This window comes from Cyprinus carpio, chromosome B17, assembly GCF_018340385.1.
Source record: "Cyprinus carpio isolate SPL01 chromosome B17, ASM1834038v1, whole genome shotgun sequence".
NCBI classification, from domain to species: domain Eukaryota; kingdom Metazoa; phylum Chordata; class Actinopteri; order Cypriniformes; family Cyprinidae; genus Cyprinus; species Cyprinus carpio.
The window spans coordinates 14,816,725-14,883,714 of NC_056613.1; the positions used below are offsets into that span (position 1 = coordinate 14,816,725).

General features: G+C 37.0%; 3 protein-coding genes and 1 long non-coding RNA gene across 4 annotated transcripts; 1 reads left to right on the plus strand and 3 right to left on the minus strand.

Annotated features, from left to right (window-relative positions):
• Positions 1 to 331: 331 nt before the first annotated feature.
• opn6b (opsin 6, group member b) lies at positions 332 to 4,164 on the minus strand. The gene is made up of 6 exons (XM_019117512.2): positions 3,865 to 4,164; positions 3,531 to 3,736; positions 2,824 to 2,923; positions 1,654 to 1,758; positions 1,385 to 1,575; positions 332 to 999 (listed from the first exon to the last, which is right to left on the minus strand). Exons 1-6 carry the CDS (start codon positions 3,956 to 3,958, stop codon positions 547 to 549), a joined length of 1,149 nt encoding a protein of 382 aa, XP_018973057.2. The 5' UTR covers positions 3,959 to 4,164; the 3' UTR covers positions 332 to 546.
• Positions 4,165 to 4,303: 139 nt separating this feature from the next.
• scfd1 (sec1 family domain containing 1) lies at positions 4,304 to 19,667 on the minus strand. Its single transcript, XM_019117510.2, has 25 exons — positions 19,529 to 19,667; positions 18,696 to 18,763; positions 18,493 to 18,581; positions 18,309 to 18,399; positions 18,077 to 18,199; positions 17,800 to 17,887; positions 17,628 to 17,717; positions 16,270 to 16,325; positions 15,708 to 15,793; positions 14,701 to 14,800; positions 14,143 to 14,282; positions 13,387 to 13,477; positions 13,228 to 13,301; positions 12,895 to 12,976; positions 12,678 to 12,774; positions 11,240 to 11,310; positions 9,703 to 9,782; positions 9,519 to 9,581; positions 9,352 to 9,427; positions 7,822 to 7,875; positions 5,892 to 5,944; positions 5,525 to 5,558; positions 5,167 to 5,232; positions 5,015 to 5,083; positions 4,304 to 4,512 (listed from the first exon to the last, which is right to left on the minus strand). The coding sequence occupies exons 1-25, from the start codon at positions 19,557 to 19,559 to the stop codon at positions 4,489 to 4,491; spliced, it is 1,896 nt and encodes a 631-aa protein (XP_018973055.1). The 5' UTR covers positions 19,560 to 19,667; the 3' UTR covers positions 4,304 to 4,488.
• Positions 19,668 to 20,839: 1,172 nt separating this feature from the next.
• On the minus strand, positions 20,840 to 27,490 carry g2e3 (G2/M-phase specific E3 ubiquitin protein ligase). The gene is made up of 14 exons (XM_019117509.2): positions 27,113 to 27,490; positions 26,903 to 27,000; positions 26,300 to 26,401; positions 26,092 to 26,216; positions 25,610 to 25,772; positions 25,404 to 25,510; positions 24,866 to 24,982; positions 24,643 to 24,767; positions 24,456 to 24,564; positions 23,169 to 23,470; positions 22,851 to 23,032; positions 22,562 to 22,734; positions 21,666 to 21,877; positions 20,840 to 21,520 (listed from the first exon to the last, which is right to left on the minus strand). Exons 1-14 carry the CDS (start codon positions 27,171 to 27,173, stop codon positions 21,273 to 21,275), a joined length of 2,124 nt encoding a protein of 707 aa, XP_018973054.2. The 5' UTR covers positions 27,174 to 27,490; the 3' UTR covers positions 20,840 to 21,272.
• A 4,642-nt stretch (positions 27,491 to 32,132) lies between these two features.
• LOC122140168 lies at positions 32,133 to 38,903 on the plus strand. Its single transcript, XR_006156861.1, has 3 exons — positions 32,133 to 32,259; positions 34,483 to 34,638; positions 37,995 to 38,903. It is a non-coding gene; the product is annotated as an uncharacterized LOC122140168 (long non-coding RNA).
• The last annotated feature ends 28,087 nt before the right edge of the window (positions 38,904 to 66,990 follow it).

Genomic DNA, 66,990 nt, shown 5'->3' on the forward strand with positions numbered 1-66,990 from the left:
GGATTTTGTTATGTAATTCTGAAGGAAGGCTGTAGGGAGGGTCAGTGCCATTGTTTTTGCAGACTGCCTTTATTTTATGTTCTCCTGTTTTTGTTTAGCAAGATAGTTATTTTCTTATTCTTCAAAAGTGAATTTTTTTTTAGTGCATCAATTTATTTTGGCATTTTCTTATACAGACATATTTGTTTCCTTCCCTAATGCTACTATTATTATTATTAAATTGGAGATTGTATTTGATGTACTGGGATGGGAGAAGAATCTCCAACAACCAATAATAATGTAATACAGACATACCATTAAATGTGTCAACAGTTTACAAGCCTCACAGAAAGAGATGAAGCGACATAAAACCTTTAACCTCGACTTTATTGGATTCACACAATGACCTCATGTTCAACATGAAGCATCTGTAGATGACGTGACTCACTAGTAGCCTGGAGTGTCGAAATTAAAATAATAGAGACAGTGAATGTACTGTATTATTCTAATATTATTCTCATCATCTTATATAAACATTCAGAGGACATAAACAAACATAAAAGACAGCTAAAGTCTTCCAGAGTCGCTGGGTTTCCTCATTAATCCATGAGGACTGACACACTTGCCTGACTCTGGTAAGGGCCTGTCCTGGCGCTCTGATTCAGTAGGGCTCTCTGCCTTTCCCTCCTGTATGTTTTCGCTTGCATTAGGGTCCACCGGTTCATCCTCAAAGCCATCGACGTCGAGCTGCACATCACCAGGCCGGGCCAATGGCACAGGAGGGGTGTGCCTGTGCGCTGATGTGGGTCTGAGGCAGTAGAACAGAGCCTGCAGGTCCTTTCGGAACTTAGAGCTCATGCCAATGTAGATAAACGGATTGTAGAAACTCGCTGACTTGGCAAAGAGGCTGGCCAGGATGCTGTTGAGTTGGGGTATTTGGTAACCCCAGGCGGACCACATGGAAATGACTGCATACGGGGACCAGGCCAACAGGAAGGCTGCACACAGAATGAGGGAGACCTGGAGAGAGAAACACAGTATGACACATACATAAATATGTACATTTCTGCATTACCTGGAACAGTTATTGTCATTAGTTTTGTTTTCTTTGCACAAAACAATATTCTCGTAGCTTCATAAAATTACGGTTAAACCACTGATGTCACATGGACTATTTTAATGATGTCCTTGCTACCTTTCTATGCCTTGAACGTGGTAGTTCCCTTGCTGTCTATGGAGGGTCAGAAAGCTCTCGGATTTCATCAAAAATATATGTTCCAAAGATCATTGAAGGTCTTATGGGTTTGGAATGACATGAGGGTGAGTATCTAAAGACAGAATTTTCATTTTTGGATGAACTATCCCCTCAAGAGGCTAATGGTAATTTATGGGGCGACGGATTTACCCGTGTGATGCTGCGTTCAATCTTTCTCTGCCTCGCAGAGTTGACAGTTCGGATGATGGACACATATGTAAAAACTATAACAAATAGCGGCACAAAGAAGTTAAAGAAGAAAATGCTCATGACGTAGAGCTTGACCGGAACAGAGTACAGCGCTTGCTTCCAGTCGATTTCACACGTCCCATACCCACGAGCTGCAGAGGAAATGAAATTCAGTGATCTCTAATTCAACTCAATTTTTAAAGATGGTGGATGTCTTGCTTCAGTCCTACCTCTGTAACTGCCCCAGCCCAGCAGCGGAGCTCCAGCCCAGAACAGAGAGCACAGCCAGACTGCAGTAATGACCAAGCAGATATTACGCTTGTTGACGTGATGAGCTGAAGGACATGGCAGAAACACTCGCATCAGCACAGTCCTCATAGTGTAATCATGCCAATTTATCTAGTATTTGTGCAGCCAAGGGTAAAGAACTTCTAAGAAAAGCAAAAATAACATGGTTCAAGATTTATCAAAGACTCAACTTTAGAGGATTTCAGGTCTTGGAAGAACCTGGTTCAACCATTTATTGTTCAATGAAAGACAAAACGAACAGGATTTCCTGGTTTCCTAATATGGTTTCCAGATCACCATGTCCTACTGTAAATCATACTGTCTTTCAAAATGTTTAATGTCAAGGACCCCAAAACAGCCTTGTCAGGGACCCCTTTTCTAAAATATAAAAATAAAAAAAAAAAATATCAACCTAAAATAAACACAGGAGAAAAAAACAATTCTCACATATAACATATATGTGACCCTGGACCACAAAACCAGTCATAAGGGTCAATTTTTTAAATTGAGATTTATACTTCATCTGAAAGCTGAATAAATAAGCTTTCCATTGATTTGTTTCCATTGGCTTGTTAGGATATGACAATATTTGACTATTTGAAAATCTGGAACCTGAGGGTGCAAAAACAGTAAACAATCAAATAATAAATTAATTAGAAATCAAAATTAAACTAATAATATAAAATTTGCCTAACATTGTTATTCATAAATGTCTTATATATAAATGGTATTTTAAAAATAAATAGTCAAATAATTTGTTAATATATCACAATACATGTTAAACAGTTGTTTTGTAAAATTACAATCTACTTTTTTCCAAATCAGTTTCTCTGAAAAACCTGCAGCACCCCTGTCCTAAAAATTGGTAATTATATGGCACCCTTTCCAAAAAACTCTTTAAAAGTAATGTATGCCGCTAATTTGCACTCCAATAGTCTGTTGGAAACCAAGCAAAACTTTGAAAAATGCTGGGGGGAATTGATTTTGCATAGACTTTGTAATGTAATTACAGAGCAGCTATCAATGCATGAGCACCTGCTCTAAATACTGGGTACCAGTTATACAAAGGTTATGTATAATAACTCTGTAGGTTTGGCCAGGATAGAGCATACCATGCTGAGGCTGGCAACCTTTGATGTAGCGGATGACACTGATGGCTGTCAGTGTGTTGATGCTGATGAGTCCGAAGAGAAGGATTAGGAATCCATCCACCTGGCCAAGACACAACATCTTATACATTGCAAGCAGGTCTGGCATTCACTGCAAACCTGAAGCAGTAATTGCTCTGGTTATCCACTCATCACCCACTAACCAGGCCCTGGGGAACAAGCCAGCAAGATTAGGGGATAAAAGGACACATGCCCATGTACTTGGAACGACTACAAATAAATCGTCTCTTCAGCCCCTCCTGCCTCATATCACCACCTGGCAGACTGCAAAGAGAACACAGTGATGGACCTCTCACACCAGATACTGTGCAATGTTATCTAAGAAATTCAGTGAACTAATAGGAATCATGCTTAAAGGCACTTGATCATTTGAACTTTGTAACTGAATTATTAATATTTTTTTTTTATCACTTACTCCCCCTCATGTGGTTCTAAACCTGTAAGACTTTCCTCAGTGGAGCATAAAAGTCTATATTTCATCCATACAAAGTTTTTGTCCATACATTGATACCTAATGGGGTTCAAAACAAATCTAACCCATTTAATTTCCATTGTACATACAAAAAACCTGAAATATTTTTTCAGAATATCTTCTGTGTTTCACAATAGAAAGAAAGTCATGCAAGTTATGTGGCATATTATCACCGTACCTTGCAAGTCCAAAATGTCTTTATAAGATAGCTTTGATCCCTGAGAACATCAAAAACTTCAAGGATTCCTCGAGAATACCCAAAAATAGCAATGCTGGCGTCAGAAACGGCAAGGTTGAGAGTCAAGAAATCCTGTGGTTCCAGAGACTTTCTTTGCTTGGTTAAAAGTAGTATTACAACCCCATTTCCAATCCAAGAAAGCCATCCTATCAAAAAAATTAATCAAATTCACTGATTCTTTCCCACATGACATCTTTCAATGTAGCGAAGCTCAAGAAGAAACAAATCACAGTAACGTATGGAGAATTCAGTGCAACTACACCAGACTAATTACCTAGTATCACCAAATAGACACCAATAGCTGTTTCTCCTCCATTTGACACTCGGTAGACTGTGACATTTGAGGGAAGAACATTGTAGATGTCCATCTTCAATGAAAATCTTTAGGTTGGACTCATCTCAGGATGACGTTTGCTATGGTTCACAGTCTTGCTCTCTTCATTGGTGGAAGCTCTAGCAGACTAGACCGAATACAATAGTTCTACACTTGAGCAAACATCTGAACTGTAACGGAGTACCAGTGTTGATCGAGACTAGGTGTAATCTCCTTATCTTATTAAGAGTTTTGGGACAGTTCTCGTCAGTCAGCAAACCACTTAAGGCATTTATCTCTGCTGTTGAACTCACCCGACGTCAGTAAGCCCATAAAGAGGCATACAATGTCAAAATCTATGCTGATGACCCACTTAAAGTAGACTCAAAAAAAGAAAAAGTGCAACTGGTACGTAAGACTTTATTTTCGGGAACCTTTAGTATTGAATTAAATATTATAGGAAAACAGTATAAAGTACATGGAATATGAGTGATTCTGAAGTTAGAGGGGTTTTAATGGAGTACAACTGAAGAGATCTTGATTCCAGTTTTGAGAAGGGTGGATAACTGGACTTCAACGCTCCTCCTATTTCTGACCAAGCTGGGAGAGCTGTGGAGAAATTAATGGGTTTAGTGTTAACCACTCCATAATCACATCAACATTTAAACAAAAGTAGGATTACTACTGAATAATTGTTCAGCAAACAGTGAGTGTAATATAAGTTCATGACCACAGTAAGACACACTTGCCTCTTTTCACTCAGAGCAAAGGGGTAAAAGTATATTAACAAAAAATTAATGTGGAAAAAAAACTAGGCAAATAAAAAAAAAATAAAAAAAATATTTACAGAGGGAAAGGCACGTTATGACTTGGTGTCTACTTTGTTGAGACAAAGTACAACATAGATTTGCTTCAAGCAGCAAAAAGCATTCCAAGACACTCAAAGCAGTGTTGTTCCCTTCAACTCAATGATAATCAGTTGGGTTTTAGAGCAATGGATTGTGAAGCATCTGATTTTTCACTAAATTCTGTCATTGTATATGAAAACCCGTAAATGAATTTGTATTTTTATCAGGTAACTGACATTTTAAACGTTGGGAAGCGATCATACCTGTTTCATGAACTGGGCTGCATTGAAAAGCTCACTACAGCCATAAAGAACCCGCTTCCCTTGTCTGGCCTGTAGAGAAGGAAATCATTAAACTCACAAGCAAACCAAGTTCTTGTAGCATATTTTACATGTCAAAATGTGTGCAACCATACCTTTGTGTAGTCAACAAGATTTTGATACTCTATGTAATTGCCCCCACCAACGACAAAGACGATGGCCTGTGAAATGATAATCTTTCATCAGCTGTACAAACACTCTGTATTAAATAAAACCCTGTAATATTTCACAGGTGGACTCAAATGGCCGTCCTACAGACATGAGCTCAGACACTCTGGGCTTCCAGCTCACTTTGTCAGCAGCAAGGCCTAATCTCCACTAGCAACAGAAGGCTATCTGTGCCATAGATTAACCCTGCCAGGTTACAATGCATGGGCGCCAAAGCGTGAAGATAACGTATCAACATCCATACGGTACAAAATCACAACCATCAGATATCCTTTTTATTCTCACCTCTTGAAAGGGGTTCTTGTTCCTTGGAATGGAGCTGAGGGAGTCAAACAGTTAGGATTAATTCATCATCACCGGCAGAGAGCAAAAATAGCCAATAGTTGTAGAAAGAAAAAAAAAAACGACAGATCTTCTTATATTCTAAATATTTTCAGTGGAAAGTTACAGCTTTGGCAAGGATGTGCAGATCCGTTATTTACCCAACTTCAATACTGCCTTATGTGTGTGTAATAAAGTCACAAGTGATTTTGAATTCCTCCATGGATCAAATGCCTTTAACATAATATTTGAATACAGTGGGACCAAGTCAAACACTGAGATGTATCATTTGAAAATATAAGGAGCCTAGTCTTCGTCTTCGGTGTCCTACCTCTCGCTTCCGCGAAGCATCTTGGGATCAAAGTATCTGTAGTCATCCGTCTCCTACAAAAATCACAACACATAACGTTAGGGATTATAGAGCACGTAAGTAAATTAAGGATGAAATAACACTCAGTGCACCCTCCCCACATCACCATCTCCTAAAAAACCACCTCATCTATCTACATTAAACACTTATCAAGATCGAATGCTTCCCAGCAACCATTCGTCTGAGAAGGTACACAAAGCCTCAAACAGTAAAATGTCCTCCAGTTTGACTCAAAAAACCAAGACTATCATCACTCTGCTTTAAAGAGTCTCGACACAAATTGAGGAGAGCTGTCTCCGAGGCAGAGGCCAATGGCCTCCTACTTCCTCATCCTCCATTTCGGGTGGGCCAAGCCTGTCTCTTCCCCCACAGGACCTCAGTCAGCCCAGCCTGGCAGGCCTGGCGCACTGGTGCATACTTCATTCTGGGAAGTAATACTTTGCCGTCAACTCACAGAAAGAAGAGCCTCGCTGCACTTCCAAATGGTGAAATGCTCCAGATTTTTCTGCTATCGGTTTACCCTTGTCGAGTAGTGAAGCTCAGTATTAATAGAGAGTGCCGAACACACTACTGCAACCCTGTTGCACAGGCCTATCTGCGAGGACTGTGTGACGAGTTGCGGAGGCAGGAGATTCTGTAGTGCTCAGCCACCCAGCTTCCCCAACAAGAGCTGTATTGTGCAGAGCACTGAAATTCCAGTAGCTGAGAAAATGATAATACGGTTATGTTCAATTTTCATACAAGTTTATGGGCAACGAAGGGGAGGCATTTCCAGTCGGTAACGGGATACGGCAATCTGTCCACCCCAGGTTTTGAGAGTGAGAAGATCAGAGGGACCCTGAGGGTGTTTCAGAAGGAAATAAGGTCTTTATGTCAAGGAACGAGAAGGGGAAGCTTAGAGGCTGCTGTTACACAAACGAATGATTGCAAGAGCTAATATGTCAGCTAGCTGTCTCCATTACAGCGCTTTATATTTAAAACACATTGGGACAATTGGAAGTCTGCTTAGGGAGAATTCAAGACATCTAAATAGAAAGGAGCCCTAGAAGGCATATTACGAGGGTGCCATCAAAGATTTGCCACATCATCTCTTCTGTGGTAATTCCACATTTATAAAACATCAGCATCAATCATTCCCCATGCACCGTCCTGGCAGTTAGCTGATTTCAAAGCATCAGGAGAAATTTTCAAAGCAGATTTTTCCTTCAAGGCTATCCAATGATGACTCTAAATCAGCCAGTGTGTTCAAATACCTGATGCTTCATATACAGACGTTTTGGAGACAATGAGATCCTCGAGTGTAGCAGAACACAATCCTATTTTCGATGAAATAGCTTCGGCTGCTGTAAAGACGCCTCCTTGTGCTGCTCACATGAGGGGTTTGCACCTTTGTTCCGCCTCACAAAAGTGAAAAGCCCAAATGGACTGCTTCCAAATCCCTCAGCCCTAGAAACTTAATACATTGTGCTTTGGGTTCACTCACTAGAAACCCTCTCCCTCTCTCTCCACAGGTGTTCCCCTGGCTGAGACAGTAGCATTAACCGTGCAGCTCAGATTGCCAGGATTGAGGTCTTGGCACACTCAAAGTGCTTCTTCAGTGCCTCATTCAGGGTGAATTCAGTGTCCCATAGCGCTGCAGTGTCATACACATTAATCCGCAGTGGGAGGTAAAGCAGTCAGCCTTAGCAATACAGAATCTTGTGTGCACACTGGACACAATTACACAAAAGATCTTTTTAGATTTAGACTTTAAGCTAACAATCAAAATTCTTTATTACTGAAAGAGTTTCATACTAATATATCAGCCATACAAAACATGTTTAATATTTGTGCTTATGAGAGAGAAGATGAAAGGACGTAAGGAAAGGGAGAAACAGACAAGGACGCTCACCGGGTTTGACTTCATTTCCATCAAGTTGTCCAAGATGCGAGTAACTGGCAAGTTCTATAAAAAAATAATTGAGAATCATAATAAATATTTATACAGAAAAAACAATTGAAAAGCCGCGAAATCTAATAAAAAACCTGTAAAGAACTACGGTATGTCTGATATTTCATGTTTGCATCAGGGTGACAGGCTGAAAGCTGCTACATTTATAGTTAATAATAGTCTACTGTTGTAATACCTTCAGTCATTCTGAATTTTAATTACCTTGACTTTTTAGATTTTTTTTGGAAGTATTTTCCTTGTATTATTTCAGAACATATAATATAAGTTTGTACAAGATGTAATTGTAGTTTATGCATAGATTTTCTGCAAAGACATTTAACAAGTGATTTACATAATGTTGACAAACTTCATTTGTGGTGCACTTGGAACAGAAAAAGTTACTTGAATTATGTTGTAGTTACAGTTACATTTTCAAGTTGACTAGTTAAAAAGGGTAAAAATCGTAAATCGGTCAAACATTCTGAGAAAATCGAGATTTCAATTTTTTGCCATATTGTCCAGCCCTAAAAGAACCAGATGCTTTTGATCTAAAGAAACTTAGAAATAAGGAATATCACAATCAATTTATCAAACAAAAGCCAAAACATGACTAGTAGAGAAGTTGAAGCAGAAGTAAAAAAAAAAAAGAAAAGAGTTCGTGAAGGTTTTGGAAAATGCTGCTTGCTCACTGACCATTAATACATCACCTTTATTTCCCCAAAATGAATTTTTTATTTGTTATGGAACTTTTTTACCCAATTTTACATTTCAAAAGTTGCTGCTACGATGCCTGAGTGCACATCATTTAGCTGTTTCTTAGGTATTCATTGTGTTTTTATAGTGCTGTCTTGGTTTTTAAGCCGAAAGTATATGTCGTTTTTTTAAGCATACGTTGCTAGGGTATGTGGAACAACAGCAACGAACTACTTGAGACTGCAACAACAACAGACACCCATGTTGATAAATGCTGGTGTGAGGGGATAAGAGATACCTGCAACTCCAGTTTAAAGTACAAAGACATTTCAGTCGCCCATAACCTCAGAAGAGAAACAACGCAGACACTAGACAAGAGTGAAACTTTGTAGTGTGCTTGTGTTGAGCGTCTGTGTTCACAGACACTATGATATGGAGTGTACTTTGAAAGGTTATGTGCACAGCTGTATGCATTGCATACAATAAAAGTTTATGTGGAAACTGAAGTATAATTTGCTATGGGTTTTTTTTAGTACATTGCGATTGCTAGGGTGTTCTTTTTGGTATCTTTAGCACACCTCTCCTTGGTTTCTTAGGTGATTTTAGCTCATTGCTATGTGGTTAGTAGGCGGTCCGGGAATTTTTAACATATTACTTACTATGCTGCTTAAATGGGCTGGGTGTTTTTTCACATCAATATGCAGTTGCTGCGGTGTTCTGGGTGGTTGCTTACTAAGTAAAAAGAGCCCAACCTTTGTGATATTCTGGTCCTTAGATACAGCCTAGGTAAATACTTACATGCTGCTTCAGGACTAGATTTTTCACCCCCTCCATCACAAATTGGGAGCCAGTGTTCATCACCCTCGAGAACAGTCTGAAAAATGACAGGTCATTGCATTCAAAACACATATGACATCAACAAAAGGATTCATATTTTGAGAATGAAATTTGTCGTAGCTTCATACCCCATTGGTTTCACTCCACTGCTTCCGTAATTGGCTGGTGTTGCAGCCATCTTGGTGAAAGCTCTGGAAAAGAGGTTATAATAGTTGCAGCTCTACTGCTCATCTTTCTACTAAATTTAATGTAGTAACTAGGCAAATGTGACAGTGTGTTATGGTGTGTTTGTTGACAATGGCCAGAACTTACTTCCACTGCTTAATGTAGTTAAGTGAGGATAAGTCGCAGCCTGCATCAACCAAGGCTTTCTTGTACTGTTCTAGATCAGCCTGAAAAGAACAAAATGTCTTTATTTATTCAACACTCAACTCTTTAAATCCAACAGTTTAAGAGGATCTGTTTTTATAGAATGAAGGATGACTTATAGCTCACAAGCCATAAATATTCTTCAGGGTAAGGAGAAACTCTAGTTCCTGTTAGAGACAGAGTCGTCTATACCACATGAGTGAGAGGGCCGTTTTCATGTCACCAACCTCATCACAGCCTCAGAAAACAAACAACAAAATGACTGTTGTTGGAGTTTAAGCAAATGCTCAGCCAACAAAAACCTTCGCTGGTTCAGGAGGACACAGAGGAAAGAAAGGATAACCAAAAGACGTGGAATAATAGTTCAAACTCTGAGCACACTATTCTTTTTTGGAAAAAGCCAAAGCTTTTACAGCCTGCACTGATAAACATAATAGAGAATGACAGCCCTTGCCCACAGCACAGGCCAGTGCGCTTTCTCCAGGGTTGAAATGTGGTCACTTGGACATTGTCCATCCCAGCTTGGTCCCATAGGTCCGTCCTTTCGGAAGTGTACACAAGAACTCAAAAATGTCATTTGTATGGCCGTTTAAGTAACATCCCACAAAAGAAATCTTGCCATGAGCTGAACAATCCTGCTTTATCAAGGTACAAGAGTAATAACACTTGGCTGTGGCATCAAAGGGGGTCAGTGTTCCTCAAATCTGCGCTGCATGTGTCCCAAAGAACAACAAGGCTTTTGAAGACAGAGTCTGAAAACACAGTTTAAGAACCCGGGCTGAGCTTCATAGGGAATGGACAGAATGTTTTTGGCTCCATGTGTCTCCTCCATGCATTTGCCACTGATTATAATAAATTGTGGTATTACTGAAAGCGCACATCAGGGTAGCCCACCACATTCAACCTCAAATCTACATATTAGGATTATTTATCTAGGACCCTTAAAGGAATAATCTGTGTTGTGCAAAAGTTAAGCTCAGTCGATAGAAGTTGAGGCATAATGCTGATTGCCAAAAAAATTAATTTCCATTTTTTTGTTTTTTAAAAAGAAGGAAAAATATGGGTTTAAGCAGTGCTTCACTAGTACAGCCACAAGATGTACAACTAACCTTTTCTGTGCAAAGTTACATCCAATGTCATCTACTTCAACATTATGCCACTGTAGAAATGACATCTCAAATAATACAGATGTTTTAACAAAACAGTTAATGCAAGTGCTTTTAAAAAAATTGTAAGATTCATAACCCCCCGCGGAAAATTGGCCCCAATCACTATCATTGGAAGTCACAATAACCTTGATTTTTGCTGCTTTTTAAGAAAACAATGGACAAGTTTTTTGGGTGTTATGCCATAAAACTTGTACTGAAACCACATTGTTCCTTTAAGGTTGCTATGATATGAAGTTTCTAACAGGATATAACTGACCATGATAAATATTTATAGTATACTCTTTGTTCGTGACCTTGGTGTGGGGCCTTACCTCAGATGGGGGCTGCTGGGAAGTGATGTAGTAGATCAGAAACAGCCTCATCTTATCTTCAACTGTTCCAGCTATCAATAAGAACAACATTTATACAATAATCATGCAAATGCATACAGTGACTGTAAATTCCGGAACAACTAGATTTTGTTAGTGTGTGTTTTTTGTCCTCGCTATTGCTGAAACATGAGCAGAAAATCAAACACTGTACTCATCGGAACAATAAAGCATTGTAACACTTGAAAAATAACTGATCATTATCATTATAGTTAGTGGCCATTCCTGTGTACTCATAAGAAACCCATGAACCTACAGAGGACCCTGTGGAGATCAAGAAACTGTGTCCTCTTGAAACCTCACAATGCTGGCAGGAGAGAAAACAAATCTCATCCTGTGGTAGCATCACAGAGAGCCTTTAAAGCAGACCGCTTCCCCCTAGGGATGTGATGTATTTCAGTCCACTAAGCTGGAAAAATGACTGGATGAGGACGAGGGCTGGGATAGGATCTCATTAGGGGAAGGGGGTATGAGTTACTCACTCAATTAGTTTCGTTTGATCTCTCAGGATGGGACTGTTCTTGGTAAAACAACATTTTATGACAGTAAGGCAGTATGCCATGCTTTGAGGGATATAGTGGTGTTTGGATTACGGTCAAGCTCAAAGAGCAGCTGACGAGCCAAGAATTATTAAACCAATAAGACACTTGAGGCCAAGCGTTACAGAGATTTTACCACAATTATGGGGTGTTGTCAGGCAGAATGTGTAGATTGCCAAGGTTGCCAAGCCACAAATTAATCAAAGATCCTATTATCATCATCATCAATATTATTTCTATTACCTAGCATTATTATTATTGGTTTGTAGCATCTTGTACTGGTAGCATAAAATTAAAATGATGTGCAGTCACGGATGCGCATATTTTGGCTATTTTACAATTGCGTCTAACAGGGCTCATCCATCAGATGTTATTCGAGTACCACCAGGTTTTTTATTGCACTTCACATTGGATCTTTTAATCTGTGGGCTTTGCATAAAAGATCAGGGAATTGTATAAAGATAAAAGACTGTAATCTAGGGCTGCACGACTTTTGCTTAGTGCATTGTTGCATTCCCAAATGCACGTTAATAAGTGACCGAAACTCAGAGATGAGTTCTTGTGGAGCAGCATTTACTACCAGCCGAGCTCCTTTGATTTGATTCAATTCGATCTTGATTTTATTTTGATTAATTGTGCAGCCTTACTATAATCCTTACCTGCATGAGAATACACAGACAAGAAAAGGTGACTGAAAAATACTGACCTGGCCAATTAAGACAGGATTAAAAGTTTTGCTAATTATTGCATTACCACCTCCCCGTATAAACATAATCCTTTCTAAAAAGGCCTTAGAGATGGAACATCAATAGCTTTGAATGCTTAACACAAGGAAGACTCACCATCAGGATCACTGATAATGTCCAGCAGGGATTTATCGAGTGTGGACTTGCTCATGAGTTTCTCCTCATACTCGAAGTACACATCAAGCTTACGGCTCTAAAGACAGAAAGGCAAATTTAGAAGAGAAATATGCTGCTCAACCTCACAGAAATAATACGATGTGCTGAGAAGACGTAACCCAAGAGATGAAAAACATTTTTCTCATGGAGCACTGACCTTGATGTGGTCCAAAACTGCTGTGGCAACGTTGGTGTGGAGGTCAATGAGTCTCTTCTTTTCCAGGAGCTCAGGAAGAGAACTGTTTTGAGAGAGGAGCAGGTTGTTATCCTACTCTATACGTGTCGGATCAGACAGGGGTACAGTGGTAGGTGCAATGACTAATTTATTTTAAACAGCTCTTCTGCAATATGAGACAAGGACAAATTTAGATTATATCAGGATATATTATACACATAATTGAATAAAAACTTAAAAATTTGGATAGGTGGTTCGCTTTTTTATGGGACAGATCAACAAATCACCTGCTATTGTTGACCGAGAAAATCTTACCTGACGGCTGAGGTAAGTTTAGCAGTGTTATCAGACAACATACTAATGGCTCCGTCATCTTCCCCTTCTAAGCCCTTTGAGGAAAACCACAATTGTCTGCGTTAACCAGCATGCAACAATTCCATCATATACAATTTAGCATCAGCCTTATTAACCTACCATGATACTCTTGAGGCGTTTAACCTCATCCTCTTGGGCTCGATATGTATCTAGTTCCTCCTGCACGGCTTCTGCAACCTCAGGAAATGGACTGAAACGGTGAACAGAAATGAATTAAATTCTTAAAAGCTTTCCATGCTAAAGAGGCTAAAAATAAATGAGATTAAGCTGTTGTAAATAACTGCTGGATACAGTCCTAAAAGCAGGAATGAAACTAAACCATTTTCAAAACACATAACTGATATTTTGCAAAAAATAGCAGTAATATAAAATACCATTAGTAAATGTTCTTAAATATTAACAAACACTCTGACATCTGACAAACAATTTGACTGAATTAAGACAACTAGGGATGTTTGCCTGTTAAACATAAGCTGGTTTATTAGATGTCCTTAAAGGGATAGTTCACACAAAAATTAACCATTTTGGACCCATTGATTTCCTTGTATGGACAAAAAAAAAACATATTTTGTGTTTCACAGAAAAATGGAAGTCATTCAAGTTTGGAACAATACGACGGTGAGTAAATGACGACAAGATGTTAACTTTTGGGTGAACTATCCCTTTAATCAAAACTAGGACAGAATAAGGTCTTTGGATAGCAACATCAGACATATTAATTTACATTAGACATAAGTTACATCAGACATATTATTTACACAGTCAGAGGGTCAAAAGATTTAAATTCACAATACTAGAAGTAAAAAAACACCTATAAACATTTGTAAATGCACATCTCCATGAGTAGATGTTTACCTTCCTTTGTGTTTTTGCCAAAATTTGTCAGCACCAGTGAGATCATAGCTCTTCTTGTTTTTCTTTTTTGGTCGTGCTCCAGCGGGGCTGGCCTCTGACCCTTGAGACTCCTCCACACTGACCCGGTTCAGGTGGAAGTCCTGATATAGGGGATATATCGGTTAGGCGAGGCAACAGAACTGAATCAAAACACAATACATGACCTAAAATAACATATACACCAGCTTTTATTAATACATAATAAAATCCCTCAGCATACAGCTGCCATTCAGGGAACTGAGACGATATTAAAGCAGAAGCATTTTTGAGACAGTGGAAAAAAATACCCAAAGGATAAATGATCACTGGCACAAAAAGCAACCCAGCACGTAAATTCCACATTTCATGAAACCCCTTTGTCATCCATATGATAACTGCAATAGCTTCATCTTTCCATATGCCACAACTTGGAACTGTTTGCAGTTTCCATTTTGGGAAATAAATTACATTAACACTAGTAGAATAAAGGAGAAATGAATTAATTGTGGGTCATGCAAGTTTATTTTAGGTTCTGCTCACCAGCACATCATGAATAAGAGCCTGATATGTCCATGTGTGGTGGAGAGGAGTCGCTAGATCCAGGTTACGATCGGCGAGAACAAACAGTGGCCTCTGAAAACTGTGGGAGTGGTGGAGAGAAAGTTTTATGGCCCAATACTAAAACATTTCACTACATTCTAGATTTTTCTTAAGTGTCACAGTATAGGACTATCTACTTATCTGTCTGTTCTGTCTATCTATCTGTCTCACTGTTCACTCAGCTATCTATTCATCCATCCATTTACAGTGTTTCCCCTGCCATTATATTAGGGGGCGCCCAGGGGGACAACATATCCAAAACTGCTCTGAGAGTCACTTTATTAGCATTTTACCATTTCATTTGAGTAAAACTAGCCTCATATCACACAGAAATGTAAAGGTATCCACACCAATTAATTTTCAATAATTAAAAAAAGATAAATGAAATTAATGTATTATGCCTTCATTTGATAACCAGGGAAATTTAAATACACAACACAGAGTTTCTGAGGGAAAATAAATTAGGCTATTTTAAGAATAAATTTGAATAAAATAAGTTGTTTTATGCATTCAAATGATTAGACACGCTAAAACAGAGAATATACTAACAATAAAACAAATATTTTTTCACCTTTAGTTTTTAACTTTTAATAAATTGATGTGAAATTGTATGTTTCATGATTTAAATTAATTAGACATGCTTTTTGATTAATAAAATGTAATGTAACAATTAAAAAGGAGTCCAGAAAAAATCAAACATAAAAAACATAAAACGGAATTTGGTAAAAAATAAACCAGATTTCATACACAAGTAAGCACACTCCTACCAGAGGACAGAGACCCCCCCCCCCCCAATCTGTAAACCTTTATCTGTAGGGATTTGTGTCTTGGATTAAGTGTTTACAATAAACACTTAAAATCAAAGATTTACAGCTTAAACAAATATGCATATTCTCTTAAAATCAGTTGTATGGAGGTGTGTGAGATTGTGTGTGTTTTCGCTCCACCTGAACTGGCCAGTGCCCATGGTGTCTCCGGTGAACAGGCTGTTACGAGCGTCTCGCAGATTCTCTCTCAGTTTCTTGTCAAGTTTCTGAGGGAAAAAAAAGTTATATCAACATTACTGATATTCCAGTAGAAACGAGTTGTACAATATGTATGAAATAAGTTAATCCAATAAACTGAGTGACTGGTGTTAATTTTGTCTTATATTACAGTGAGACATTCCTTTCCTGAAACTAATCATCTAAAAGCTCGGCATTGAAAGTGAGCCAAGTTTGGACCGAATCCCACATACGGAACAAAGAGGAATTTTGTACCATCAGTGAAACTGAATTAAGCTACAGTATCAGTTTGCACATTGTGCACAGACTGAAATGTACAAATGCACCATAATGCAGAGATTAGTGTAGGAGCTGAGGTGATAACCAAATGACCAAATCCATTCTTAAGTACGCTATTCTAGAATTCATAAACCACTTTTTACTGAACAGAAGACAAAGGTGTCTCAGATTGGTCATAAAGCAGGTATTAGAGGAACATTAAAAAACAGAGCAGTGAGTCTCTTACCACGGCTACCATTTCAGCAGCATTCCCTCTTGGACATCGGATTATTGGGACAGCACCTATGATAACAGGAAAGCTCACTGTTCTGCCAATAGCAGGGTGCATTAAATATCTGCTCACAAGCTCCCAAGACACACAAAATCACATTTCAAAAACAACAATACAGGCTTGATCATTGCACTTAATTTGAATTGTGACATTTCTGTCACATACAATTCTAGTAGTCATGTGGTAAGTAAATAGACATAAGTTAAATATTTAAAGCATTATCAAAATATTTTTGCCTTTGAGCAATATACAAAACAATATTAGTAAGGTTCTGCCACCCAGTGGCTCTTTATGTTAGTTGAGAGTTAAACTAATGGTTGTAATGTGAGAATTATTATAAAAAAAAAAAACCTTTGATTAAATATCAAGTCTTCGTCAATCTATAATTTTCACAGTTACTTCATGTACCATGAAAGAATGTTGCCTTATTAGATTTTAGGTGGATTAAAAAGCGGTGAACATCTCCATATGAGGAGTGGATTGTGTCTTAGCACATTCTTGCATTAAGCATTTTCCATTTTTGTGCTAAAGCATCTTTATAGGTGAATAAGTTTTTATTTTTTTTAATTTATTTTTTTAATGTTAAATGGAAGCTTAACATATAAACAACTATAAGTAAACCATTTGTTGTTTGATTCCCTTGAAGAGTGTAATCAACACTGTGAATCTGATGGGAATACATGTTTGTCCAAACAATGGAAGACAGACGGAGTGATCGGGAATCTTGTTTGAAATCATCAGTCATTAATTCTACTATTTCATTTGGTGCTGATAGTGGCACAGAAATATTTAAAAATAAATATTTCTAACCCATAAGTCACTGCACATTACTGCTGTAAGCTTGTGTTCAGTAAGACTTTTTTTAAAAGAAATGAACAGCTTTGTTCAGCAAGTATGCAATAAAATGTCCAAGGTGAAACATATTACAAAAGATCTCTATTTCAAATAAACACTGCACTTTTGAAGTTTCTATTTATCAAGAAACTGTTTTTTTTTTTTCTCAGTATTGATAAAAAAATGAGAAATGTTTCTTGAGCTCACAATAAGCATATAACAATGATTTCTGAGCTTATTTCGCTAGTGTGACACTGAAGACTGGAGTAATGGATGTTGAAAACTAGTTTGCATTACAGGAAAACTTAACATTTTAAAATATATTAAAACTGTAATAATATTTTACAATATTACTGTATTTTTAAACAAATAAATGCAGCCTTGGTAAGCATAAGTCACTTCTTTTTAAAACCCTTTAAAAAAGTATTTTGAACAGCAGTGTATATTCATGGAAAGATTACAACTCTGTCATTATTTACCAAGAGTGACAAAAAAGCAGAAGAGACTATCCACTATCGTGTCCATTATGGCCTCCATGTCTGTGTCCATGATATCTGGTTTATTGATTGCTGAGGGCACAGAACAGTAGTAGCATTAATAACATTCAGACTAAAAATTAAACTAATACTTCAAGCCATTCTAGCAGCTTACCATGGTAGGAGATGTGTTCTTTGTTTTGGTTGCAGAGAATGAACATATCATCTTCAAGTGTGATGAAGTTCAGATACTGATCAAACACCTGAGGAGGAACAGAACAGTCTAATATTTGAACTGTATAATAAATACAAACAGTACGTTATTTGACTTCGTTCAGGAATTCACAGAGCTTTTCTGTTTTGCAAAAACAAGATTTTTTCAATTAAACATTCTAGCAAATTGAATCAAATTAATAACTAATGTTCATAATGAACAAATGTGTTTGACTTACTTTGGTCACCTGGTTTACAGCATTAGCTGCTAGAGCAGCACTTGCTATGTCCTCCAACTTGCTTCTGGAGATTGCAGAGATGAAGTTCAAATAGTAGGACTCGTATAGTTGGTTTCGGAGATCCTGTGATAGTGAAAATAACTATCAGTTTTAAAACAGTGTGATCTTCACAAACAGTCATGGAACGGGACCGACGAAAAGAGTGACTGGATTATTTAGTGAACATATTTACTTGACATATCCTGTCAGTGTTCTCCTCTGTGGGCATTACAAAGTAAATGGCAGGAACATCTGGAATGGGGTCGCGATCTGTGTGCAACAAGCTAGAGGAAACAAACAAAAAAGCAAACAATCATTCAAATCAATCTAATAAATTTTTTTTTTTTTATAAGAAACAAAATCTTAGAGACCCTTACAGGTGCAAAGTGATGCCCATGTCCCGTAACTCTTTCACAGACAGCAGGGGAGATATAATGTCTTGGCCAAAGCGATCGTAAATAAGAACCTAACAAGAAGAGCAAAGGGTAAATATTTATGCAAATTATAACTATAAAAGCATCACTGTGCCACGTAAAAAAAAAAAAACCTGACAGTGTAAGTGTGTATTGAGCACCCTTACCTTCCATACCGACTCTGTTGTGTTTTTCAGAGGTGGGGCATTGAAGTTGAGCATTCGCTTCAGAGCAGCTGAGAACAGAAACATCATAGAAATATAATACATCAACATTTTCAATCACTACTGAAAATCATTTATTATCTTAAGAGACTAATTTACTTGATTGTGTTTCAAAAGACTTGCGTGTGTGCATAAAAAGTCATTTTAAAGCTTTTTTTAATTATGTATTTTATATAGTATAAACACACTATCTATCTTTAATCAACAAATCATATATTGCCCATTCATAAAGACGAATATGATTTTCTACACTAGCAGTTGCACAGAAAGTGTCAATATCCATTAAGGACAATGTCACCCAAATTCAGTATAAAACAGTATCCACGTAACATAAGGATCCTGACTGTTTTGTACCACTAAATAATAAGTAACGTTACAATAGTTTTCGTTAAGTGCCTTCAGCTAGTACGTTAACGTTATTTCAATTCATATCGTGGGTTCTTCATGACAGGTCTCTGTAATGTTGATAGCCGTATATTTCATTAACGAGCTGGTTAACGTTAGCTATATGTAGTTATCAAAACCACAAGTGCTTTTTTGATGTAGACAAGCAGAATAATCGTTCATTCATCTGATGTTACCCAGCTGTTAGATGAACAACACGGTTAGCATCCTCAGCTATACTGACAGGATTGAGCAATTTCAGCTGTTGTGTATTCGGCATTAGTGTATGTATTTTCAATAAAAAACTTTTTCAAAACCGTGTGTAAATCATTAATGTCAGTTATATTAACAGTACCGAGTGTTTCGATATAAATTTAAGTTTATGAACAAACCTGTCTGTTTTTCCCGGATGGAGGCCGCCATCTTTACTGTTTATGCAGTGACGACTGTGAGGGTGACGTGGCAACCGGCGAAGCGCTGTGTGCGTAAAAGAACGCGCACGCTGACAGAGTTCACTGGGGCTTATAAGGACTTTTAAGTCTGGACTTTTTGGTTTGGTCCTGGCAACTTCACAATGACTGATTCAAAGTTGTTGGATGGATCAACAGTTTTTGATTATGTTTATGTCAGTGGTTCTCAATCAGGAGCCGGGGACACTAAGACATGTTCCTGGATCAATATCTTTTGATGATCCTGGATCAACATTATTGTCCAAAAATATAGACTTAACCCAATCCCTAACCCTAAACCTAACCCTACCCATAATTTATTCCTAAAATCAGTAGGAAATGATAGCTGATTAACAAGAGTGTAGAAGCACCTAACCCTGATCGTAAGCCTAAAACAGATATTTCTGAAAAGTTATATCTCAGTTCTGATTGGTTGATTGGAAAGTTGCTCCAGGATCAACAAGGATGTTGATCCAGAAACATGTTGTACTTGGTGAAATCACGCTCACTGGGGACACTAGGGGTCCTTAGTGAATTTATAAGGGGGGGTCTTAAAAAATGATTTATATTTTAATTCTAATTTTAAATTTGTGATTTTTAGACCCATGGACATATGGACGTTTTTTTATGGATGACTATGAAAATGCATTGAAAAACTATTCAATATGACATTTCAAAATGATGCAATAAGTGAAATAAACCACTTAAACTAATATATCGATTTTTTTTTTCAAAAATTAAGATTATTCCACAGTTTTCTCCTTTTTAACAACAACCAATAATTTTGCCCCAACAGAGTTTCTTCAGACTTGTTCAGCAATATTAAAACGAATGACAATTTACAAATGACACTTTATGCTGCATTTGTTTTGCCGATATATAATATCACATCTTCAATTATAAATCGACGATCATTTAATAAATGAAGGGGGAAAACACTGAGGGTAACAGAAAAGTAAAAAGTTTAATAAATTATGACAGATATGAAGCTAGCAAACTATCATACACGTTCAAGCTACTTCAGGAGAAATGTAACATTATACAAGGACAAAAGCATACCAGCTTGTGTATGATTCTAACATGGGTCTCCGGCACAAAACTGTGAGATCATTCAACTCAGTAACTCCAGATTCATCTGCAGTGGCAGCAGTTACCCAACGTGTGGCAAAAAGGGGAGCAATTGAACCATCTTGTGGCTACCAAAAAAATTACAACCTGTTATTGTGAACTGTTTTTCTATTACAAAAAAAAAATAAAAAAATAAAAAAATACAAAAATCGATTCAAATCAAATTCCTATTACTGCTAAATACCTATGCTGTTCAACAGAACACTACTCAATAGTTTAAACTTTGGTTACAATACTAGCTATTACCAGTACACTTCTGAACTGTGCACCTAAATTTACAAGAAAAACTTTTTTTTTTAAACACAAAGAACATCTTATCACATCTAAGATTGTGTTCCAACATGTATAGAACACATATTGCTTTGCAGTTGAAGTCCATATAGTGCTGAGTGGTTCAAAGCAAAGCTGTTGAAATGTCTTTCTTTTCTGTTGAGGGATTCCAATTTACTGATAAATAACTGAGGATTTAGCAACACCAGGGTTACTGATAAATAAAGTGAGGAGCAACCTATGATCAGGTAATGCTAACGTGAGTTAGGGTGAAAAATACTGTTTTTTTTTAAATGTCCTGCATAACTGAGAACTGACACACAGTGTAATCCAAGTGTTTCTTGAAGAGCTCATATGAGGGTAGCATTGGCAGAAAGAGATGACTGGCATCACAGTGGCTCTGAGGAAAAGCACATGAGGGGTCTGGTGAGCTGAAGAATGAAATGGATGGAGTGGGATGGAATCCAATGGACGGAGCCAAATCTGTAGCAGTGATGAATGTTAGGAGGTCCTCAAGTGATGCTGCACACCGACCCTCTGAAACACAAGGAAAGGGTTAAGATCATGCAAATAACAGCTTATTTTCAAACATATCTTATTTCATTGTATTATCATAAATGTTTTTAATATGCACAAGAATCAAAATTGTACTGAAACAATATGAATTCTGTAGCAAGCACACCTTCACACTCATGCAGATACTTTTTCCAAAAGTCTACTGTTGTGTTCTCTTTTTCTCGTTGCTCTTTTTCTTCTGAAAACCGGACGGTAAAGAGCTCCATGACAGATTCGGCCGTCAGCCTTTCCACAGGCCCACAGAAGACTGAATGGAAAGCCTCTGTACACATCTGAACTTGCTCAAACAGTCCTAGTGTCCTCAAACCCTCACGGAATCTGAGAAAGGCAATATGAACTTGAATGAGCATTTACTTACAGTATGAGAAAACTTGAGAAAAAAAAACTTATTCAGAAGTTTTCTTAGAAAGACTTTTTTTAAAAATACTTTAATTCAGCTGCTTTAAAATTGACAGTTAAGACATTTGTGACCCTGGACCACAAAACCAGTCATAAGTAGCACAGGTATATGTGTAGCAATAGCCAACAATACATTGTATGGGTCAAAATGATCAATTTTTCTTTTATGCCAAAAATCTTAAGTAAAGATCATGTTCCATGAAGATATTTTGTAAATTTCATACCATAAATATATCAAAACTAAATTTTTGATTAGTAATATGCATTGCTAAGGACTTCATTTGGACAACTTGAGGCGTCAATGGAAAGCTTATTTATTCATTCATGTATAAATCAATACATCATATTTTGGCTTTGTGGCCCAGGGTCACATTTATTGCAATTCTTTTTCATATAAATACTGTTCTTTGAACCTTTCTATTCATCAAAGAAAAAAAAACATAGTTTCAGCTAAAGATTCAGCGGCACAACAGCTTTTAATTTTGATAACAGTAAGAAATGTTTCTTGAGCAGTCAGCATTTTAGAATGATTTCTGATGGATCATGTGATATTGAAGACTGGTATGATGCTTTGCCATCACAGGAATAAGTTAGGGTACCAACCTCTGCAGAGGCAGCTGTAGTCTGATGATCAGGTAGAAATTTAGTACATCCTCCACCAGCATGTCCTTCTCTGAGAGTTCTCTGATCTTTCGCCAGCAACCTGCTGCTTCCAAATATTGTGACGCTGACTGCATTGCCATTCTCAGCTCCTTCATTGACTTTGCATCTGCAATCTAAAAGTGCACTTTTAGAGTTTAACAGGTGTACAACATCCATTTGTTTCACTGTAATCACAAACCTCAGTTCAACAGCAGGTTTGAAGCACAATGTCAGGAAAAACGAAACTCACCTGTCTGATTTTGTGTGCAAAAGCAGTGTCTCCAAGGTCTTGTAAAGTAGGTCTGTAGTTTGTTGGGTAGTTAAACAGACTATGGTACAGTGCTGGAGAGAAGAAGCCCACAGGAGGACCTCCATGAACCAAAGAGAGGGCCAACAGACTGCCGACTTCAAAGTAGAGGTCATCCCTCAGAGCTGTTCACACACAACAATTGTTCATTTTGAAGGCAGCAGTGAGAGGGGTTATATGTATACAAGCCCAGAATGGTACATTTTCAAGAAAAGGACATCGAAACAAACATAAATTAAAGGGAAAAAAAAAGTGTCCTACCTTTTGAGTTCAGAGCCAGGTTTTTAGATCCATCAGGGCCCTCAAAGATTTCTGACATTTGCAGTTTCGAAACAAGACGTCTGAGGAAGCGACGCTGACTCCTAATGTTGTTGCTATGTTTGTCTTGGGAGAATTTCACAGAAAGTGTGCAGCAGGGATTAAAGTCACTTTGCCGCAGAACCCGCAGAGCTGCTTCCAACACCCCATCATAATCTTCCACTAGCACCTCTGTAGACTGCTGCTGTGATATCTGATGGGCCAGATCCATTAAGACCTCTGGAGAAGTGGCAGCCACACATTGCCTAGAAAACAAGGAGAGAGTCCTGCTACTACTACAATTCTATATATATATATATATATATATATATATATATATATATATATATATATATATATATACAGGGTGCGATTTGTGAAAAAAAAGAAGGGGGGATGCTTTTGAAAAAAGCGACTTTTATGAAGGCTATGTTTTTAATACGACGGAAAACCCCCATTTAGTGTGATCTCAGTTACATATATAAAACACATTGTAAGCCACACGTTAGGCCTATTAATTGTAACTGATTTAATGGTCCACGGTTATTCAAACACTTATAAATTACATAGCCATAGCCAGAAAGCGAGCAAAGAACACAACGGAGCTTTTTGAAACTCAGAATCAATTAAACCATTGCGTCGCAAAATGACTCACTGTTTCGAAGCGCTCCAATCAGATCGCATTTGATTCAGATCGGGACGTCAGAGCTGGTTTGCATGATGTTTTTTTTTTTTTTATAAAAGTTATTCAGCAGAGGCAGGGATGCATAGACCAGAGAGGGGGTGTTAAAAATCCCCCCAAAGTCCCCCCCGATGCAAATCGCACCAAATTTGTATTATATATAAATATATATAAATGAATATACTATATAGATATATATAACCACCAGCAGGTATATATATCTATATATATTCGTATATATATTTATTTAGTGCTGGTCAATGGGCCTTACATTTTTAAAATGCGATTATTCAGATACCAAACATGATTGTCAGATGCGTTCATGTTGGGTTCTATGGTGCATTCAAAAGTAGTGTAGACAAAAAGATATGAGACATACAGAGGCATTCGTTCATGTTGGGTTCTATGGTACTCCTGTAGCTCTCGATGCTCGTATAGCTTATCATATAAAGAAATTAAGAGTAAATAATCTCATGTTGAGTTCTATGGTACAATGGTCCAGAGAAATTAAGAGTAAATAATCTAGAACTTATCCTTCTCATATCAGATGCAACTGATTAGGAAAGTACCTTTTACTGATGAGTGAAGAGTGAAGGTCAGAGATGTTTTTAAACAGCCTCTTCCTCTGTTGCCTTATAGCCAGTGGGGACTCAACATGGTTTGGCAAAGGCACTGATTCTGGGGGAGAAAAAAAATTAATGTATGTAATCCTTTGAATAATTTTACAAAACAAGCACAATAGTTCAGATAGCTCACTTTTTCCCTCAACAGCAGCTTTACAGTCACCACAGATCCAGTCGCTTTCGTAAAGCTTAAGGTTGGAACATTTTCGATGAGTTCCCCTGGAGCCACACAACTTGCAACGAACAATTTCAAAATACCTGCAAGAGCAAATTTTAACAGTAGTTAGAATCCTTTTACAAAACAAACCGGTTCCATTTCATGATTTCAGAATGACGAAATAAAATGCTAAGATTACCCTGACTGTGAGCTGTATTTACGACCTTTGTGACTGTGACACTTCACAGCATCACAGTGCTGGTACACTTGCAATAAATCTTCATATGCATTCTCCTCAAGTTCCCATGCTGCATCCCTGAAAAATATACACAATATGGATGCTCACAAAATATTAAAGGAATAGGTTTTCATAAAAGAACATTTGCTGAAAATGTACTAAACCTGAAGTCATACAAGAACTACATGAGTTTGTAGAAATGTAGCATCACATCACTACATTTTGGATGGCCTGAGGGCAAGTCAACATTCAACATTTTTTCATTTTAACTACACCAATAATATATTTAGTAATGGAAGATATTCACATATTTACATTGTTTTGCCATGTTAAAGTGATGTGCAACAAAATTTATATTAAAAATAAATGTAAAAATACATAAATATATAAAATGTAAATAATTCCAGCAGGCTTTCAAGGATACAAATCAAACACTACAAAAATCAGAATATTTTACATTGAATCACTAGAATCAATATCAGAAGGAAACGTGATTTACCGCTCTGGTATATATATTCCCATTCTGAGCATTTCCTGCTGAAACTGGTCCTTGTTATTGCACAATGTGCATTTGAAGAAAAACATGGCAGCGCTGTGTGCATAATGCTGGAACATAAGAGATGAGAACCAGACTCAAATTTCAAATCCCATATCTTTGTATGTTATACATGTTATATCATTAACTTGAAGGTGTGGTACAACTACCTGTACACAGTTTCTGTGAAACCAGCTGCCATGACATGCAGGACACTTGAGGACATTATAGGAGAGGATGGGTTCGATGGGCTCCAGACAGACGGAGCAAGAGAGTGGCAGACTGGGACTGGAGACACAGGTTTGACTAGGTGCATGCTTTTTACAGAAAGACCTGCAAATGATTGCCATCATCACTAAATGTTTTCTTTACTTAGCAAGTATGCATTAAATTGATCGAAAGTAACAAAAAAGACATTTATAATGTTAAATAAGACTTCTGTTTCAAATAAAAGCTGCTCTTTTTAACTTTCTATTGATCAAAGAATCCTGAAAAAAAATCTAGCATGGTTTCCACAAAAATCTTTAGTAGTTTTTAACATAATAAGAAATGATACTTGAGAACCAAATCAGCATTTTAGACTGGTTGATAGGTTTCTATCTCATCTTCCATCGACAACCATCACATTTTGCATATCACAAGAGACACTTACGGAAACAAGTCTGTGAACTGGAAAATAAAGTCCTGCTCTAATCCACAAGGCATGTGGACCATTTGCCGACAACTTTTGATGGAGCACCCCACCGACGCACCAACCTTTTTACACTTCATGCATCTCTGCAAGTCAAAAAGTAAAAGTTAGTCTCATTTCTGTAGCGTTAAACAGAACATGCCAATCATCAAAGGTGTACTTAACTTACCAGCCTCGAAGATCTGCGGATCTCCTTTTTTATGTCATCCACGAGAAAACCATGAACGTCTTCATCCTCTTCCCCTCTCTGACATATTCCACTAGACATCAGCTGTAAAATTAGATTAAAGAATAACTAACGTGGACATTTATGCTTGAATTATGATTTTGGTGAGACTTTTACAATATTTGTACATAATCCAAAATAAAGCTGTTCCCTACATTTAGAAACTAAAAGATTCCATGTTTGAAAACAGCCTTGTATAAAGATAAAATTCAAGGTGTGATATTCTGTATTCCCATAAGAGATTCATGACTGACAGTACATGTAGAAATAATCAACTATATCTGACATTCTAGGGAAAATATTTTTTTTTTAGCAATGAGAAATAAAGATACATAGTTTTGTGAAAAATAATTAGAAATTATTTATGTCTATGTTAATCTCTCTTGCCTTGCAATCAATTTATGGTCTAGAACAGCTGAACATAATGCATTATCTATTGCATCATAAGATGCCTTATGCTTTAGGGTAGGCTTTAACAGGAAAACTAGAAAGGGACTCAAAAATGAAATTTGTTGCATAAATACACATCATCAGCGTCTGGCTCACCAAACAGAAATAGTGGACTGTCAGGTTGTGCTGCTGAAGGGTGATCTTCTCTCCATACTTCTCTGGATTGTCGTCACATCTCTTACAAAGACTGCAGACTAAATATTTGACGATATTGTGGTAAAAGTGGTATACAGGTACATATCTGATTATTGGTATAGTCGCAACAAAGAAATTCGTTGCTACAAAACCTGTAGGAAAGCAACTTACTGAGGTCTTTGTCGTCGTGAATCTGTTTTATTTCGGTAGTCTCCTCTTTCATCGCTTTCATTATTGTGTATTACGCAGCCAGGATTAAGTAAAAATCGAAATTTAATTTTAAAATGGCGATTTAAAGAGCTCTGGATTAGCCGTCTGTTGATACTGGCTTGGCAAATTCAGTAACGTTAACTGCCATTAGACTCACTTTATCGCGAGCTTTTTCTTGTCTTCTCACTCCGTAAGGCATAAACACATAGTCCTTGGGTAACTGGGTTTTTAATAAAATTATATTACAGTCATTAGTGTAAGAGAGTAAATCGCACGATAAAATTCAAACTTCCCTCTGTCACGGAAATACGCCTCTGCTTGCCTTTGGTTGGTTGAATTCAAACCAAAACAGAGTTTTTCCTGTGGGAGGGGCTCAGGCCAAAACACGGACTACGCAACTTCCGTTTATTTTACAAAATAATAGCATACGAATGTTATGAGAAAATAAGATTGAAGTTTGATTTTGTGGAAATATGCTGTATGAGGAAGAAGTCCCACATTAAACGTAATTATACTATTACATTGTTTCGTTATGTGTGATATTTCATATCAGTTGTTTAGGGCTACACAGTACCCATAACAAGCGTTTGTAATATTTATGTAAAAAAATTCTGTATAGCCTACATGAAATGCTATATAAGTAACGTTACTGCCTTAAATTTTTCAGTTGCCATAACAGAATATATTTAATTATTATTATTATTATTGTTGTTGTATTAGACTGTGCAATTACATAATCATTTATAATTAATTTTTTTATTAATTCCCCTGTAAATGCATTTATTCTGCCTCTGCAAAACTGACCAGTGTTTGTAAAAGCAAAGATAACATTTTGTTTAATATGCTGTTTAGTAAATAAAGCTAAATAAAGTTAATAAAGCTGCACCTTTTGTGCTGCTTTTGCAAATTAAAGTTGACTATATAGACCACTGTGCATACAATGGCTCTATATGTTTTGGTTTAGCTGGTGTAAAGCATTAAAATTAATTTAGTGTACATTGACTTCTGTGCACTGATTAAATACTGAAGTATTAATAGTTTCATGAAAAAAAAAAAAAAAACATGTACGCAATATGCAATTCTGAAATAAGTATATGAAAAGGCCACTGGGTTTATCTACTCAGATCCTTATACATTTCACAAAAGATAGTATGCTTCTGACAGTTTTTTGCCATGTGATTTTATATTTTCTGTATATGCTGTATGTAACCACCACTTCTGATTCTCATTCTGCAACTTGTTACCTTCAATAACAGCTTTGGAGATAAACTAACTGTTATAGTATCACCTCCTGTGCACTGCCTCTCTCCCCTGCTGCCCAAAACAACAATCTAATCTTCACAAGATGGAGAAATTCTTACTTCAAACTCTAATGCAATTGAGAGGTGAGAAAAGAACTGATGGTTTCACACTGCGCCTGCTTTCACTGAAAGGGTTAAACCTAAGAGAATGTGCCTAGTTGATCCTTCATCAGTATCACCAACCAGTAGGTGGTAGCAGATCAAAACAGTTCAAAGTGCTGTCTGCTTGAGAACTGCCTCCCCTTCCAAATCTGACAGGGATCTTCAGAAGAACAACTTACAATATATTTGTATGCTAATTTGACACATCCAAACCAGAACAAAGCATAGTTTTCAGAACCAAAAGGTTAAATGTGACCCAGGACCACAAAACCATTCATAAGGGTCATTGAGATTTCCACTGATGTGTGGTTTGTTAGGACAGGACAGACAATATTTGGCCGAGATACAACTATCTGAAAATCTGGAATCTGAGAGTGCAAAAACATCTAAATATTGAGAAAATCCCCTTTAAGTTGTCCAAATGAAGATCTTAGCAATGCATATTACTTATCAAAAATTAAGTTTTGATATATTTACGGTAGGATATTTACAAAATATCTTCATGGAACGTTATCTTTACTTAATATCCTTATGATTTTTGGCAAAAAAGAAAAATCAACAATTTTGACCCATACAATGTATTGTTGGCTATTGCTACAAATATACCTGTGTTACTTATGACTGGTTTTGTGGTCCAGGGTCACAAATAATAATTGCACACATTTTCTTAAAGTTTTCCCACTTTTAGTTGTGTGTGCCAATATGTAAAATTTAGCATGTTGATTTGTAACAATAAGCATAAATAAAATTAATTACAATTACATTAACATAAATTTACCATCACCATCCTACATCTACATTTTTTTTTTTTTATTATTGTCCTTTTTTTTTTTTTAGACATGCTATAAAGTATTGTGAAATATTAGTAATTACAGTTTTAGATATGTGGGATTTTGGTGAATTTTGAAATAGCTTCTGCTGGACAGTGTTCTGTCAGGATGTTGTCTGCATTTATACTGTAGTGTGAGTCTACTAACTCAGTGGCCTTTATAATAAGAACTGATTAATACATCTGGTGCCCTGGACCAGACCTCTAAAACAGGTGCCCTGTTTTTAGAGATTTCTCTATCACTCCAGCAAGTGCGCACAGAATCCACATTCAGTCACTGGATGAATCGTAGACTAACCTGCGCTGCCCTGCCTGGCAGTCACAACTTATTCATAGACTCACTGGAGTGGATTAAAACAAATAAGTGCTGGGCTGCATGTCTGTTTCTCCTGCCTGAGCAGATCCAGCAGCCCGAGATCAAGGTCTTGACTTGGCTATTGTTTGACAACACTTGCGAGGGGGTCCTTGAATGCTCTTTTGACTTGAAATATAAGATTACAGGCCATGCTTTTCCTCCCTTCACTAAATTCCAGAGGGAGTCCAAACAACTCCCTCAATTTTCGATGCAGCAGTGTCCAATGCTTCTCAGAGTTTGCATTATGCAAGCTAATTTAGCCAATTATGCACAGGTGTGATGCTAATTCTCCTCTCACATACCGAGCTCCCGACAGTAAAAATAGTATAATTATACAGCTGTCCCCGTGTTTTTTTTCCCCCAGCCACTGCAACAGCCTCTGTCTCACAAAAAACAGCATTTCACTAAAGGCTATCTTAAAGAATCTGCCTCGACTTTCTCTCCTTTCAACTCAACTGTTCATTGTTGTACTTTGTAAAGCAGGTGTGAGACTGTATCACACTCTGTATGAAATGTAACATTGGATATTATTGCACAGGCACAGACTAACTTGGAGTCTACATACAAATTGCTCCATTTGCCTATTGAGAAAAACATATTTTCTTGTTTTTCACGGGCAGTCACAATTATGTCTGGAATTCAGCTCACAATATGTAAACGGCACATAGTTTTGTTATTATAAAAGATTCATTATTTGGATCTGTGGTTCCATGAAGGACCTTTAACATCCATGGAACACACTTAAAAATAAAGGTTCCAAAAGGGTGTTTTTGCAGTGATACCATGGAAGAACATTTTTTGGTTCTCCAAAGAACCTTTCAGTGAACAATTCCTAAAAGAACCATTTTGAAGAACATTTTAAAAATCTAAAGAACCTTTTTTGACTATAGAGAACATTTTCTGCATTTGAAAGTTTCCATGAATGTTCACAGTTCTTCATAGAACCATTGATGCCAATAAAGAACCTTTATTTTTAAGAGTGAAGGTGATTTATAGAGGAGAAAGTTTCGTTAGATTATTAAAATGTTCTTCAAATTAAGAAAAAAATGGTTGTTTTAAGAACTGCTCACTAAGAGGTTTATTATATTCTATGGCATCACTGCAAACAACCCCTTGGACCCTTTATTTTTAAGAGCATAGGAACAGGATTATGTGTAAATAGTAGTTCAATGAGTCTTCACAGTTACAGTTGGAAAGGCAGGCATTTATGTTCATCATTATGTTCATCTCGAATGTTTCTGAGGAAGTGTAATGCATTCCTGATCCCACACTCCTACACAACTCCGAAAAGTCCCCAGATTCTATTTTATCTTTTATTTTTTTGACAATGATAGAGCTTACACCCGGGACAGCAACCTTTTCATTATATTCTGTCACTTTTGATACGTTTAATCGACATGACCACCAACCCTGATGAAGAGCTCTCTTCTCCAGACAAAAAACCCTGGGTATTATTATCAGGGTATGTAAGAGCTGCAAACCAGACCTTGAAATTGCTGGCTGAGGATCACGGTCCCCTGAAAGAAGTCAAATTAAATGATCATGGTCCCTAGTTAGTTGCCCTTTCAATATATGAATTTCTGTAGGGAATTGGATTGACTCTGACCCCACTCTCGAGGCTTCCTGGTGCACATGTATAACAGCTTGTGATATCTCATCTCGTGTGGCTTGAGGAAATTGCTGTCTACACAGGCCAAATAATTCTGTCTCTTTGACCTGTGGTTCAGGGAAGTCTAATTATCAGCTTCAGCGCTGGGCTCACCGGGGTCCCCGAGCCGCCTTAAAGGCCCTGGGCTGTCACCCTTTCCGTCTCCCCTCCCAAAATGAAAATTGAGTTGTCTGCAGAGTGATAAAATGTGTCTGCTAATCAGAAATGTGAAAAGATCCGGGGCGAGAGTGGCACTGAGGCATGAGAGAATTGCAGATTTCTTTCTTGCCGTCTGTCAGATTGTCAAAAGTTTTGCTAACATATATAATCACTTGAAAACATTCTTTTGGAAATGTGCACCATTTCATATCATAGATGCTCATTAGTCTTATTAGCTTGAGCTGCTGGATTTATTTAAAGATTTATTGGGTTTGTTTGCTGACGAGTTAAAACATTTGAAGATTTATGCCATTTGTCCAATTTTGTATTTGTTTACCATGCTGAATAAGGTCTATATGAGCATTATTGTTTATCTAAACACAATATTTCTCATTATTTGTGATATAATATGAATGCAAAAAGCTGTCACAAAATTAAGACACAATAATTCACCCAGGATCAGAGGAAAACAAATATGTCAATGCATATATGTGTGTGTGTGAGTGAGAGAGAGAGATGGGATGGGGGTCTCTCGTTTTTCATCACCCTCAGGTCACAGGGTTCACTATTGGGTGGAGCCTTTTTCTCTCTGAGGCATGCTGGGGTATCAATAACCCAATGTTTCCCCACACAATCTTTTTTAAAAGCGCTCTGAAAACAAACAGAGGCTGGACCTCCATCACCAGGACTGCAGCACCACGACTATGGACACAGGTAACACTTTTACCCAGCTTTCCCTCAATTTATAGCTGCATCCACTAACTTAAACACGCCTCCACTGCTGGGACGGTGTGATTTACTTCTGTTTCTTTTTAAAATATGGCTTGTGCCATTTGAATGTACGAAATTATTAATTCACGTTGTTGCATGCAAGATCTGGATCTTTCTGTGAACGGCATTCTGCTGCTGGGTCTGAAAAGGTTGAGCTGGAAAATGGTCTCATTTAGGAGCATTTCAATTCAACCTTTGAACCTAGCACAGATGATTGGGATGTTTGCTTCCTTTCCCTTCTTTGCCAACTAACATAATTCAAGATCGACTTTTCCTGTTGCTCTTATGACTCAACAAACAAGAAAAATAACTTTTGAAATTGCATCTCTTAGTTTCACATTGCATTGCTTTGGTGAAATCTAATTTGAGAGAAAATGGCAACCCAGCTGTTCTTTTGATAGAGAATCACCAAAACATGGGTTCTTTCAGTGCAACATGCATAGTCCATCCTCATCTACACATCAATGAGCTTTTCTCTTGTCTGCAAGGCTATAATTAAAGCTCTGTGCTGTGCTAGGGGTAATTTATCCTCCTTCTCTGGCTCTGTGCTGAAATCAGGTAGCAGGGCATGATTGCAGTGGATGGGGCGTTGCGCTTTACACAATGCGGCCGCTTTGTGTTCTTCGAGCCTGTGGAGCACATGTGGATGAGCTCCCATTAAATATACAAATTTATTATGCAAACAAAAGGGGTTAATTGTCCACATATTTGTATGCAGTGTGTAAATGAATTATATGGGGAAAATGTGTTTCATAGCAACGGTTTTTGGAAGGAAGGTCGGGTTGGTGTTTTTTTTTGTTGTTGTTATGAAGGTTACGTTGCACTATCAGAGTCATCAGAGAGAGACGTCGGACCAATGACCATTTCAGAATTTTACTGCTAAAAAAATTAATTCTTGAATTGTTAGTAAAAGAAGGATGAAGGCAGGACAGAAAAATAAGAAAAGAAAAATGAATGGTTTTTCATATGCGACATCATCGCCATATAGAGGTTTAAGCAGCAGACCAGAGAAAGTGAGATCATTCATCTCCTCCATAATTAATTGCTTTATCTAGTCAATTACGCATGCATGTTAGCACCTGCACATTCCCTAAAGACAAAAGAGAGAATTGTTTCCCAAAGGCAAGAGTAGCAAACTCATTTCAGCTTTAATTTGTAAGAATTTGAGATTTAATATTTTGTTAAAATGTTTAAATGAATAGACCAGACTAATTTTAACAGCATGGAGTATCGGTTCTTTGGAATTGTTTTATTTATATAAAAAAGCAAGGAAAAAAGATCATCAGATTATATAGAATTGATGAAAATCCTGATCAGAAGTCCACTGTTAAGTCTTGTTCATCCAACGAGCATCATAATTGCAAAAAAAATGACAACAGTTACACAACATCACAACGTTTTTAAAATGGACTCAACAGTATCCTAATAAAGTATTTATATAAAATATAGTAGTTATATATTTAGTAATATTTTTATAATAATTATATCAATAGTAATAATAATAGGTATTTAATTAGTCATTATAATATATTATTATAATTTTTTAAATATTATTTTATAATTTTTATAATATTGACTTTTATAATATTATATACATTTGTATTTATTTACTACAGTTCAGCCATTATAATTCTGTTTTAAATGATAACTGTCACGGAGCAACCCCATGATCATAAATGGACTGTATGCACGTACACCATATCTAGCACACACACATACACTGCATGCCTCATTAACATGGTCTGTTTGCCGGCACTGACATCATGTATACACGGAGCTGTATAATGCCTGTCGCCGTGGTCTTATTATGCCTCCGATCGTGAGTGCCATCCTTAACAATAACATTTGACCAGTCCCTGTGCTTTGATTGTCGTCATCCCAAATAACATACATCTCTTCATGGTATAGTTTCATCCTTCACTATAGCTAACCATTCACTTTTTGTCTGCATTGAATCTCTGAGAATATAACCGCTTGCATGAATAACAGTTCAGGACAAGCAATGATCACAAAACTTTACCACACAGCTGCAAAGCACAGCAGCTGCAGGACATGGGTCAACCCCATCATTAAAGGGATTAGACAATGTTAGTAAATACATATTTGAGAGTTCCTGTGGATTTCCTGCGATTAAGCGATTGACTATGTAGTGTCTCTCTCCAACAGGGAAGCAGGGATTTCGAGGATGTCAAGACCTGGATTAGCCGTACCATGAGGGTGTCACATGAAGATTTTTAGCAACAGTCAACCAGCCGTCCCTCTCCTCACACTGTCCATCTCTGGGATATGGATCCTCCTAGTATAGCTACAGTGGCCCCAAAAGTATTTGCACACACTTTAAATGAATAATTTTCATTGCATCAGATACAAAATATCCTTTTTTAAAATTAACATTCTGTCCCAAGAGTTCATTTTAAACAATAAGAATAATTTTAAACTCAAACGTGATGTTTTTCTTGAAGTATTGTAGTTTGGTTCTTCTTTAAAACAAGTGCCATTTGGATTCATATCTTGTTATGTAATGCAATTACATTTTTGTTTTTAAGTGTCCATACTTGTTTGGGACAAGTACATAAGACCAATGGGGAAAATGGTCATGTTTAATGATCGTGTAGGAGTCGTACTGTATGTGTGAAAAGCACAGACAGAGCAAGAGAATACAAATGAGTGAGATAAACATACAAACATATCTGTATAAACAATTAAAGTTTCAGCATGACAGACTCAACTCTTTACCGTCAGAAATGGAAACAGTTGTTTTCAAGGTTAGCACGTCCCAATTAGCTGATTCTGGTAAATGATGGCTATATATAGCATATGCCAATTACATGATTGAAAATATCAATGGATCATTTTCTCCAGATATTATAGACCTTCATTGTTTTTTATAGTTCTATGCATATAACATGTGTTAGCCTAAGCTAAACAAGCTAAATATGTCCCTGCTCTTATTATGAATACAGTAGAACAAATTAGTAATAAACATAAACATAATATAGATTTAATGTTTAAATATCAAATGCAGTTGATGCTGTTTTTATTAACCCTTGACAGAGAAGCAGTATGTGTATTTGTTTGTTGTCTGCTTCAAGAACATTGGTGTGACAGGTTGAAATGCAGTCCAGAAACATGTTGCCTAGAAACTAATAGAGTGAATAACCCAATATGTATGTGTTTGTCCTAGTATAGGTAACCATTGGCAACAGCAAAATCTCTCGTCTTTTGTGTCAACCTGCTCATATTTATTTTTTAAACAAGTCTGAGAATTTCAATGTCATAGAACGACTAGACATTTCATGCATGAAAATATGAAATTCCAAACGTTTCTGGAACATGTTTAATTTTATCCCAGAGCATTTAATTGGTTTTCCTGAATTTAACAGTTTCTGAAGCATATACAAACAGATTTCTCTTTGCTTTTTTCTTGTATTTATTTATTTATTTTATCTGTTTATCATGACACAGATTAATGTGCTCATCATTTTGTCCCCTCCCAGTTGTACAAACATGGTTTGCAAAGACTCAGTCAAACCCAGTGCTTGCATGTCTGAGGGGAGCTACATTTCTGCCCTGTGCTTGCATACTCGTAAATGCTCCATAAATATGGCCCAACATAGTTATGCATTATATATGGGGACTCGTCTTAAGACCATTCCCTCTGCCCATGCACAGCTGGGGAGTGATGGGGGCGCACGCTGCTGGGGGAGGTGGAGGTCATGTTTAGTTCGCTCCACTAGTCTGCAAGCATTGCTCAGGATAATCTGGCTTTTGAAATAAGGTGCCATGTGCTTACAGTATTAGTATCGTAATTTGTGAGCCTACTATCATCTTGGACGCACCACAAACCATAGAAATATTTTATCAAATTTTCTTATTATTAAATTGACATACAATCGTGTTGAAAAAAAAAAAAAAAAAAAAAAAAAACAGTACCTGTCCCAGTGCCTATTTTGTCACTGGTACAGGACAATCAATACTGATATGCACTCTTATATTACAGTTGAATACGTTTTAATATCAGTCAACATCATTTGTGTTGATCACTGCTACATAATGTTGATTTATTAAAAAAAAATAATGGGGCCAATTTTTGAAAGATTTAAAAGTAGAAATGCGAAGCTTATAATTTTATATAAGCACTAACATTCATTCTTTTGTTATTACTTAATTATTATTTAACCTGTAAAGTTTTTTTTTTTTTTTTTTTTTATAAACCAGGGCAGATTATAGGGTCCCTTGATTTCTACCAGCTAGAGGGCGCCAATGAGTCCCTGTTAAAATTGACATCTACACTGCTTTTTAGCAAGAAAAGCATTTTCTTTTAACAAAAAAATTTTAAGTTGTAAAAAGTATTGTGATCAGAACCGCAAATATTTAGTATACAGTGAAACTGCATAATTTCAATGAATGCATCTGCAAAATAATGTGAGTATTGGGGGATGATTGGCACAACCAAAGTTTTGAAGCGGTATTAAAAAAGTTAAAGACAAAAATTCCAGAAAACTTGATAAAGTGCTCCATTCACATTAATCCAAAGGTTCTAATAGTGGTTATAATATAGGGACCTAAAAGTCTCACCTAAGGCATCAAAAATGATAAGTAAATAAACAACTACATTCTTTTTTTTTCTTTTTCACAATAATAATAAAAAACTAAAATCTTATAAAAAAAAAAACAAAATAATCAACAAAAAAATTTAGTTAGTAAGCAACTACATTTTTTTTCACACTAAAATTATATTACTTACATCTTATGGTTGTACTAACATAGCAGTGAACATTTTGTTCATTTTAGTCAGTTCACAAACTGGCCTCATTCACTTCTATCGTAAGTGATTTACTCTAGCCCATTTTTGCTTGTTGGCCAACTTGAAATTAGATTTTGGTAATGAGCCACAATATATTGCTGTACAAAGGTTTTGAACTTTTGTTTAGCCCTTCCATCGCAGCACATTCATGAAAACAAAGTGATGCGCGTAGTCTCCAGACCTCCAGATCAGCGTTTGAACCTCTTGGAACTGACACAAGTGTTAGAAACGCCAGCATTAGTTAAGGCTGGATCAACAGTCTTCTAATGGGATTAGATATTTCCTTTGCTCCTCGCAGCCGTAGGTCATTCCCCTCATTGTGCTGTATTTTAGGGCTTGTCTTCCGTGCCATTCAATTGAATTCCACTACATTATTAAAGAGCTTTTGGGGGATTACAGAGACACGTTTTTGGTCATGTGTGATGTGGTTAAATTCACCTACAAAAACAGCTGAAAGTGAGCCGCACCGTTAATGCGACATGACATGGGAGGCTTTGAGCCATGGGCTGGGTGCAGACTCGGTGCAAACAGGGCAATTGTTTTCATGCTCTTTTAATGGTTTCACTCAAGCAACAGATTACAGTGCAGACATTTTCAACAGTGAGTGATTCTGTCAACGGGGAGCATCTGTCCAGGGAGGCTTAATTGCTTTAATGAAATATTGAGAGTTTTAGTTGGCCCATCAGGTGGTAGGGATTGTGAGGGGTCCTAGATGAGGCCCTGGGGTCACTGGTTACTTCTACTGGATACCGGATACATCTTTTCCTCCATTCTTTTCCACTGTGACTGGAGCAGACTGACCTCATATGTTCATAATGTATGTATGACTGTCTTAGAAGTTTCACCTCTTGATTTTTTTTTTCTCTCCAAGATTAATTTTCGAAGGTATGCAGGAGCTCCTCATTAATGCGGCTTCCATGATGGCCTCTGTCAAGATAGAGAGTCTTAGCATGGTAGGGGGCCTGCAGGTGGATTAATTTGTTCTGCCAGGTTCCTCAGGCCCCATGCTAATGAAGAGAAGAATACGGATCAGAGCTCATGCCATGGAGAGCTGTCCAACTCCTATGATGCCCTGCTGGAATTCCTGCCTGGATTAACCAATGACTTCCCTACTTCAAGCCCTTATTAGGCAGTGTTGGTCTCCCCATGCCATGGGAGCAATCCAGGGTGAGCGGGTCGGTGAACAGTTTGGGCTACAGAGTAATGAAGCATGCAGCGAAGAGCGGCCTAGCTCCCAACAGCACCCCTCCTTTCCTTGTCTGCTTTCCCAAATTGGATGTGTTTATAATACAACACGCTCCAGAGAACAAACACAGAATGTGGAGGGCATCGGGATGTCTCTCCTCTCTCCTTTTTTCTCTTCGCCATTGTTGATGTGAGGGTGTCTGTCAAACACTGTTTCCATCAGCGCAGTCGTGAGGAGGTGTATGGCTTACATCTGGCCAAGTGTGAAACTCGGTATCATCTACTGTTAAATCGTGCCTTTTATTTGTCATCAAACCTTTGCTTGAAACCAAACACAATGTGACGTTAAATAGTTTGTATATTCTACTCAGATGTTGCATTTGTAGAGACATACAGTATTAAGTAAAATAATAAAAGATTCACTGTAGGTTGAGTGGAGAATTCAACCTTTTTTGGCAAGGTTTGTTCAGGTTGTAAAATGTCACACGGTGTGACTTTTTGCAATGTTGAAATTAATAATTCATTATATTGTATTTGTCAAAAAAAAATTTTTTTTAGGAAATAATGTGTACACATTTATTCAAGGTGTAAAGAAAATATGTTAATTTTTACTTAATGGTTAGATCACATGACATAAAGGATTAGATTAAATTAATGAAAATGATAAAAAATAAATCTAACTGTACAGTAATACAATGAGTAAAAAAATTAACATAATAACTAAACTAACCAAACAAACTCAAAATAATAAAAAAAATAATAAATATTAAAACACTATAAAAAATAAAAAAGAAATTATATAGATGCCTATTAAATTTTTGGCTGGGGGTCTCTTGCATAAGGTTATTTGGGGATCTGTGGTTTCTGAAGCCGTTCAGCATTGTGATTTACTTTCAGAAGGTTTTGAAACGGCTAACATCTTTCTGAAGCCGTTCAGCATTGTGATTTACAGAAGTACTGTAAATTTCAGGCCACAGTTTAGTTACCCATTGATGCATACTACAACTTCTCCACGTATATAAAATACCTCTGAAGTTCACGTAATGGGTGGGCTAACACAGTCAGTCAGAAGCCTCTTAACTGGGATGGCAGTTACTAAACATTACAGGAAAACATGCTGTAATTAGAAAAAAATAAACCCGGTCATGCTGTATTAAGTTATTCACACTTGTCTAAATCGCCTGGAATTAATTCTGAAAAACACACGTGATTCATTACATCTAAGAGAGATTAAGGACTCAAGAAATAAGTGTTTTATAAATGTATAAAAGTTATTTATAGTTATGCACTATAGGGTTTATAGTTAAAAATCCCCTGCAAGTGCTTAAGTACTTCTTCAAGAGTAATAAGGAGCATGTAAGAGTCTCCCCAGTATATTTTTGTACATGCACCCTCGGGATCTGCTGTTTGTGTTGGATCATGGGAAGGTGTTGATACAGTTAGTGTGGTAACAAGCAGACATTTTGAGTATCAGGGGTGTGGAAATACCTCGCTATCTCTCACTCACGTCAACCCTTGAGGGGGGAGCGAGCAGGGTACGAGGCTGGGGGAAGGACAAGGTGTCAAGGGCTCTGCTCTCCCTGCTCCAGGACCGTGCTGCTGGGGCTCAAGACAATCTATAAACGCATCGGTCTGTTTACGTATCAGCAACCGAAATGTCTCTGATCGGTTTCTATTGCCAAGCACAATGTATACACAAAGCACTGATGCTGTGTACACAAGATGGGCTGATCGCTGGGAGCTGTGTGCTGTGTGCTGTCCTTGCTTTCACAGCACACTGTCGCTTTAATAAATAAAGCACTCGCTCCAGTTAGCTGCTCAGTGAGAGCCCCAGCAAAGCCACATTGCGTGCAAACCCGGCTCACTGCTCGAGCTGTGGAGCGCTTGAGCCTAATCCAAGCTGACATGTTACAGTAAAAGTACTTTATAAAATCAATATTAAATTCACAGCCTTTGACATCCTGGGACATCTAAGATAAAGGGGAAATAAGGCATAGGGTAAATAGTCCTGCAGCTGTGTCACTGGCTGAAGTAGGAAGCCCGGGGAAGACACAGGGGACCACAGGGAGAATTAGTGCAGTGCTAGTCATGTTTTATACCAAGGTCTTGACATCAATGAAAACATTATAAAACGGCACGCAAACTCTGACGGAGAAAAAAAAAAGAGAAGGAGCCAAGCGGAGGCCGAGCCAGTGCAGTGAAGGACGAGTCGCTGACCATTCAGAAGGGAAGAAAAAAAGAGAGGGTGGGGATAAAGTATAGAAATAGATATTAAAGGAAAGAAATGTTACAGCCCAGGGTGTTTATGTTACAAAAATAATATTAATATGAAATATAATTAATCTACTTTTACTGTTATACCACAATAGTACAGTAATTATATTCATATTTATGATGGATGTGTAAAATATATTATTATTATATGAATAATATTACATGTAGTCTATTTTAAAAATATTAATATATTTAACACAATTATAACAATTTAATATAAATATATAAGTATAACTAATATAACTTGACTATATTACAATATAATCTAGTAATTAAATTAATATTTGCAAACTATTTATAAAATAGAATTGTTACATACACAGAGATACTTGTGACAGAGATAAATTGTGAAAGTTTTTTTGTTTGTGATTTAAAGAAATTTTAGTACTACATAATTAGATATTTAAATTGAAAATATATTTAATTATATATAATTCAATTTTAAAATACCCCCCGCCACCACCACCACCAATTACATATATGTATTTATTTATTTATTTTTGAAAGCATAGCAACACATGGTGTACATTTCCCTTTCAGATTAAATTAATCAGAATTATTGCCGCTATTCAGTTGTGATTGACAGGTCTTTTCATGTTTCCCCACTCCAAATGCTCTAAAGCTGCAGATTTCAGTGTTTGTGTAATATTTCCAGAGATTGCGTTTATTTATTTATCCTGCAGGCTGGCATGTTGAGATACAGCATGGGAGGATTATACGTGTCCTACTTTGGATAGAGTAATTTAGTGTCCGCAGAGGCAGGCACGCACACTGACAGAAGCGCAGCTGAATGACTGAGGCCAGGGGAGTTTAATAGGTCATCGGCGAGAGGAGATATGTTGTGACAATGATGCAAGTTGTAAAAGGTCAGAGGAGAGGGAGCGCACCCCACCCGCTGCTCCCCCCCACTAAACAAGCTCCAAAAACTGCAAAATCAACAGATACAGCTTTATTAACCCTTCACCTCATCATCATTTAATACAGAGTCTTTGTTCAAAACTTATGTTTTCAGCATAAATTCTGAGGTTTTTTAATTGGATAATTGTTCAGACTCAGAAGGCTGCATATGAGAAAATGGGATACTTGTGTATTAGTTCACATCCTAATTTGAGCTTGAAAATGGATCTTAATTTCACACCCAGCTGCAAACCAAACGTGTCAACTGGTTGAGTGACTTCCAAAAGAATGACCTAAATTTCGAGCATTTTAAAGCTAGCACTAAGAATCAGAAAATCGCCTATGGTAAACAAGGCAATACTTAATTAAATAACACTATTTTTATTATTATTGTTATTTCCATTACTCTTATTATGTCAGGGATGACTTGAAAACTGTACAGGGAGCAAATGAGAGCAGTGGAGTATCTGTTTAGACACATTAACACAGTAGAAGTTGAAGATCTTCCTGGTGCTTGCACACACTCTCTTGTGTTTCCACACAGTTGTTTTGCTTTATTTTGATTCTTGCTCTTCCATGCGATAAGCATAGCTCTGCATTTAGTAGTCAGTACAAGACAAAGTACATGTTTCATAGGTCCTAATGCACCCTAAAAGAGGATGTCTGTTGCCCTCCAAAAGCACTCAGAGGTGAACAAGGCAAAGAAAACAAATATACTGACTCCAAAGAAGTAGAAATACTTTCCTGTAATATCGGCATAATAAATATACACTGGAAACAGTTCACTCAGTTTATTTTATTGAGTGACTTTTTTTATTGATTTGAGAAGTGATATAATGCTCAATTTGATTAAAAAAAATCATCTGAATTCCCAAACTGTCTTTTCCTGTTTCTGATCGTTACACCACAGGAATCAGACTTTTCTGAATGCATGAATGAACTGACCTGAAAATCGATGTACTTGTGTACACTGTACTGTGTGTCAACACTAACAGAGAAATGGAGTAAAGTAATGTTGCTGAGTGGAATTTCCCCTGAACTCACTCTAATTTTAACATACTAGCGCTGTAGACCTGAGGCAAATTTCCTTACAAAAAAACAAAAACAAAAAAAGGTTGATAGTGGCATGGTGCAGTGATCCTATCAAATGGAAGTGCATATGGTACTTTGCTATATAAAATGCTACTGAATTACCATATTCATAAGCTATGATACTAAAACTAATTTAAACTCTATTATTAAACCATACAAAACTATTTTAATAAATATTAATTAAAAATGTAGTCAATCATTCAATAATTGTTTGTTTGTTTTTAAAGCAACTGCTACGATCTCTTGAGAAAACCTAACTATTTGATGATTTTGTATTTGTACATTGTGATGGTATTAAGTAAAAATATAAAAAGTAATGTGCAATAACAATAATTATTATCTTAAAATAGATAAATCTATCACTACGGTACTCCATGCATATTATTGTAGGCCAGGCCTAAATTTTATAATGTGAAGTATGTAGTCCCTCTCACAAAGGGTATTTGGTCTGAACAAGACTAAAGACCAGTAATATAAAGCTAATAAATTTACATTGACATATATAATAAATTCAAAAACAAATGATCTGAATACAAAAAAAAAAAAAAAAAAAATTCCACAGACAAAATAAGGTCATACAGCTTTGGAATGACATGAGGGTTAGTAAATGATGACAGAATTGTCATTTTTGGGGGGAACTGTACCTTTAAGGCAGAATGTATTTACTACTATAGTGAATCACCATTGCATTCTACTTCTCAGCTTCCTACAATTTTTTATTATTAACAGCATTTTCCTTGCTTTTTTCATAAAAATATTGGTCTGGGCTACCTTGTGCATAAAATTTTCCATTAAATCCACCACAATCGCTATAGTGAATCTTTCTGCTTCATACTGCATCTTTCTGTGTCTTCCTCTTGACGTGTACATTATAGTTCTGAAGCCCATTTAAAGGCACTAACTGATCTGGCACCGAGCTCTACACCTAACATCAGTGGTTTTTGTGGCCCTTGTTAGCACCAGGGGACTCTCTCTGCCTCCGCCCCTTTCTGTGTGTGTGTGTGTGTGTGTGTGTGTATGTGATTGTGGAGTGATAGACAGCTTGTTACCCTCAACCTGAGGCGGTGCCTCGTTAACACAACCCTTGGAATATGGACATAATGAAAGAACCTGGCAAACACATCTCACTCGCTCTATTAGCCTCTCAGTTTCCTCTCTGGGAAACTGCTCAGGGCCTCCATTCAGAGTGGCCGCACAAAGGGCCCGATTCTTTAAACGCTAGACAGGCCCACGGACAGCTGGGTAGAAAATGTCACACAGTGCATGGAATGCCCATTATCAGACACACTCATTTGTTCTCCGGGCCCTCCAAACCCTGTCAATCTCCACATCCCCCTTCCTGTCAGCCACACACACAACCTGATACCGAATTGACAAATCGAGCCTTGCGTCTGTGACAGAATATAATAAACTCGGGAAAGGGGGAGAGGCGAGTCCACTCCGTTCTGCCCAATCTAATTGGTTTCGACATCAAAGATGTCAATCAACGCTAGACTCCCCTTTTAGACAGTTTCTCTCACTCTCTTTCTCATTATGCCAATGGTCCCATTAAAAGAGCCGTCAGTTCCCTGCACTGAGGGATTTGGTGGAAGTCATAATTAGTGATTTCATTTGACAGAGCAGTTCTGTCTCCATTTAGTTTTTAACACCCCCAGGCCACATTTTTCACATAGAGTTGTCTCAACCACGCTGATCAGCATAGGTGCACCTGGTCTGAGATCCAAGCTGTCACACTTTCGCTATTGTCTTTTGTACACTGTGTTCATAGATGGCCTCAGGGGTTGAGCGCATTTTGCTGAGGTTTTACCAACTAATTGACACTTTCATTCAAACTTGGTTAATAAAGATGCTGACGAAAGAGCGTGCTAAATATGCAATGCGAAATTTTAGATTATTAAAACTTCAAATTTCAGCGCCATTCACAATTCAAATTAGAATTTATTAAAACTTTAAACCAGAATTTGAGGAAACAATTTGAGGAAGCAAAGGTGAAAATTTGAATTTGGTAGTAGAATTAAATTAGTTAACTGCATTTTTTTTTATCAGCAAAAGCAAAGTTTATCAAGACTTGTCAAAGATGTTAGCTTGACACAGCTTTGTCTAATAAACAGTCAAATAGAAAGATATTTAAATTAATTTATATATTTCAACATATTTAATCATTTATCTATTGTACTACAATGCATTACCTGTCATGCCCTTGGACTGTCTTTGCGTGTTTTTCTCACCATGTTCTCTGCATGACCCAGTTTCTGTATCTAGTTGATTGTGTTATTTGGTTCAGGTGTGTCTTGTAATTACCCTCGTTAGCGTTTGTACTTAAAGTGAAGTGTGTCCCATGATCCCCCGTCCGGTATTGTATGCCCAAATATCTCCCCGTGAGGTACGTGTGGCTCCTGCCTTTCTGTGTTAACCACTATCTGGAATATTAAAGTGTGTTCACTGAAAACTCCTTTGTCTTTGTTCTCCTTGTGCCGACACAGTAGTATTGTGACATTACCTTTGTTGAATTTCTTCACCAGTTCAATAAATTTCTCTTACTGTCATCCCATTGCAAATTCCAATTTGACTTCCCGTGGGGTGTGGCCAATACAATTGAAACTCATGAATTGAAAGGAAGTCAGTTTTTAAATTTAGCTTTTTACTTAACCGAAAAAACATTAGAACAGGCAATAACAATACATGTGCTTATATACATAGCTGTTAAATTCCACATGTAACATACCTTAAGAGAGTCTCACAGTTAGATCTAAAACTCTCATTGTGTTATAAGCAACCGGCAATCACGCCTGTAATCCTTTTACATCCACTGTCACTTTCTGAGAGTCATGTGCTGTGAATAAAAGTGTCGTCTCTTTCCTCAGGGATTTAAATACTACATTCCATCATGTGATTCTGCCTATATTCTGTATTTCTCAATGTATAGATTAATTTGAAGAATGTCGTTTGATTTTTTTTTTTTCTTTTTTGTTCTAAGGTGAAAGGTAGTAACAGATGTCGCTATACTGTGATATATAGCCTTTCTAACCTTACAGGGCTACGTCCCTAAAGTTAAAAGGATTAGGTCTGGCCTGTTTGACATTTGGAGCTCCTCTAACGAGTGATTCTGTCTCAGAGTTTCAACACTCACTGTAGCATACAAACCCCAGTTGATTGGCAGTTTGTGTGTCTATGCGCAGCTTGTCTATCCTAGAAGCATCACCACCTGCTGTTGCATGACTGCTTAAGCTCCTGCCCCATACAATTTGACATTCAGTGTGACTACGGAAAACATCAATAAATAAATAACCCAGACAAATAAATCCATAGAAATACTCATTTGAAGGCTCAATGAAACGCTTTGTGAATGTAATATGCTGTGGATGCATTTCAAATGTAAATTATGGTATTCTAACACATTTGGTTTTCCATCTTTTCCGTCTTCATTTAGACGCTGGTTCTACAGGCTCACAGCTGGACTTTTGTTTGCCACTCCACTCACCCTCTTTGCCTCTCCGTTTTTTTATGTTGCTGTTCAGACGATATTCATGCTGCAGGTTGTGAGAAATCAACGTGTTAGGCCTCAAGTTCATGTGGCAGAGCTCAATGGCATAAGCCATCCAAACACTATTACATCAATTGGCTAAGTCAAGTTTCCTTCTCGTGTTGGCACTGTCTGTGTGATTGGACATTAGACACTATCTGTTTCCTGATTCATAATGTATTATATCCTATGAGAGGAGACATCCATTCTTCAGAACCTGATGTTTAATTCAGATCATTGGCTTGAATCACAGTACCTTGTCATATGTGAATCCTATAAGCAGTTAGAGAAGAGACATGATTACAGTGTGGCGCTGGAAGACATTTATGTACTTTATATAGCTATAGCAGCTAGTGTTGCTGAGCAATCATATGAATTTATTCTACAAAAACAATAGTACAACATTTAAAATCTTTAATTCACATTTATAGGCTAATAGACTAAAAAGTATTAGACAAAATACACTGCAAAAATGAAAAAAAAAAAAGTATTCAGGTAAAAATATCTACAAAAAGATATTAAGATTTGTTTACATACATTGTATTTTGAGTATAAATGTATTGAATGTATGTAAACTTTAAAAATAATAATAAAAACCTCATCTTCCCTAAAAATCATGATTATAATAATAGCAATAATATTAATCATAATAATAACTTTATTATTTTAGTTATTTTTCCTTGAAAGCATGACAAAAATATTTATTAATCAAATATTATTTTTGCAGTGAGGATGGGGCACCTTGAATTATGTATATTTGCTTTACACTTTTTGTTTTTTTACTTAATTCATAACAAAATACACATTTATGTTTCCATAGAAGAGGACGGATGTTAAGATATTCTAGAGGGAAATTGATATAGCTTGGCAAAGCAATGCCTGACACCATGTTTTTCCATTTCAGGTGTCGGTCTGCTCTACCCAGGAATAGGTGGAAACCACTGTCCCAAGGCTGACCGGCCTTTGACACTTTCTATCACTCCCAAGTGCTGTATAAAGTACTGTAGTGACATGCGACAATACAAATCCTTACAGCATGTGTGTGTGTTTGCAACAGTGCAGCAGGCTTTCACATACAAAGGCCATAATATTTACAAATACAGTGTGGATTACGACATGATGGCTGCAAACATGAACTCCTTAGCTTAAACCAATGCACTCAATTAAGCATTTGTCATAAATTAGTGTACTTGAAAGATTTATGGATTATCTTGGAACAGGTTTATATGTAAGCTGATCGCATGGAGTTAGCAGGTCATCGCTCATTACGGTAATCCCTGATCATTTGTTTGAGTCAAACAGAAATAAACAGGTTCAACCAATCCAAACACTGCTTTACAGGCTAAATATAGGTCATAGGTCATCGGCATCTAATTGGATCCAGCACAGTGAACTACAGCAAACCATAGGCAACTTTCCAGTAAGTAATATCTGACCATTAAGCTAATTTATTTTCCCACAAATGCTTGAGCCATGAGGACAAATCCTATCACTGCTGGGCATTTGCTTCTTTGAGATACCATGGCCACTTTAGCCCCTTCCGTTCATCTGGCACACCTCAGTCACGCAATTTCATTTGACGTCTGGAAGGGATCCCAAGGGCGGTTCACACGTACAAATAGTTTTTCCACTTATAGGCATACATATCAGAGCACTCACCTCTCATCCCCGGCACTTTCGGATATCCACTCGTAAATTGTTGTGATGTAAAGATTTTCACATGTGAATTGTTTTCAATGTATACATGCCCATGTGAGAATTACTGTTCCCATTTGAATTCGCAGATATTGATTGTTCTTCCCCCGTGAACTATGAGTGTGAACAGGAGACCAGGCCTACATGGAGAGCTAGCTGTAAAAATCCTGTATCAGGCGTTAAGTATAAAAGAGAGGTCCAGACATTTAGACAGAGGCTGAATGGTTATAAATGTGAAGGTTTGAACACCAATGGACTGTATTTGCATATGAAACATATTAAACACTATTTCATTTTGTATTCATAATCAAAGACTTTAAATCTATCAGAATTACACATTTTCAGTGTCCAAAAGAGCCATGATCAGGTGTCGAATCAAAACATTTCACTCTGAACGATACCAAAATGCAAGGTTAGATACACAGCGCCCCCTGGCAGACACAGAACAATAAAATGAGAACACATAACCAAATACCTACACTAACATCATAATAACATTAACTCAAATAAGCCATACATTTGGATAGGCCTATAATAAATGTGAGCCTTTTTACCTTATTTAAATTGAACTGATTAAAAAAAAATAATCAAAATATAGTAAATGTATAAAAAAGTATTTTTACTACAGGAAAATTCAACACTGTGCAAAACAGTAAAAAAAATTAAAAACAATTTAAATAAATCTAAATAAATCAAACAAAAAACAATTAAAAAAAAAAAATACATTAGAAATATAATAAAAGTAATGATTTAAAAGTAGTTCAAAAAGTGCTTACTCTATGCAACACTTACATTTGATTTCTAAAAAATACATCATCACAGAATTTCACAAATATTAAAAAATAAGCACAAAATAATAATGATTTAATAAAAAAATGAGTCTTGGGGCGGTATGAAGTCATCACTAAATTCATGCTTTGACTTATCATGCCTGTAGATGGCAGTGCTCCATAAAGTTTCATGTGAAAGCCCCTTACTGAGAGCTCAGTCTTAACTTCAGTCTGTTTCTGCAGAAGAAACCTAATTATACACATTCCTTTTGAAACCACAGCTCTTGACACATTAATGTATCATCAAAATATTTTTCGCTCATTAATATGACTTGTTTGTGCTACTGCTTACTAATATCTTGTGTTGTTAACATGCCTATTAGAAAAGGCATTTGGATTAAATCTGATTTTACATAAGGCAAAACTCACTTATCAATTAGGCTGTGACTGCATAGGTGTTTTTCGACAAATAAACAACTTAACAAACACACCGCTGTGGCACGCGAGGCTAATAATCCAGAACAAACTATCCTATGAATTTGGCGAAATCATTCCGGCCTTCAAAGCAAGTCAGCGTTACATATTAACGGAGGTTTTGAAATTTTCTTACCCCTTATGTCACCGAAATGGAGACCCGGTGCCTTGAGAGCAATGAAAATCAGAGGTGAAAAAAAAATCCTCCAAAAACAAAAATAAAGGATAAAAAAGAAAAAAATTACTAATTAGAAAAACTTGATCGGGATGGGAACAGGTTTGTGAACGGGCTCATGAGTTGGTGGATCCAAAAAAAAAAAAATCCTTGTGAACGGGCTGTTAAAGATCCTAAATCTTCACGGTTGACTTTTAGAGATATTTAAATCGCGTTACATGTATGATTCATAGTCTAGTTATTTTAAGGATGAATGGGAAATTAGTTTTGACAATTATTTTGGTAGGCTACTTCACACAGGCCTATCGCACAGTAATCTAAAGCTTCACTTCTCGGCTGTCGAGGCGCATTTTGTTGATTTATAGACGCCTGTAGAAAAAAAAGATGTAGATAAAGGGGGTAAAGTTTGTAACTTTGGTAAAGGCAGTTTAAAATAGTTTAGAATGTCTGTTTAGATGTGATTTTTTTTGGCAGCTGATGCTCTTTAAGTGTCTTGGTTCATTTGAACATCACACTAAAGTCTATTTTGGTGGGTTTGAGTCTGATCAGTTGGAAAATATAAACACTGAAAATAATCCTAAGGTGTGACTCGAGTTAAAGCTTTAGGAGGAGATCGTGTTAAGTTTTAGTCCAATAATAATAATAATAATAATAATATAGAGAAAGCTAAAGCAATTTTAGTGTATGTCAAAGGAACCATCACCATAGTCACAAAACATTAACTGTAAGGTAACAGAGTCAGCAAAGATATCGCACACATATACACATCATCCGTACGGGTTAGTTTCTTTGTTGTTGATCCTATCCTGTGTTGTTTGGCAGTGGCACATTTTACCGCATTGTTGTCTCACTCTTTGTCTTCATCACGCTCACAGTTGCTGTGGCGCGAGCGCGCATCAACGCGAGAGCGCCGTATTTGCGGATTTTAAACTGTTGTCTGAGCGCTCCGAAACTAAGTGCGATTTGATGGACACTTGTTTGTCCACATTAGAAAACAACACTGCTTGTTTTCCAACATTTTTTTGAACGGCTGTCTGTAGGCTATGTAGTTTATCCAAGACTAAGATTCAACTTCTGGTAAAGATGCTTTAAAATGTACTGGAAAAAAATTGATCCGAGGCACTGCGTATTTACAGCAGCATTTTTGTGTGTGTATGACTGTGTGTGTGTGCTGTGGGGGAACAGAATCCCACTGTGCTAAATGACCTGTGACTGAAGTCTTCCATGTCAACCCTATGATTCACACTGAGCCCCACGTCACCGTGCACACACACACACGCACGCACTCAAACTGACGCCATACACAGGCCTATGAAAGCGCGTGCACACACCTACGCGCGCAAGCTGAGCACGCATCAGAAAAAATTTGTTTCGAGTATGTGGCAAGCAGGCATCTTCCTCAGTGCATACAATTCGGTTTCCGCCCTGGATGTTCGTGGAAAAAGTGGTTACTATTTTGTGTTTTACCTCCGGTGTTTTGTTTTAATGGTACAGAAAGTGAACACGGACTCCAAACAAACAAACAGCGAAAGTGGAAGGGGTGCTTATCGCGCCAACAAACCCTTGCGTAAGAAATGAGAGACACGTGACTGGTTAATTCTCGTTGACACGATAAACCTGAAAAAATACACATCATCAGAAAAATATTCGTCCACTCATTCACATCAAACCGAATAGTGTTGCCAAGTTGTGCTTTATTAAGCTTCGCTCCACTTCTACTAAACAACAACATGTTTTTTTTTTTTCTCTCAATACTCCTTTTCCCTCTCTCACCATCTGTTAAATCATGAGGGAAAGGGTTGGAAAAGTTGGGAATTAACAAGTTTCCACATGTTGCAGGTGAAAGTGGCACAATTTTTAATTATACCTGGACTCCACTAATTCCAAATACTTAATATAACAAATGGCAAATCAGCTCCTGGCTGCTCCCTGGATAATTGGGACTCGCTGTACTCAGAGTTTCTTTAGCGTCTGCTACATTAATTAACGCTGCAATGAACCCAGCTACAATATGTTCTGTATTTGTTCAAATTGATTCCCCTGGTAGCGTCTGTGAAAGGTGGGAACGCACAGGACGATGAGGCTCCAACCTGAGCTTCATTAGTTCAGCTCACAACCCACTCGGCCTGCTACTGCTCCCAGTGAGCTCTGTGGCTTACGTATATGTTTGAGCTGGACAGTATAGAGCTAGCTGCGCTTTCCCGACCAGATTAAGTGGCAGAGCTAATGTCCTTGTAAAAGGGATACCAAGTGATTTGGATTAGGGTCTGTTGCTTTTGCTTTTCATGACAAAGATATAGGCTACACATAAAGTGTAACCTAAGAGGTTTATGTTATTGATATAACGTGTCTTTTCAATATGTGTCCATCCAGTGAAATTCCATAATGAATTTCATGCAGAGCGGCGTATTAAGTCAGGCCTTACGGAAGCAAATAAAATTTTGTCCTTTGGAATAAAAGCCACAATGCATGCTAATCTTTATATACGAATATAATGTGCTTCCCTTTGGAGATTGCTGTCAGCAGGTGGGCAAAAATATCATCGGATTTATTCTTGGAGTATCATACCTAAAGATTACAAGTGGTAGATGGAGATGAACAAAGAAATTGATATATTTGTCCTCTTGTTTTTACAGGAAGTCATGCGTCTGAACACATCTGCAAAATTTTTTTACTCATCGATTTTCAAAGGAGGAAAATGAAACGGTTAGTTGAATATTTACCCCCCCTTCCTTTCCCTCTCTTTTTCTCACTCTCTTTCTTAATCAAGCAATTTCATCATCCCTCCTCCACTCCCTCTCTCTTTCTCACTCTCTCTCGCCACACACGCACACCTAGAATAATTATTTTTCTGTCTACCAGCAATGTCTGCATTAATGGCCTCTTTTTCCCTCCTCTGGAGTCTCTACCTTTTTTGGATTAATTTCAGCTCGCCATTCTTTCTCATTTTCTCTAAGAGGATTGCGCAGAGAAGCCTGTTGTACGCCCACACACAAAATCTCCTGTCTCCGCCCTTATGTGTTACAATGAGAGATAATGGTTAAGAGACAGGATTTCGAAAATGAATGGCTTTACATTCCATAAACACATTAAAATGAGTTCTCTTTGTGTGTGTGTGTGTGTGTGTGTGTGTATGGGGAAATGTGACGAAAAGGGTATGTGAAACAGAAAATAGAGAGGGTAAGAGGGAGGGAAAGAGAGAAGGACTATTTTGTGTCTGAGTGTGTTATTAAGCTTTGTGTTTTCCAAAGCAAAACTCAGACTTTTCTTTCCGCTGTTTATCTATTTGAAGATATTTCAGTGACTCTTCTACAAAGATTTGTTGCAAAACTCATTTCACTATTCATTTGCTTACATTTTTTTTGTTGACTTTCTAAACGTCATTACATATAGCTGCATACTGGGAAACAACAAGAAAATAATAAGCTAAACTCTAGGCCTTAGTAAGTTATTGTAATATTATTACTAATGAGAGATAATTGACTGTGACGACCATAATGAGTCAGTTCCCACTAATAGGGTTTGCTTTAATTTGCCATATCAATCCTTAGAAACATTTGAAGTAATAAAGCTAATGTCCGGATGGAGTGCGGCCATTGAATGTTTCTGAATGCAGTGAAATTTTAGATGTCTGAGACTATTTATATTTGAATTTGCTTTCATATTGTTAACTGAAAAAATAAACTCACAAATGGACATGATATGGGAAAAATAAAACAATAGAGCAGAAAGTGTCATGTCACATAACATATGACATTGCACCAAATATACCTATGAATCTGGTATATATAGATTAAATCATAATATATATCAATCATATATATATATATGTATACTAAATCAAAACTGACTGTTACTGGTGACTGTTTCCAACAGCATTAGAGAATACCATTAACTTATACTAAATCAAAACTGACTGTTACTGGAAACTGGTGACTGTTTCCAACAGTATTAGAGAATACCATTCACTGCAGATTCATTCTCAGCAGCACAAATACCTGATTTTACAAGGATTCCTCTTTTTGTTCTCTGCTTTTCTATAAGTTGGAGGCTGCATTGTTAGACTACATACTAAAAGTAGATATTCTGCTAAAACCTACATCAGAAAATATCCTGTTAAATTTCTGGTAAAAACTGGTAGCTGTGGTTGCCAGAAATTTACCGTAAAAATATTGTGACAGTGTTTCTAGTATTATAGGATGTTATAATGGTGCATGTATATTTTACAACTAAGATTTTATAACATTTTAGTGTATTTCATTAAGCTGATATAGTTGCTATTATACCAAACTTGAGCTATTAAAATCTGCTTTTTACCTTAAAATGTACTGATAACCACCATAATAATATAACTGGTAATAAAGAAAGTCACAAGATGAATCAGAGTTCACTGTAAGTGGCTTGTCTATAAAACATGGCAAATACATGTATATAGACATTGCACAGGGTCATACACACAAAGTCAACACCATAAGTGTTATATATGTATATATAAATTCAGTATTTTACTGTAAAATGACATATAATGTGATGTTAAACCATATGTGTCATATATCACAGCGTCATGTGTTGCCCTGATGATGTTGACTTTTTTCACCGTAATGGAAAAGTGATTTAGGCTGATGATACACTGGGCAACTTTTTAAGCAATGTTGCCACCAATGGGCAACCAGATGAGACACAAGGCCCACAAGATAGACATTTGTCACCCATTCTCAAAGTGAAAGTGCCCAAGCAACATTGCTCAAAAAAAAAGCTGCCCAGCAAAACTGCTCAAAAAGTTGCCCAGTGTATCATCAGCCTTACAGTTACCAATTATCAGCTTCTGACTGTAGCATTTTTACAACAAACATTACAGTGGAGAATTTTAAGACAGCTGACAGAAGATAGACAGTCAGTATGACTGAAAAACACTCCCTCTCTTTAGCTCTCTCTTTCCGTCACACACAAACGTTGTCTCACCAGTTGTAAGGCTGCTTTCTGGTGACATACAGTATGTGTGAGGCATATGTTACACAAACATTGTCAGCGTACCACCATTTTATTGGTAAACAACAAAACTCAGTTTGGTCAATAAATGATCCGTGGGCGTGCCATCGAACTCAGGAAAGCCTTCGGCGAGTCCCTCAGGAGCGCCCTGCTGCTTTTGTTCAAAAAAATTCTTCAATAAATAACTACTCTTTAATGAGCCTCTTTTTTGGCGGCGAAGCGTTTTCAGACATTTGCAGCCAAATGTCTTTTGTTATTTACAGCAGCTATTTTCATGCACGCCTGGCGTCGTCGATGTAAAATAACAGTAATTGCTGGATCGTTTGCAGGTTGTTTAGCTTGTGTACCGAGCCAGATGAGAACAGTTAATGAGCACAGCTTCCAGCGGCAATTAGTGAAGCAGTCGTGTACATCACAGATGATTTGCAATTAGCTAGCTACATATTATATACACTATGCCAGGAGTGCACTGGGCGCTTCGGTGTGTGTTTGTTGGAAGGGGGGTCGATTGGCAGGGAAGAAAGCTGTACGCAGGGATGAAGGGGACACAGGACGAGATGCTAGCGAATATTCACACCTATTCCTCATGGGAGACCTGTGCTTGAGGGGATTAAGCCCCTCCTCCTTTATTCCGCTTTACGTTATGTTAATTGGCTTAATGGTCTGTTTCGGAGACAAATATTATCCATAGTTGTGCTGCAATGTGAGGCCTACTAAGCCCGGGAAGATACAATAGCATCAGACATATGCTACAATGACATTTTTATAGTTTGGCTGTCATAATTGCAATCATTCAGTATCAAGAAAAATGCCTTTAAAGGTGCAAAATAATACCTATATCTATAGCCTGTGTATTCAAGGCAATTTGCTCAGTGATAAGACATGAAGATGTATTCTGGCTCCTATAGAAGGAGAGTATATGTCAAAAGAGCCAGTATGTTCATGGTTTATAATAGTGCCGTGCATAGGAGGGGGCAGGAAATCACTTTGGTTGCTGTTTCTTGTGTGACATCATACAGCACCCTCTGTGATATCTGGTAAGACTGTCAGGTCCTCTGACAGACACGCCAGATGGCTCTGTGTATGTGTGTGCAGATTATTTCATTGTTGTTACACTCCAGGATAGCAGCAACGTTGACACCTTTTAGTTGCTAAAGTTCAAACCATAAAACATGAATGTATTAGGAAAAATACAGCCACTGAAAATCATTTGCATTTATTTACCGGCAGACTTTCTCTGAAGTAGGTTTGGTCATCCGGACGGGAATTGCTACAAGTGTGTAACATATATTTTCAGTGTCGCTGTCAGTGAGGCACGGAGGAGTGGATTGTCATCGCCATGTTTATACCACATTCTGCTGTGTTCTGACCTCATGAAGTTTCATTATTTATAAGCTTGAACATAATCACTGTGCATTCCTTTTTCTTACTTCTTGGTGTCTTATATATAGCTCAGGAGCAAACTGAGACATTGAGAAGCGTATAATATTAAGGTCAGAAATCTACTGATACCTGTATTTATTATGTGAAAAATATTTCTGTACATACTGTGTTGCTTTAATGGCTGAAGTTCAGGTTTTAGTCTCGCTTCTGACAGAAAACATCGTGCTGTTTATTTGCCTGCTGGGGCAAAGGAGAGCAGAAACTGAAATGCGTGGATTGTGATATGGCTTCGTATCTCCCTGACAGGACCTGTCAAAATGGCCACCGGCTGACAGACTCTTTGGCAAATTTCTCCCTTGTGGAGATTAATTAAACCACCAGATATGACACTGCAAGATGTGAAATGCAAAGCTATGATGGAGAGCTAAATAAATATTTTAAAATGGGATATTATAAAGCTGTGTAATGTAAAAGAGACTGGAACTAGTCACAGTTTTTACTCCAGAAAATCCATTGTATTTATACAATGGCCCTTAGGCACATTAAATACCAAAGAAAGAAAAAAAAATGAAAACAGCATATAGAAATAATACACTATTGTTGTATATTATTATTATTACTTATTATTGTATTGTTTATAATAAGTTTAAAAATTACAACGTGAAATAAAATTTGACAACTTACCCCAACCTGACAAAGTTACAGTCATTATAGTTAAATCTACCTCCATTACATATCTGCCTTCCTAAAAAGTATATACTCTTGTCCAAATGTAAGCCTGAATGTGTAGTTTTATTGTGTTTACTCAACATACATTACTAGTATATTACTAGTTACTATCACCAAGCAGTTTCACAGAACTCACACAAACAGCTCATTTATATCACAAAAATACATATCAATACACATCTTCAGCACCAAAACAGCTCATGTCCACCCACATTCATAGTCTGCTGTATGTAACTGTGACATCAGCCGTTTAATTTTAGCAGGTACAAAAGAAATTTTTTACAAGTTAAATTCAAACGATTCACTTTCATGATTTGTTAATGCAAGGTAATGCAGGAGAATGCTCTGTACTGGCTTTATTGGATCTCACTGCTGCTTTTGGTACAGTTGATCACAGGTATATAGTAGTTGAGAGGCATAGACAGCAGGTTGGTATCTCTGGAACAGCCTTGAGTTGGTTTCCATCATACTTATCAGACAGGACTTTCTCAGTAAGAGTTCAAAATTATACCTCACCAACAGCACCTGTGTCCTGTGGTGTTACCCAGGGTTCCGTTTTGGCCCCATTGTTTTTTGCTTTGTATTTGCTGTATACAAAATGTACTACTAAATGTAATGCTGCCTCTGGGGCAACTGATAAGTAATTTTGAAAGCATTCGCTATCATTGCTGTGCAGATGATACTCAACTATATATTTCTTTTAAGTATCATGAAATTACAAAACGGCCTACTCTTTTAAATTGTATAAACTCTATTGGAAGTGACGTGACATACAGCCAAGTACGGTGACCCATACTCAGAATTCATGCACACACACAGCAGTGAACACACACACACCGTGAACACACACCTGGAGCAGTGGGAAGCCATTTATGCTGCTGCGGGGGAGCAGTTGGGGGTTCGGTGCCTTGCTCAAGGGCACCTCAGTTGTGGTATTGAAGGTGGAGAGAGCGCTGTACATTCATTGCCCCCCACCTACAATTCCTGCCGGCCCGAGACTCGAACTCATAACCCTTGGATTGCAAGTCCAACACTCTAACCGTTAGGCCATGACTTCCCCAAAATTATTTGACTTCCATTAAAGTCTGGAAGTCAAATAATCACAGTTAAATCCTGAAAAAACAGAAGTACTTAACTCGGCTCCTGTTGGTGTTCTTCTAAAAGTGATGGAAAGTCTTAGTTCTTTATGGGTGTGCCTCACACATCCTGAAAAGTGAAGCTGCGGGCTCTTTGATCGCCCCCTGGTGGCTGGCTGCAGTACAGGTCATAAACCCCGCCCTCTCCATGTAAACGAATGGGACTTGAGTCAAAATAAAAAATTCATTCAGGGCTCCAGACTAACTATTTTTACTAGGAGCACTGTAGCCCCTGACTGTTTTTTTTTTTAGGAGCACAAGCTGAAAATTTAGGGGCACACCTCAAATCAGCCTGCAATGCAATTATTCACATATTTTCCCCATTTTAACTGAACATTTACATTTACATACCGGTAGCCAGTGCAGATTAAGAGAGGTATAACATGGGCTCTTTTGGGTTCATTGAAGACCAGTCATGCCGCTGCATTCTGAATAATTTGTAGAGGTTTGATTGCGCTTGATGGAAGTCCAACCAGAAGAGCATTGCAGTAGTCCAGCCTAGAAATGACAAGGGCCTGGACGAGAAGTTGTGCAGCATGCTCCGTTAGAAAGGGCCTGATCTTTCTATGTTGTGCATTGCAAACCTGCAAGATCGAGCAGTCTTTGCAATGTGGTCTTTGAAGGTCAGCTGGTCATCAAAGGTTATACCAAGATTTCTTACCGAAGTTGATGGGATACTTGTAGAAGAACCTAACTGGATGGTGAAATCATGCTGTAGATTTGTAGTGGCTGGGAAAACAGGAAGCTCAGTCTTTGCCAGGTTGAGCTGTAGGTGATATTCTTTCATCCATGCCGAGATGTCCACCAGGCAGCCTGAGATCTGTGCAGCTACCGTTGGATCATCTGGTTGAAATGAGAGATAGAGCTGTGTGACATCAGCATAGCAATGGTAGGAGAAGCCGTGTGTTTATATGATGGGACCCAGGGATGTTGTGTATATGGAGAAGAAGAGGGGTCCAAGAACTGATCCCTGAGAAACCAAAGTGACAAGTTGATGTGCTTTGGATACCTCCCCTCCCCAAGCCACCCTGAAAGACCTACCGGTGAGATAGGATTCAAACCAGCAAAGTGGAATCCCTGTGATGCCCAGTGATGAGAGGGCAGACAGGAGGATCTGATGATTGACAGTGTCAAAAGCAGCAGATAGATCCAGCAGAATAAGAACAGATGATTTGGAATCAGCTTTTGCAATTTGCAAGGCTTCCGTGACTGACAGTAGCGCAGTCTCAGTTGAATGGCCACTCCTGAAACCTGACTGGTTAGTGTCCAGTTTGTTGTTCTGTGAAAGAAACAATGATACCTGGTTGAAAACAACTCTTTCGAGGGTTTTCGCTATGAATGGAAGGAGAGAGACAGGTCTGTAGCTATCTGTAAGTGAAATGTTTAATGTAGGTTTTATAACTGACAATTTGACAAATGCTTTGATAATAAATAGACTTAACTCATAGAAATGCAGTGTGCAGTATTCTTTTAATTTCAGAGGGATATGACAAATATAAATATATAAATGCAGTTACTAATAATATTACGTCAGTTCTTGATTATTTCATGTTTATACAGATTTGACAGTAAAGCACTATGCTTGAGTTGGGAAGCCTACAAAATATATTTTATTAACAACAGTAACGTGGGAAAAATCTAATTTTTATGTAGACAAGGTATATATTGTGCTCTTATTAAATGTGCCATTATTCTTATATAGTCTTAAGCCCTTTCCACACTGAGCGTGAAAAAGCTAAACGAATATCAGATGCAATGGCGTGCTGAAATAAAACAGTAGATTTCTATGGATGCTTCCACATATACCGCGAACATTCGTGCACCGAAAATGCGAATGTTTTTTTTTTTAACCAGTCCGACAAATCCACAAAGCGAAAACACGGGCCGTCCAATAAGATTTGAGCTAGGATCATGTGACCGGTTTGATTGCACAAAAAGGTCTGTAGCTATCTGTAAGTGAAGTGTTTGCTTCACTTGGTGGCGCTATTTCGAAAACCAGTGCAAACAAACAGAAGAAGAGTATCCTGGATAAGAGAAGAGAGTGGATGCTGAGTCCTTGTTATCGTTGGTATTTGAGAACAGATTTATTCTCACATGTTCTTTATACAGAATAACATTTCTATTAATTCTCCACTGAATTATGTGATTTGTAGAGCACCATCCGTTTTCTTCCACTCGATGATGATTTAAAGTGGGTAAGCAAATACATTAATAACTACATACATTTTCAAGTGTAGCTTGATGCTAATTGTACTTCTAATTATATTTTAGGATATAGCCAATTCTTGTAAGCATTATAGATAGTTTGTTTCTGGTGTAGAACCTTGTTTATCTTAATTTTATGCAGATTATGTTAAATCCATTTGCGAGATACATATCTGAGGAAAAATGCATTGTTGGATGGCACCACCTAGCGTGCAGTCATGAATTAGCAGATGGCGAACAACCGTTTCGCGTTCAGTGTGAAAGCACCATTCGTCGGCGATTCGCCTCGCTTTTTCACATCATGTTCAGTGTGGAAAGGCCTTTATATGAAACTGAACATCAACTTCAGTGATTATGTGTGATTAACTCGCAAACTGAAGAAAAGTTAGTTTTCCAAAGCACTTTGTGACTTTTCTTACTCCATACACAAAAAAGAGCAAACCTCTGATAAAATCTGATTTCGTGATGATTTGATATTTTAAAATAGCCTAGTAATTTTATAATTATTTTAGAATTTTAAAATATTAAGTAAAAAGTATAAATAACTTACTAAGCCAATAATTGCTCATCTGCTGCCATCTACAGGTTATAATGGTGATTTGATGTATTTTTTAATTTTACATAAGTGTTTGTTCACCACAGTATATTTTGATCATCACATTAAAAATAACATTCAAATTGGATCATTTTGGAGCTTGAATTTCTCTCTCAAAAAGCTGTACAAACCCTTAATGTATAATGTAATAACATTTGACTATTTCTGCCACAACATCATGGTTCGCGTTACTGCTTTTGGTTTTCTGCGTCAGCACCGTTTGATCAGGTTATAACAGAGATTTCTGTGCAGAATTTGAACGCATCTCACTAGATCTTGCAGCAATCTATATTCTTTTTACCTGTCTTATTAATTCATCCCTCAAATGTTTACAAGTGGTTCAAAATACTGCTGCTAAGCTTTTAACCAAATCATCAAAGAGATCTCAATCTGAGATCCCCAAACCATATCAAATCAAATTTAGAATTAATTTTAAAATTGTTTAGAGTGTTGCATGGTCAAGCCCCTGTGTATATAAAAGAGATGTTCCAACCCTATAGCTCTAGCAGGAATCTGAGATCCTCAAATCAGATCCTGCTAGTTGTTCAATGTTCTACATTGAAGACAAAAGGAGACTGTGCCTTTGAAGTAGTTGCTCCCAAGTTGTGGAATGCTCTTCCTCTAAAACTGAGATCTGTGGACTCTGTGGACATTTTTAAAAAGCAGCTGAAAACTCACTTGTTCAAACTTGCTTTTGTCTAAATTGTTTTTTTAATTGTCATGTCTATTTTTATTCTTAATTTTGCAATTTTGTTGTAAAGCACTTAAAAACACCTAAACAGGAAAGGTGCCCTAGAAATAAATATTACTTACTTCTGTTGTGAGACATTGATGAGAGCAGAGGGAAAGAATATTTTCTTCACATTTTAAATGTATAATTTAAACCAGTTCATCAGAGGATTTTCTGTCACACATATACAGTGGCCTATTAAAGTATTAATATTTTAAATAATTTCTCTTAAACTTACTGAATTAATTAAAATTTTGAAATGCAGAAGTTTGGATTTCTGTGTTACAGCTAAAAATTATTTTTATTTGGGAAAAACATACCACCATTAAGGGACCATTAAATACTAAAGGACATTCCAAATAAATTAGACTTGGATGATAACAAATGCATAAATTAGGAAAAGGATTTGCAAGTATACAAGTGTTTGGATATCCCAGTGGACACAGCTGGGGTAATTATCAGGAAGCTAGAGAGACTAAATAGAAAAGGTTGTACCTTTTAAATGCCCCAGCAAGGCCAGCAATCATTTGAAAGGGGAAACATTCAGTAGCAAAGAATGGAGAAAAGCTGTGCAGCATAGTAACCATAACTAGAAACACAACCTAGTTCTGTTGTAAGAAAACAGTCTGGTAAGATGAGACCAAGACAGATCTTATAGCCAATATTCAAAATGATCGATGTACTAAAAAACTGCTATTTTGGAGAAAAGTTACAGAATGATGCCACAAAAATGGACCAAATTAACATCAAGTGGATCAAGCATGGATCAATCATGGTCAATGTCCCACCGTGGTCGGTAAATGTCTTGATTTAAATGTATTTGACAATGTGGTAAATATGTCTACAAATGTGAAAAAAAAGTACTTGAAGTTGGTACACATCCCCAAACGATTACAGCAAAATGTTATTTTTCAAAATATATAATTTTTCCTAAGCATATTTACATTTTCTTTTCGCCAAGCAAGTTTTCTTACATAAACAATGTGACATTCAAATAACAGATTTTTTTTTAATTGTGCTTTTTGAAAGAAAAATGTCAGGGGTCAGAAAATTCAAGAATATGAATCGGCTTAAATGAGAAAATTGTACTTAACATACTTTTGCGGCCTGTAGACATTCCTTGACATAATATTGTGACGGAAAGTCCTCTGGAGAGCAGGTACAAATGAAACACGTTTAAAATATGATTAATTTATATTCATGCATTTTTATTAGGGGCACTTGCAAGTTATTGGGTAAAGGTCTGAATACTTTTGCAAACCAATGTATAATTATAAACTCTATGGCCTAAATGTTAAGTCAGCAGAGTTGTTGTGTGATGCCAAACCAAAGAATGACCAACTTGCATCCTAAACAAACAACTCTATACTTTTGAACCAAAGAACACGGTTTGTTAGGGGCGGTGAGAGAAAGGCAAGAGCAGGGGAGTTCAATTTACAGGTCTGAAACTGTAGATTAATGCAGTCTCCCGGGAAACTATTATCAAGTGTACTGATACATGCAACAGTGACCACCGTCCACCCTAAATCCAGCCACACCCTGTACCCAATTAGGCCTTTCCCTGGTGACTGGGCAAGGGGGAGGGCCTGCCGAGGTCTGCCCTGTGCTAACGAGATGGGTGACAAGCGAGTCATTAGCGGCCTGTGACTGTAGAGCTAGTGATGTGAGCCATTAGGGGACAGTATCCGTCCTCTTCAAGTCCCAACTGAACGTTAGCTATGCTTCCACAGTCCCTGCCTGCCTCCGCAAGCCAATTAAAGTTGTTATTGGGAGACACAAAATAATTAAAGATGCACTTTGTTGTTTTTTATTTGGGGTGCTGAGGGACCGCCCCTGGCAGTGTTGCAATATGTTTTCTGATGTTTGCTTTTCAATTTCCCAGTTAAGTATCAAAAATAAGCCCTGGCCAGCATAACGAAGAAGCAATTTCTCATGCGATGGTGTTGTAATCAATGTCAACTATTTACATACTAGCATGATCGTGTTTCGTCATGATGTTATGAAAACTAAACATGCCAATTGTTGATAAATAGCCAGCTTTAATAGTTGTATTACATCTATCTATCTATCTATCTATCTATCTATCTATCTATCTATCTATCTATCTATCTATCTATCTATCTATCTATCTATCTATCTATCTATCCTATCTATCTGTCTGTCTGTCTGTCTGTCTGTCTGTCTGTCTGTCTGTCTATCTATCTATATGCACAGTTATTGTATAAGTAGTTATTATGATTTTGTCAATAGAAATTTCAAATACAAACATGCTCTTCATTTTTATGTTGCATTCATGACAAACAGAACATTGCATTTTGGTCTATATTTCAAAATGAAAGAGAAGGAAAATATCAAGGAAATAGAACTTAAAAAAAATTATATATATATATATATATATATATATATGCTATATAATATTAACTGATTTATTGTTTATAATAAACAACAAAAAATCAATCATATTTTAATCCATACATACGATAAGTAACCATTTATTCATTTGTTCATTCATTCATTCGTTCAGTAATTCTTAAACAACTAAAAAGCTATTTTATTTTAATCTTTAGTTAGGATATGTAACCAAACCATTCTAGCCCTCTATAAACCAGTGTTTTTATTTTATTTTTTGTTCAAAGGTATGGACTTCCTCAGCACAGCACTTGGGTTCCATTGTGCTTGTATTATAATTTGTATAGATTTACAGTTTAAATGCTCTGCAGAGGGCTCCGTGACTCTTCATCTGTTTTTCAAAGTAAACTTGTTTGTGAGCATATTTTCACTAGAGGATTCCCAAGGCCTCAAATTAAATGTCCCGTAGGTTCCAGAAGTAGACAAGAGACAGAGCAAGGAGAAGATACACATTATATGCACACACCTGCAAACAAACATGCATGAATCACAAACAACTTGCCACATCATTTCATCTACACCCTAAAACAAATACGATGCAATCAAGAATCAACTGTATAGCTAATTACAGTTATGCATCTGCCACCACAAGCACCTTTACACGGCCTTAAAGGGATAGTTCACCAAAAAATGAATATTCTGTCATCATGTGTGAAAAAGGTGGAGAAAAATAAAAAAAATTATATATATAAATGGTCAGAAGGGCTTTTTTAGAAAAAACAGCTGAAACATTATTCAGTATAACATTTTTAAGAAAATAATTAATACAAGGTCAATCATTTTTAATTAATAATTTAAAATATTTTCATATTAAAATTAAATGTATATAAAATTAATAATTTAATAACATTTTCACATCAAACAGAAATAGCAGCATTTAAAGCCCCAAATTTTCTTTTACCATCAATATCTTTTCCACCAATCAATATGATGCAGTTAAATGCTGCACAAACACAATAGAGTGACTATGTGCAGGCCCAACCCAAAACACTTTACTTCACACATCTATCGGGGTATTGGCATTTACATACCCTGTTATATATACTTCCTATTGTTATTTGAATTTCACCCAGCAAAACTACAACATTCTAAACAGGACCTTTTTTGCAGAGTCCTCAGAAGTGTCATTACAGAAAAGGCGTCTTCGCTGTGGGGATTTAAATCGCTGCCAAAGTCACAATCACAATGAATATAAAACAAACAGAATCAGCCAACGAAATGAAGACTTTTCGCTCAAGTAGTCTCTCCAGATATTTAATATGCGTCCCTGCTGACCACATACTAAATAAACAAGATCTGCACAACAAAGTTTGTGCTGGAACGACGAGCTGTCAGTTTCAATCTCATTCACAAAAAAAAGTAATAGTTTATCATATGAAATTAACCTTTTGCATTACCCATCATGAACCTGAGCATTAACAAATAGTGCACAGTTTCATGGGAAAGCAGGGAACCAATTGCAAATCATTTGAATTGTAAGTTTTGTTATCTTTGAAGATGTCTGCAGAAAAGATAATGAATGGTAACAAAAGGTCAGTGAATGAGAGACTGAATGAGATTGAGCATGCAGAGAGGGCACAGTGGCTGAAGAGGCCCACAAAAGACTGATGAGTGGCTCTTGTCAAACAATGGTTTCACATCAGACATGCTTATTTTACTTTGATGCATTCACTTTAACCCTTTGATTGCCATAACGAGTTTATTTCAGAGTGGTGATTTTACATTGTATGTTATAGAGATAAACAGCTGATTCTTAGCATTGAATAAAGAAAAAAAGCTGTTTTTAAAATGAATCCGATGTTTATGTTTATGCATGGCCTGACATGACCTGAAAATTTCCAAATGATAAATGCATATAACCATACAATAATATTATTGTGATATTTGGATCACGATATTATACCATTGAAAGATATCCACGATATCATACCATTCTACATTCAGTGTATAATTATTCAGAATATATTAGGATCTTTTTCTCACTTGGTCCTTGAACTTTGATCTCTTGCACAAGGTCGGATTTTGGTTGAAAATAAGTAACTGAGTATGTTAATGCACAGTTATGTTACAGAATATTTTAGTATATAGCTTTTATAAATGTTTTGAATGATCTTTTCATTTTTAATTTATTTATTTTTTTTTAAATTTTGGTCAAATTTTAGTAATTTTGTAATGCACATTACAATGCAATTTGTTATTTATTTTAATATATTTTAATATTTAAAATGATAGTTCACCCAAAAATGAAAATTCTGTCATTAATTACTCACCCTCATATTGATCCAAACCCATAAGACCTTCGTTCATCTTTGTAACACAAATTAAGAAATTTTTGATGAAATCCGAGAGCTTTCTGACCCTGCATAGACAGCAACGCAACTAAAACGTTCAAGGCCCAGAAAGGTAGTAAGGAGATCGATAAAATAGTCCTTGTGACAGCAGTGGTTCAACAGTAATGCTACAAAGCTACAAATATACTTTTTGTGCTCTAAGAAAACCAAAATAATTACTTTATTCAACAATTTTTCATGCTTGTGGTGCTGCTTTTTGGTTTTCTTTGTGCACAAAAAGTATGGACTATTTTATCGATGTCCTTACTACCTTTCTGGGCCTTGAATGTGGTAGTTGCGTTGCTGTCTATGCAGGGTCAGAAAGCTTTCGGATTTCATCAACAATATCTTAATTTGTGTTCCAAAGACAAACAAAGGTTTGCGGTTTTGGAACTACATGAGCGTAATTAATAACAGAATTTTCATTTTTGGGTGAACTATCCCTTTAAGTTTTCTTTTAATTGTATTGTAGAAATGTTTTTTCTGTAAAAATAATTTGAGACATTATGTATTGTGAAAAGCACTATAAAATAATATTATTACTATTTAGTTTCCATTTATTTTTATTTCAGCTTTAATGATATCCAAATATTGTAGGACTCTGGAGTTTTGATTTCCTCTCAGGCACTAATTGATAATATTTTCTTTCTTTCTATAAGGAAAATAGACATTTACTGCAAATTAACTCTTATTTAGAGTTGGACTGAGTGAAATGCATTTTTAACCAAACCAAAGCACAACCTCCACTGCCCCAAGATGCCACACCTGACACCACCCGTATCAGTCAAAACCTCCATGTCACAAAAAGGCTTGATGGAGCAGTCACTCCACTCTCCATAATTATAAATATAGACATTTTCCCTGTCAGTCAGATCAGCACTGAGGATGTAATGGGCGTTGAGTTAATTGCTGAGTGAGCCACAGCAAGAGAAAGAGAGAGAGAGAGAGCGAGCGGGGTACTAAACTGAAAACTGTCATTTCTGCCAAGCCCCTTATCATTTATTCTCCATTTTCGACCATGTTACTAAAACTCTTTCCCACTTATTACATAAATTGCAATTAGAAGTCATCATGACATGCTACTGGGGGTCCTGACCTGTAATGGCTCCTAACACAGAGAAACCTTATTATCTGTCAAGAGGTGCTTTGGCATATGCCAGCGTTTTCTCGCTCTTTCTGTGTGACATGCTCTGATAATCTTTTGACTTCCTGTCTTCTGTAATTTAGACTTATTTAAGGAAGATTATTTTACAGGCTTATGAGTGGAATAATTTTA

Bases quoted from the DNA above. Each gene is read 5' to 3' on its own strand.
- opn6b (XM_019117512.2), bottom strand. From the start codon at position 3,958: ATGGACATCTACAATGTTCTTCCCTCAAATGTCACAGTCTACCGAGTG. The intron at 1,759-2,823 runs GTATGCTCTATC...CATGTCCTTCAG, and splicing joins AGGTTGCCAGCCTCAGCATG to CTCATCACGTCAACAAGCGT. The intron at 1,000-1,384 runs GTAAATCCGTCG...TTCTCTCTCCAG, and splicing joins TTGAACGCAGCATCACACGG to GTCTCCCTCATTCTGTGTGC.
- scfd1 (XM_019117510.2), bottom strand. From the start codon at position 19,559: ATGGCGGCCTCCATCCGGGAAAAACAGACAG. The intron at 15,794-16,269 runs GTAAGAGACTCA...TTTTTCCCTCAG, and splicing joins CTGCTGAAATGGTAGCCGTG to AAACTTGACAAGAAACTGAG. The intron at 9,582-9,702 runs GTAAGTTCTGGC...CCTCTTTTCCAG, and splicing joins AACTACATTAAGCAGTGGAA to AGCTTTCACCAAGATGGCTG.
- g2e3 (XM_019117509.2), bottom strand. From the start codon at position 27,173: ATGAAAGCGATGAAAGAGGAGACTACCGAAATAAAACAGATTCACGAC. The intron at 25,511-25,609 runs GTAGTTGTACCA...CTTATGTTCCAG, and splicing joins TTCACAGAAACTGTGTACAG to CATTATGCACACAGCGCTGC. The intron at 22,735-22,850 runs GTGAGTTTCGTT...GTGCACTTTTAG, and splicing joins TTGCACACAAAATCAGACAG to ATTGCAGATGCAAAGTCAAT.